We start from the raw sequence: 72,089 nt of genomic DNA on the forward strand, positions 1-72,089 counted from the left end.
TTACTGTTACACTGACAAAAAAACGGCACGCTGGATACAGCTCTGCATTGCTCGCTGTTGTACATTGGAGAGCAGATAAAGACGAAGATCCGCGAGACACGTTCGGTCGTAGATTCCTCTGATCAATGTCACACTTGGCACGTTGAGTCACATCGGGATTCAAGGAACTGCAGTGTGACGGGCAAAGTTGTTTGGACGAGCGTTTCCTGAAGAACACTAACGCACTAGTCCGTCGTACTTTGGCTTTTCAGATAACAATTACCGTGCCTGTGGACGTTTACGGATTCCTTACGATGCAATTCATTTGAGCCGTCGTGCTGTGATAAATCATCACGTATACAAAACACCTGCCATCATTTCTGTTCAAATATCCTGTTAACGAAACGCAATTTACTATTAAATGATGCAAAGATTGAAACAAATACAGAATATAGCATTACATTGAAATATGTTTTGTCATGAATATGCCTTATTTAGCTGCCATGTTAGATATATATTTCAGATATAAATGTATCAGCTGCGATGCACATCAATCTGTCAATACACCCGTTTATTGTCACATCTAGTGAATCTGAATGACATTTTCGGTGCGACCTTGTTAGCCCGACAGTGTTGGGTGAGAGCCATCCACCAGTTAACTCGCCTCCTTTTTTCTTTTTTTCTTCTTGCTCTCAATCCTCAGACAGTCCTCCGGGTCAGACCGCTGTAATTGGCCCATTGATTGGTGACAAATTCCGACGCGAGCCGCCGCCGTACAGACAAACAAGGGAAGTGACAGGCGGTCGAGATGACGCACACCTACGTCAAGCTCTGAGTTTGAGCGCCGTGAACGGACTCACTGCGGGACACGAGCGAGATAGACATCGTGAAGAGAGAGAGAGAGAGAGAGAGGGGGGGCGGGGGGGGGGGGGGGCAACAAGAAAGAGAGGAAGACAAATGAAAAACTGTAGATCTCAGGGAGGATATTTGTTTCTTTGGCTGGAACATTGTTGGAATATTAATGAACAAATCAATAGCAGACAGGAACGTGGAAGATGATGGGTTGGAAACCCAAATATACTGCAGTGATTTCCATAATTACACAAGGAATAACGGTGACACGTGTATAATTGCATTTGTTTTTAATGTTTATTACATAAGACTGCTCGAAACATGGACGCAGTCTCCGTGACGCCACCCGTAAGAGTGAAAGTGAAGCTGAGAGCGGGCGGCCATCGCCATCTTGTGCAGCGACAACTGGGCCTAATCCCAAAAAAAAATGGTCAAAGAGATGGAGGATATATGGACATGACCCTCTTCCTGGTTTCTTACACAGAACCATCTGAGAAGTGGTTTTTGAAATCGGGGCAGGCACTTTAAAAAAAACACTTGGCGGGTGATTTGATGCACCATCCGTCAATCAAACTCTTACCTCAGCCAGTCTGGAGAAAAGCCTTCAGTGCCGTTCTTTGCTCTTCTTTCGATACAGAAATACTCTCCAGGTCTCATGCGCTCTACGCTACGCTAACCTCTTCGCTGTGTCGTCTCGGACACATTTAAGCCGCGTCCTTAATTGCTGGTAGCTCCTCGCAGGTTGCTGACATGTTTATTTCTGCTGTAAAGTTTAACATTGGGGTTCTATGGAGATCGACTCGCACAAACCTGCTAAACCCGACAGTAAACCAGATGCAGATCAGAGCTGTTAGCTTGTTGATTGATGTACCAAGTGGCATCCAATATGTTCTTTAGCATGTTATGTTAAAACGCAAAAGAAAGTAAACTGTGTATGTACATTAGTTGACCATTCAACTGTCCTTTCAAGGCAGTGGTGGTGAGCTTTATTGGTCGGCGTGCAAAAGTGCAAGATGTGGAGAGTGTGAGAGCGCCCATGCAGGCCACCGTAGCGGAGAATTAGACCTGAACCAATGTTTGTCAATCACAGTTAGTCTCCACTTGCTTTCATTAATATAGAGCAAGGCATTACAATAAGTTATTGTGTTATTCAAAATATGTATAGAAATATATATATGTATGTATATATATATATATATATATATATATATATATATAAACATATATATATGTATGTATATATATATATATATATATATATATATACACATATAAACATATATATATATATATATATATATAGGCCCAATATTTTAATTCCTGTATGCACTTAATGTTACGGCCACTAGGGGGTCCAGTGAGCCAACTGAGTGCACACCAGAGCTGAACAGACTGAACACATCAGTGGATTTTCAACATGTCAGAGCTGCTGTTTCTCCCTATGTTTTTTAACATCTTTTGTTGTCTATACCATCTGTTAACTGATCTGTCTTACATGCATGATTCAAACCATGCTGCCCCCCCCCCCCCCTTTAACTGTCTCTCTTATGTGATGTAGTGAGGGGCCCCAGAGACTCACCATATTACAAGGCTGGTTCTGTGAATTTGAAACGCGGCGTCCATCTGGCGGCTCGTGACTCGACCGGACGCCGCTTTTGAGCCGACGAGGTTCGGAGGATGTGTCACGGTTTCTAAAAGCTCGTCACCACGGCAGTGAAACCACGGCAGTGTGCTTCCGAGTGAAGGCGGAGATAATGCAATAGAAGCGTAGATGTGTGCAAATCAGTGTGCAATCTTCTTTTATGTCCCTCCTTTCCCCCTTTGACAAATTAATGAAGTGAATTTCTGACAGCTGGAAATGTATTCGCCTACAACTGATGGAGGGAGCGCCCGAGTACACCGGGGAGTGTAAAGTTCAATGAAAGCAGTTAGAGCGGTTCCCCGTGATCCGAGACGCGCTTAGCAGGGATTTATTGCTCTTAAAGGGCAAGGTGAACCGGGATGAATCATTCCGAGTGTCACGTTCAACCTGGAGTGAAATATTTCCATCTCGGAGGAAGTGGTCCGTGACAGCAGGAGAAATGTGCATCAAAACAACGGAAAACAAAACCGCCGTCTGCAATCTTTTTCTGAAGCACCAGAATCACCGCGAGTCCACACTCAGGGGAGATTCAGGAGAACGTCCAATGATGGGATTTCTCACGGACGAATAATAGGACGTATTTTGTGTTTGTCTGAAACGGCGTATAATGCCGGCACTCCCTTTGTTTCCCAATGTGCCAATGATTGAACATACGTTTAAAACCAAAGCACAGGGTTTCCATTCATTACCATTTCTAGACAACCGGCGTGTTTCTGTTCAAATTGTTTACAGGAGCAAAAGTTCTTGATGGATCTAGTCAACTGAAGGGGTCATTGGCAGCCCTAGGGAGCCCCCCCCCCCCCCCTCCCCCATCTTGTGTTTTAAATTCCAATTTTAATTCTTTTTTATCTTTGTCTCATACCAAAAACCCGAGGGGAATATCTGTCCTTTAAAAGCGGGGCAGGAAGAGTGCAGCGGGTTCATGTTCTAAGAGAGATTTTGAGACCGAACCAAAATGGTAAATTCACCCTAAAGACACAAAAAGCTGGAGTTGGTGCGACCTCAATTTCCGTCAGTTTGTGAAATAGTAACTGTAAGAGACAAATAGGGTGTTGGAATAACCAGACATGTAGTTGTTATTCTGTGTGCGTACACTGGGTGGCGCTGTACGAATATCCTGGGCTCAGGGTTTTGACCGCTGTGTAAAAATGGACAAATAAAATTGTCCATTGTTTGTCAAATCGCTCTGAACTCATTCTTTTTATTTGGGGATGACATTACATTACAAAACAGCACTTTTGGATACGGGGTGTCCGAACACCAGTCTCATGGTTTAACATGCGTTGTTTAATTCGTGTGTCCACCAGGAAAAAAGGATCCTAATCGACTCTCTGTTGGCATTGATTTCGTAATCAATAGGTTGTATCACCAATAGGCTGGTTGGAGATACTTGTCCCTGTGATTGACCTCTTTTGCATCTCACATGGACATTTGATCTAGCGACAATGTGGAAGTCATTGAAAGGTTTGTATCCATAGATGTAATGATGTAGATGTGCACAATACTTTTTTTTCATATGTCAGCTACATATTAAAGCATTTTCTTCCATAGTAATGTTATGAAATTTGGGAGAGTGTTGGGGAAACGGATGAGTTGCCTTTAACTGAGTAAATTAACAAGTGGCACGAGAACTCGATGAGCCTTTACGCTCCATTTAGGCGACGGCGACGAAAAACGGAGTTTTAATGGGGCGGGACCCCGAGGGTGGCAGCTGAGATGAAGGCTCAGCGGTGTGGTGGAGAGCAGTGAGTCAGTGGAAAACAAAAAATGTGAACCGAGGTAATGTCACAAAGTCACGAAGTCACGAAGTCGGGGGTGGCAGGAGGACCGGGGCGAGCTGACTTAATGGTGGAGAAGAAACCCACGTACCGGTCAATGTGTCACTGTTGGTTGGATAACGATGCCGAAGGCTGAAAGAAATGTTGCATTGAGAACAAGGTAGTGTCTCAACTGTCGCACAACTTTTATCGACTTTGTTTTCAGACTTTTTGAATCGCAAATAGCCAAAAGTGTGGAATAAGACTAAAAGTAACAAGTGTAAATGACTGTTTAATTTAACTGACGGACTTTTAGCACAAAGCTTTCCAGGAGCAATTACCAGTAACTCTGTCAATGAACATATGGACATGTGAGTTCTGTGTGTGTGTGTGTGTGTGTGTGTGTGTGTGTGTGGGTGTGACTCCCTCCTGATTACATTCATTCACCTCACCTGCCCAGTCGACCCAGCTGCTTTCCATCTACTCGTGACCCAACAGTATATCTACCCCGGTCCCACAGCCGCTCGCGGTCAGATCAGTGTTGCAACCACAGAGTTAGTTTGTGGTTTTTGGCCGCTCCGTATCGATAGCTCTGAGTTCATTTCCACGTCTTATCGTTTGCCTGAACCTACCCTGTCCTACTATACCCAGAGTGGATCATCCTCTCCAATAAACCTTTTCACTTTATCAAAGTACGACGCTCTAGGTTCCCCTCTAGCGCCATGTTTGGACTTGTCAGAGACGCCGTGGCGAGTCTCCGCTCGTCACATGCGCAGTGTCTTTTCCCTGTTCACAGCACACGTACAGTGTCTGCTGCTTGCATGTACACAGGCTCTTTTCAAAATAAACTTCCAACACTGGGGAAAAAAAACAACAATGTGGGTTAAAATAAGTAAATTTATGACGTAAACAATAACCTAACAAAACTAGAGTAAAATAAGTCTAGGTTTCCTTTGTCTCGCCTGGGACACAAACGCGAAAAGTGAAAGTCCTGTGTTTGTTTGACCCGTCCATCCTACATCATTGTTCGTTTCACAATATATAAATTGCATCAGTTGCTCTGACCGTCTAATAACGACGTGAACGACTTTGGATTCAGTGTAGAGCTCAGAATTAGACTGACCGAGCGGCGGTCTTTTGGTGCGTTTGGAGCGAGAACCTGTCGGTCTTCTTTAAAAGGAAAAGAAAACACATTTGGCAGCGCAAATATTTGTTGGGGGTTTTGGTGTCTTGTTGGTTTGAACTTGGTGACAGCTCCATGTTCATGAGACCCCTCTTCTACACAGACTATAGATATTTAGCCTCTTGTTGTGTCTTTTTGTAGTGGTTTTACGTGTCTTTGTGGAGTCTCTTCTTAGTTTTCACGTCTTTTTTAAGTGACACTTTGGTCACCTGGGACTGTGCCCGGTTGGCCTGTCCAGTAACCCCTCCACGTCCGTAGGGTCTTCAGTTGTGGTCGTTGGGGAGCTCATCTAAACCAGAAATTTCAGTTTAATACAGTCTGCGAGCCACCTTTACACTGTGTAAGTGAAACGGCCGATACGGTCCCGAGAACAATCCTAAAAATCCCCGGTGACTTTCAGTCGATAGTTGAAGTTTGCGGTGTTGGTTTTGTAACTAAAAGAAAGACTTCGGGTGAACTTTCATTGCATTCCACACACACACACACACACACACAAATTCACAGCACATTGTCTCCTATAATTATATCTGAATTATCATCACAATCAAAGGCTCCATTATTACAGTTATGACTTTGGCCTCTTAATTTTTCTGCCGCTCCCTCTGCTTCCCATCGCCGTCACTCTCCCACTCTCTCCTCCAGCTATTTCTGTGTCAGATTGATGCTCGGTGGCGACGGAGACGGACGAAGAGGAAGAGAAAGAGAGACCCCCCCCCCCCGCCTTGTCCTTGACAGACTGTGCCGGTAATGAATGGATGTGATTCCACGACACTCGGCACTCCTGGCATTTTAATTGAATTTTTTTTATTTCTGTTCTTCAAGAGGACTGGAAGGGACAGGGACAAGAATGTGTGTGTGTGTGTGTGTGTGTGTGTGTGTGTGTGTGTGTGTTAGCCTGCTTCTGTTCAATATAATAAATCTGTAATTTGTAGTCGGTATGTGTGTGTGTGTGTTTGTCCTGTACACAAACACCCCGCTGTGCTTTTGTCCGTCTGATTCACATAGTCGGTAGACCCCTCCCCCAAACAGAGGTCGTCCAAATAGTGGCTTAGCAACCGTAACTAATGAGCACAGCAGGTCTGACACGTGTTGAATGTGTTCGTGGAGCTCTAATGAGAGTAATACAAGGAGAGTAACGTAAAAAAGACATTTCAGAGAATGTCACTGTGTGACGCCTGTTGTTTCCAAAATGAATAGAAGTCTTCAAATAGGAAATCTGCCTATAGTGTGTCTTGTCTCTGTACGGTTCGACAATATCAAGGGTCTCGGGGTCCGTGTGTGTGTGTGTGTGTGTGTGTGTGTGTGTGTGTGTGTGTGTGTGTGTGTGTGTGTGTGTATCTTGTCTTGTTTATGAGCTATTTGGAGATGTAGAACTCCTGGATTATTTTGATCTGGGAGTCGATAAACAGAGTTGTTTTGTCACGTTTGCGCTCCATGTGCACTGCGGGGGGGGGGGGGGGGTCGTTTTTTTGTCAGGTCTCTTTGTACGTTCGTGACTTTACCTCTACCCCGGCACTGCTTTATGGCTCCCGTTCTTTCTTCTTTTTTTTTTTTTGTAAATCACAGCACTTCACACATGCAGAATTGCAGATACACCGGCGAGCGTGAGCACGCATGTCGGCATTTCCCCGGTAGAACATCTGACGTGGTAAACGGAGCGAGATGGGGGGGGGGATATCCAATCCCGCGAGAGAAGAAATAGCGGTGAAGAGAAACCCGATGTTTACTGCTCCTTTCCTTTACGACGAATCCCAGGGAGGAGGAGAGCGAGAGATATTCATTCCTAGAGAGAGAGGAGCATATGTATGCAGAGCCTCACTATCGGTGGACGGATGAGAGTTTTCTAACTATAAAGCAAGGAATCTATGAGTGTGTGTGTGTGTGTGTGTGTGTGTGTGTGTGTGTGTGTGTCCTTTGAATATCTTATCCGATCTCCTTCACAAATGGCGGGTTTGCGCCTGGGCACCCAAGGGAATTTGGTGCAATTTGGACACACGTTCGATATTAATGAACTTCGAATGAACAAGCAACAGTGCTCAGTACAGCAGCAGGGAAGGGGGGGGGAGGGGCGGAGCTTCAGGGCTCTGCGGACTGAGTTAAAACCACAACTCTGCTTCACTTCCCTGGAGTCAATGAGCAGCTTTTCGACAGCACTTCCGGGGTCTAAGAAATTGGCCATCTCTATATGGCCCCGCCCCCTCCCGACAACGCTGCAAGCAGCAATATCGGGAGCCAAGCAATTGGACAACGGGCGTCTGTAGGGGAGGTTAATTATTGAGAGAACGGCAACCTCAGCGTACTTGATATTTCCCAACAATCACAGTATTGCACCTGAACAAAATCTCTCAATTAGAGAAATCACTTGACAGTGACTTGCTGGATTAACAGCTGCTAAACCAGGAAGTGTTAACTGATGACACTTTGAAATTCTGTAAAGTGTCAGATTAAAATAGAAGCTGTTTCTTGTCACATTTCCATCAGTAAGATGACTCATAAGAAGTGGTCATCGTGACGTCACCCACTGGTATGTCGACTGCCGTTATGAAGCTTCGAGTTCGGTAATTTTGTCGCCATCTTGAATTACTGTCGTCGCCATAAACTCATGTTTACAATGTTTACTGAGGGAATGAATCAAGAGAGAAGTAGAGTCATTTTAGACTAGACTTCTATACAACCAGAGGAGTCGCCCCCTGGTGGACACTAGAGAGAATGCAGCCTTTAAGACATTCGGCAGAACTGGAGGTTGCCGTCTGGTGGCAGACACTTTTAAAAGACTATTGTTGAGTCCATGTGCACTTAGTCCTCAACACACAAATGTGGTTCAAGCGTTCTTGTAAAGAAAAGTCAGAGGAGGTGTGGAGGGAAGTGAGAGAGAGGTGGAAAAAAAAAAAAGTTGAAGGTACTCAAAGGAGACGTAAAAGAGAAGAGGAAGAGGCGAGGAAACAACCCCACCGAGTCAGGAGAAACCTGAGAGTGGAAGCCGGTGAGAGACTGCTGTTCAAAGGGCTTTTTAAAACTCCGGCCTGTTTTTTTTGGGGGGGGGGCTCAGCGGATCAAAATTGCACCCAGGTGAAATTTCAGTGGGCTGAAGACTGTTGAAAATCAAGGTAACTTATATATTAAAATGAATCGCATCTCCAAATAGCTCCCACTGTGTGCACATTGGAGATAGTGGGGTGTGTTGTGTGTGTTGTGATCGTGTGTCTGCCCGACGATACATGACTCCCACTGCATTCATGTTTATTAAGCCCTTTGCAGACATGGGATGTGTAACATTGCTATATATATATATCTATATATATATAGATATATCTATATATATATATATATATATATATATATATATAAATAAATATATACACTCTCTAATAATAGGGCTCCCCCGACAGCTGCGGCGTAATTTAAACACCGTCCACATCGCACCTTCTGTCGTCTCTTGCAATACACCGGAGACGGATCTCTGCGTGCCTGATGCCTCGCAATCTTCTGCAAGTCTGTCAGCGGATGAAGACGAGCGTTTATTTTCTCTCTTTCACCTTGAGCTGCTGCTGCTGCCGCCGCCTTTACGTTGCAGTGAACCACCGGCATTCAAATCAGACGTGCGATGTGCTGAAAGCGGTGCATAAATGCTACCGACCACGACTCTAAAGTAAGCACTGTGTGTGTTTGTGTTTGTGCTTCTCTGAGAGTTTCTGTGTTTTGCAGATATATGCCTGATGTACACATTAATTTGTGGTCTTGCAGATGTTAAAATCTCCAGAACTGCCTCGGTTGTGTTGTGCACGGCCTCTTGTTTGTCAAACCGACGCACCAAAGATGTGACCGTTGGTGTGAATGAGCTCACGGAAACAAACGTCTGAACAAGAAGCAGAGCTCGCCCCGGCGCTCTACCAGACTGTAGCCATAGCAACTCGGGGGTTAAGGTGAATCTCATTGTCGCCGCGGTAATGATTTGAATATGGCTCAGAGGGTCACGCCTGTGCCGTATCCGTCGGGGGGGGAATTCGGGACGTATCGATGTGTACACACAGTGATAGATCTCAGATTGTTATGCTGGCAGCAGGGGACCGGCAGGCTCAAGTGTTAAGAGGAGGAATTTTAATGGGAAAGTTTGGTCCCGCTGTAGAAATCAATGGTGTTTTTACAAAACGATGAAGCCTGCGAGACACTTTGCTGAAGTTTGAAGTTCGCCAGGATTTGAGTGCTTTTAGGTGGCGACAATGTAGTGATTTTAAAAAAGCTCCTTTTTAAAAAAACGGTAATAAGCTGCTGCAGATCGGCCAGAGACGAGTTTATCTACGTCGGTTCAGGGATTTGTTTGTGGAATGAGCACAAGTAACGACGGGAAGACGTCGAGAAAAAGACTGAATGTAATGGGTGTTGGAGCCATCGCGTCTCCAAAGGCCTCCGTCTCTTATTTAAAGGGCCGATCGTGCCGAGATCAAAACGCCTTTATGGACAAGGGACATCTACAGGCATGAAAACATGAAGCCGGCGGTAGAGTAGGAAAGCCCGCCTCTTGAATTGGTTCGATTGGCTGCCTCGGTCGATTGTGACGTCAGCGAGCGATGCGACGGGTCGCTGAAAAGCTGAGAATATTTTGCTGCGAGTCTTAAAATAAAAACCGGCATAGAAACGCGGTGAGAGGAAGAGGAAGCAGTAGAGAATGAAGGAAGAGACAGAGTTGTATTGATGTGAGGTCCGCAAGCAGCGGAGCATGACGAGTGCTTTCCACCGTGACCAGCGAGAGTCTGTTGTTCCTGCTCAGAGTTCTACTTTCACTCAATTTGCATCTTTTATAATTGTTACGCATTCATTTGTAGTCGTGTTGCGTCTCTACTTTTAGAAGGTGAACGTTTGTATGGGTCCGCTCGTGTCTTTTAGTAGTCATCCAGAGAATGTGTGTGTTTAGTCACTTTGTGTTCATTTAGCGTCTCTTTGTGGTCACTTTGTGCCCGTTTAGTAATCCACCCACGACCGGCTGCTTTCTGTTTGTACTCTAAACTATACATAGAATATGCCGAGCATGTCCGTCTCGAGTGGTGGCGGAGGAGCACGGCTGGTGAAGCTTCGCTGACTTGGCGGCAAACACATTTCATTTCCTGTAACGTCTTCGCAGGAGAGGAGTACCACCGGTTCGCCGCTGCAAAGGTTCGGTTCGCATCGGCAGTAACTTGACTACACTTCCTGCTGTATGTGAGCCGGGCCAGTCGGGCACACACACACACACACACACACACACACACACACACACACACACACACACACACACACACACACACACACCTTCCATTCACATGACTGATGTCCAATGAAGTCCTTCAACGATACCCACCCCCAACCTTCTCATAGGATCTAACAGGTGAAAAGATAAGCGTCATATCTGTCCTTTTACCATTTAGTTTGTTGTTGCCGACTGTACTGACCTGAATGGATTTCAGGGAAAAATAAACTCTGGAGATCTGTATCTGGAAACCATCTACTCCATCATCGTGGAGGCAGAGCGGACTCGCTTTAAGAAGCATCATGACAAATTCACCAACGGGGGTTTTTTGCGTGGTATTGAGATCTAGATCTGCACATATCAGACGGTTTCTTATTCCGTGGTGAAAACAATGAGCAAAAAAACTGTGTTTTTGTATTAAAAATGCTGAACACTGCCTGTGACATTGGCATGGAAACCCCCCCCCAAAAAAATGTCTTTACCCTCCTTCTCCTTCACAGAAGTACATCGGCGTACTACCTGCTGCACGACGTAGACGACACAGGGAAAGAGGTGATTGCTTGTGACGGGATACGTCACCTCCAGACGCGTCACTCGAACAGATGCAGTCACGCCGAGGTAAGAGACGGTTTGTCTTTCCTCCAGACCGGAGGGCTTCACGAGGACAGACGAGACCGCAGACCGCTTCCATTCCTGAACTTCCTGTCGTTTCCCTTTTCTGGATCCCTTCTGGATTGGATCCATTGGTGACATTCTGCAAAAACGCTGGACAAACAATCAATCACAACATTTCTGAATGTTTAATGCACACTTTATTTCAATTATTAAACACTATACTTTCTGTACAACATCAAGGTTAGCAGCTAATCAACTAAAACTCTTTTGATCCCCACCAACGTTAAGGAAATATCTGGCGTAGAAGGGGAATGTAAAATGAGTCGCCCTGCTGCTTCATATGTTGCACTTTGCATGCGTTTGCATGTACGCATATTATAATGAACAGAAAAATAGCTGGAAAACAAAAGGTTTATTGGCAATCTAACACCCAACACCACGAAAATATATCATGTCAGAAAGTCTATACACAAAGTAAACCGGTGCTGCAGCTGTTCACAAGTCTAACGGCTGCTGGAATTAAACCAAACAGGCGATCTATAACACATGCCTGATGGCGTATTGATACTGATACTTGTTCAGTGTTAGGCTGTTCACCGAACTCGCCGGTGATTCTAGAGCTCAGGTTAAAAGCACTTTGCAATCAAATCTCTCTCTTTTGATGAAACGTATGTAAACCAGGTAAAATAAACGACGAGTTCAAATTGTTTAAATGAAGTGGAAACTCTATGATATTATAAACCCCCCGGCCTCTCCTCTGCATTCTTCATCTCACCCTGTTTCAATACGTTTCTCTGTACTCTTGAATAAAGTGGAAATTATTCATGAAAAAGCAAATCAACAAAAGGCTGTTTGGAAGCGGCGTAATGTATGCGGGCGTACGCCCCCGATGTTCGGTCCGAATCTCCCTGCTGGGTTTTTCCGCTTCGCCCTAGAATCGATGCGCCTCTCTCTCTCTCTCTCTCTCTCTCTCTCTACACAGGAACCCAAGATTCAATAACAGACATTTGGCAGAAATAAGTAAAACACATAACTGTTAAATTATTTATTTCCAGTGTGGCCCCACATGACCTGACGAAAACATATACGATGGGTTAAATGCAGATGGTAAATTTCCACATTGGGATCAATTTGTCCCCATCGGAGTGTAATCAAAGTTTTTTTTATTTTTTATATATGATGCCTTATTTCATGCATTTACGATAAAGAAAAACATTTCCCTCAAACATTAGTAATTTGTATAAGAAATGGACCTTCTGACTTTGTTTATTATGACTTGTTTGGCTTCCTCCTCACCAGCAAAGAGCTAGTTCCCCCCCCCCCTCAAAAGAAACCCCACAATAAACCCTCTGCTCATTTACTTTCAAAGAGCCAGACGGTGTAATGAGGCGGTGTTAGCTGGCATCATTGAAGTTCTTTCAAAAAAATAAAAGGGGGCCGGGCTGCTTAACTGGAGAGAGAAAGTTCAACGTGGAAGCAAACCCACGGGTTTCCTCTTAATCATCTTTTTTGTTTCATGTTGTGTTTAGAGGCAGGTGTTAGACTGATGAACTAGCTGCTCTGGGTGTTTTGACTAAACATTCCCGACCAGGAGTTCTGGTACCCAAGGGGGGGGGGGTTCTGGGTGAACATGGAAAGATTGTAGCTCGGCTAATTCGACAAAACATTTTTTAAATAGTGTCCTAAAGGTACAGAAAAATGGTGAAAAAAGCTGCAACGGGGTAAGATCCAGCTTCTGTCATAAGTTGTTGTAGTTTGACCACAAATGTGACCGAACCGACCGAAACACTCCCAGTTTCAGACAATTATCAGAAAAAAGTAATATTTACTTTTATATCATTATTAATGTTAATTGGCATCCTGTTTAAATCAATTCAAACATCTTTGGCTCATCCGACAGGGCTGTGGAGACAAAACAAGGTTGGGAACCAGCTGATCGTGATTTACCAGAGTCGCGCGAGAGCGAACAAAACATTACTCCAAACTTGTCAAAAAACGAAGGCTTCCTCAGTGGCGACTCAAGTGACTCTCAAATGTCTTAACGGGTCACATGACTACCAACTCCCGTGAGTACAGAGTGACCAACAAGTTACAAGACTAGCGACTCACGTGACTACACGGTACCTAAAGAGTCACATGATTTACATTTTTTTCCACTGGACAGGAACAGCTGTCTGCTGGGAGAAAGTCCCGCGTTTGTTTGATCCACCGGCCTTCAGTGGACTCTCGCTCACTCTTATTAGGTGAATGGTCCGAGTGTCTAATGTGGGTTTACAATGGAGCTAGTTGAAAGCCTGGTGAATTTCATTCAGACGCTAATAGGAGCCTCCGTACTTCGGTATCAGACACCGAGGACCACTGACCAGCTGCCATATTTGACATGTTTAGAGCGAGAAAGAGTTGGTGTCAAACCGGTAGCTTTATATATATATATATATATATATATATATATATATATATATAGAGTTCTAACCTGCTGTCCTTCAAACAAGAGCTAGTTACATAGTTATATTCCTGCACATAAACAACACGTCACATTATGCTGCATTTGCTCACAGGCTCCGAATTCATAAGCAGTAAGCAAAAGCACTGTCAGATATTTTTAACAATGAGTTCTGAAGCAGTCTCTTAAAATAGGGCTTACACAATACCCCCCCATCCCATCCCAATGGCTTCAAAGAGCCAGACAGTGTAATGAGGGTACCGGAGTTCTTTCAATAGAGCTGGAGCCGAGGTCCTGTGAGAGAAGGTTCCACATGATGAAACAAATCCTGCAAAAATAAGGAAGACAGCAGACCTTGAGGGAAGACCAGAACCGTGGTGATCACTCTTTATTGGTGATGGGTTTGGATGTAATGACAATAAGCAGCAGGATGGCACGTCTTTGTGTTGCGTTGTCTCAAAGTGGGTAAAGTATCGGTTTGTGGAAAGGCAATAACAGAAATGAACTGTCATGCATGCAAGAGTAACAAACAATAAACTTCTTACATTTCTCCCAAACTACACAATGCTGTTAGGATCTCACGTTCAGTGACACCCCGCACAACATGGTTAGCAATGAACGCTAAAATAGTTTTTAATCTGATTCAAGTTAAACGTCAAAATTCATCATCACACTTCGAGCCAAATTGTACTTTGAACACGTCGTACTTGCAGCTGTGTCCACACGCCGCACAATGTCGTTATATTGTCAAAATTACAGCAGAGTGACGATTTGGGATGGATGGTTGTTCCCCCACTAATTGCTGAGCAATGAACACACTCCCCTATACAGAGAGTGGTTTTGTTTTACACTTAAGTTTTTGGTACAGATCACACATCAATTGGTGTTTCGTTATTTACGTCGCCAATCATTCACGTAGCAACGATGGACGCGTTCAGAAATGGCGGCGCCACTAAATGGCGGAACACACAACGCGGCCACTTTTGGCTAGAAAGCCAATTTTCCAGAACTATTTCTTGAAGGGTGTACACTTTTTTTTTTATCCAATCATACTTGCTGTTAGAGTACATATCATGCAATTATAAAGGATTCATCCTCTGGTGAACATGAATGTCTCAAATTTCAGAACAATCAATCCTCTAGTTTTGGGGTTATTTCAATCAAACCCACGGAGGTGCTCGAGGAAAACTTGTGATTTGTTTCGATGAAAGAATAAGTAAATAAAAAGTCATCAGCTTATCTGATTAAGATGTTGCTAAAATTGACTTCATAACACATCCTGATCTTTGTAATGTAGTTTGCTTGTGTAAATGAGAGAAAGGTATGAAGTGTAAGACAGTATTGCTTTCATTCATTCTCGCGTGAAGATACAACAGGTTCCCCAACTGGAGAGGTGTTACATACGTGGGTTACATTGACTTTCAATGGCTCAACAAGGTAGAACAAGCTAATTCAAACTCTTCCTGAGATATGTATGTGGATGTTAAATTGGGTTTAACATAATAGCAAGCAATTTAACAAACAAGGCCCTGCAAGCATTTGATTTCATTCGAACTGATAAGCAGAGATGTTGGACATACATGGACTGGAAATTGCTGCGAGGCACTCATCCACTGGCCTTTTGCTCGCTTTTATTATCCATTATGAAAGTGCACCAGAGCCTCGTCGCTGCAATCACAAGCATTTGGCTTGTTTTGTTTTCAGAGGACTGATTGCATTTATTATTATATTATTCATTTTTTACATTTTAAACGATGGAGAAAACCGCTCTGGGGACAAAGCTGTTCTTCAGCCTGTTAGTCCGGGTTTTGATAGTGCTGTATCTTCTTCCTGATGGCAGTGGAACAAACAGAGAGTGACCCGGGTGTGTGATGTCATTGCAGATGTTGCTGGCCTTCTTCTCCTCTCCACCTCCTCCACACTTATGTAGAGTGGAGAGAGGGTGTGGTCTTCCTGGATCTCCTGAAGTCCACTTTGACTTCTTTGGTCTTGGTGGTGTTCAGGACCAGGTTGTTGTCCGAGCAGCCAGATGTTGACCTCCCGTCTGTAGTGTGTATTGTCGTTGTTGGAGATGAGTCCCACCACAGTGGTGTCGTCGGCAAATGTCAATATTGTGTTGGATATATAGATGGTTGTTGAATGATGAATACTACCATCCTTTAAAGTTTACTTTATCATTCAGTGCCGTTGACATTTAATTCACAATTCCACCAATTATTCTGCAAAACATGTCGTACGTAATTAAATTTTACAACATGCAATTGGATGTATTAAAACACTTCAGTCAGGCATAATTACATAAGGGCAAACTGGAAAACACATTTTGGGAAATTAACTCAGTGACGTATTTCCCAAAATTAAATCAGAATCAAGTTTTTGGGCAAGTATACATACATGGAATTTACCTTGGTGTTTTGGTGAAAAGGGACATTTTAGCACTGCAAAGTCAAGAAACACAAATATAGAGAAGATATTACTGTGAAAAATGTACATATCTGTTTTAAAATAAAAAAATATAATGTTTATGAGACAATAAAAAATGACTGATTCAAATTGAAGAGATAGACACAGACAACCTCTAAGTGTGTACTTGGAGGTAAAACCTAAGGGTTCTTGGTGAAACCATTACACTATAGAAAGGTTCTCTGTAGAACCATTCATAGGGGGGTTTGGGTGGAACCTTTCATTCACGGTTTTAGGTAAAACCCTTTATGTTGGGTTCTATGTAGACCCATCCTAAAGGATCCAAGGTGAAGCCTTTATTTGACCAGAAACAAAAAAGGGTTCTCCTATGGGGACAAGCCGAAGAACCCTATGCTGTTCCAGTTAGCACCTTTTATTTCCAATGGTGCAGGCTTTACTCCCTGATTATTGACTGTGGGAGATGGAGGCGGATAAAACACATTATGTAAGTAATGTGTTTTATCCCCCGTCCCTTCTGTGTGTTTTTTGCTTGCATGTATGAGCCAGAGCTGTGACTCAAAACATGTGAAGGCTGTTATTAAAGATAATACAAACAAGTTGACACATTTCAGTGCTTTACTGTTCAGCGTCAGACCATTTTTGATTTGATTGTATGATGTATGCGCGTCTAAAACAGTCTGAACCACTGCAGTTGCTCATACTGTGTCTGAAATATATGCTCAAATGAGCTGCATATTCCATAAAAAAAAAATCTCACTAGATGTAACTGCGGAGTCCCAGTGTGATGTGAAATTTAAGGAAACAAAACAATAATCAACAAGAATAGAGGAAGACTTGTGCAGCTGGCTCATTAACAGTCACAGCTCATTAGGGCCGGCTTAATCAGAATTCAGAAACCATACTGGGCTCCCAACAAATTACCAATGTTGCGGAAGCATAATGAGAGCAACAACAAGGTGTCAGTTAACGGCAAGTTCAGAGGACAGACGGGCATGCAATACATGTACAGAATAACCAACATAATAAAGTCATGGTAAAACTTGATGCCAAAAACTGCACTGTAGTTGCATACGTGTTTAAAGGGACAATGCCAAGATGTTTAGCAGGTATAACGTTACTTATTAACAGCATATTTACCATATTAGTTTAGCATGCTAGCACGCTAACGTTTGCGCATTAGCGGAAACCACAATGTACAGCTGAGGCTGGGGAGGATGTCATTAGTTCTGCAGGTAGCAAGCTTCTGAAGAGTGAAGCGTCTTAAAGCTGCATTCTCTCTAGTGTCCACCAGGGGGCGACTCCTCTGGTTGTATAGAAGTCTAGTCTAAAATGACTCTACTTCTCTCTTGATTTATTCCCTCAGTAAACATTGTAAACATGAGTTTATGGTCTCAATCTCTAGTTTACAGTCTTCTTCAATACAGCATGATGTTCATTTAGTACATTATGCTCCATTTAGAGTCAAACAGACCATAAAGCAGGGGACGCTTTAGGGGCGGGGCTACACAGTGATTGACAGCTACCAGAGACGTATACGCCATCTTTACGTCACTCCTCCGCCGTCCAAACGTGGTCACTTCCGTTCATTGATTGCAACTAAGATGGAGACGACCGTAATCCAAGATGATGACGGTCAAAACGCCGAACTCGAGGCTTCAAAACCAATCAATCAACCAGTCAACAAACCAATGGGGGACGTCACAATGGCTATGTCCACTTCCTATATAGAGTCTAGTATTTAGCAATGAATCATGAATGTCAGTGCAACATTTATACAGTGATAAAACATTGCATACGAATATCTTTAAACAAATAGTGCGTATATGGTATGTATCTGGCTGCTATGAAATTACAATGCTCTTACTCTGTCATCTGTACACAGCTGCAGATGACAGTGCCAGCTCAGCTACATGCATTAAATATCACCATAGACCTACATTATTTTTCAGCTTAGCCTGAATAAAGACAAAAAGTGTGTTCACATGCCAGAAAAGAGGGTCCGGTTAATCTGTGGAGACATGCAGCCAAGAGTTGAACGACTCGTGAGCTAAACAAAACAAAAACCTCCCAGCTCTGGGTGGTCTGTGTTAAAATGCAGCCAATAATATTCATAGATGGTCCGGGGAACACAACCACCAGGCTTATCCTAACAAGGACACACGTACACACATGCCACAGCAAACACAAGCAAACATAAATCCCAGCAGACATAAAGAAAGGTCATTCTTGTTTTGAGAGAAAAGAGGGTGTTTTCTGAATTTACAGTAAGCTACACAAATCAAAATGCCATGTGATGTTGCTATAGTCACAGAGACAAAAGGTCCCAAAGCTCCTGAGATCTGGAGGGCAGATTCTCCTCTTGGAGTTGGAACTTGGACTTCTCTCGCTCTCTCTCTGTGTTTATCACACACTCTCAGCCCTATGGGAGGCCGAGGACTGGCTTGGGATGGCAGCAGAGTTCCCCTGTCTGCTTCTTGGAGACAAAAGCCCGGCTATGATATTATGTAAATTTCAGATCCGTCTGTCGGACTGCTGGCGATGATTAATTGCCGTCTATCCAGAGATGCAGAGGTGCAATGGGCCAGGGACCTTTTTTATTCATTTATTTCTCCTGGCAGCGGCAGATGGAGTGGCAGTGATGCACAAATAGTATGCACGTGTACACGTACCATGTACATGAATGTCAAGGTGCTCCAAATGTAAAATATGTATTGATAAAGATATAATACATGCCTGAAATAAGGTCTGTCGTTAACACACCCTTAAGAGGTTTTAATGTTTTGTTCTAAAATATAAAATACTTCAGCAAATATCCCACTAATGTAATGTGAAGCCTTAAAATAAGCGTGTCTCAATGAGACGACCAAATGTCCTCACTAGAACACTAGTCCTCCTTTAGCTTAGTGGTGGAGGTGTGAAGTCACGTGACCGTGGTGGAGTTCCTTTATAGACTAACGTGAAGTCACGTGACCGTGGTGGAGTTCCTTTATAGACTAACGTGAAGTCACGTGACCGTGGTGGAGTTCCTTTATAGACTAACGTGAAGTCACGTGACCGTGGTGGAGTTCCTTTATAGACTAACGTGAAGTCACGTGACCGTGGTGGAGTTCCTTTATAGACTAACGTGAAGTCATGTGACCGTGGTGGAGTTCCTTTTTAGACTAACGTAAGATTTTTACTTCTGCTGATTGCATTCACGCTTCAAAGTATTTGGGAGGATTATCTTCCTTAACCAAACGTGCAAACATCATAAACTTTAGTTTTCTGCATTAATCCAATATCCCATCGGCGTTTTGTCAATGGAACCAAAGTGATGCCAACTTCCCATTGGACTACAACAACATGTCATCTATACACCCAGAGGAGTCGCCCCCTGCTGGCCAGTAGAGATATAATGCAAGTTCAAAGCAGTTCCGCACTGGCTTCATTTATCAGAAGCGGAGGTTGACCCTTGAGCCGGACCTATTTCCGCACTCTGTTTCAGCCCTATGTCAGCCCCGGAGAAAGGTCTGGCTGGAGTTAAAAGAGGTTCTAAATCAAGTCCGACCAAAGTCGGGATAACACCACAGTGAATCAAACTAAAGCACTTGTTTTCATGCCGTCATCACATAAGCAGGGGTGTGGAAGACAGCATCCGACGCTGCTGCTGTGTACATACAGATGTATTAACGGGAACCGCAGACCTCCGGCGGGTCCATCCACGTGTTCCCGATCCACATCTGGTGGGCGACGGCCTTCAGTGCGCTGCTCTTTGTTCAGTGAGGCGAGAGCAGGGTCTGCAGAGGACAGATCGTGTCCTGTTGTCACACAAACACCTGCATTGGGCTACCGAGTGTGGACTTAACCAGAGGACAATTTACACAACAATTCAACAAAACCCACGTCCAGGAGAAAAGGTCAGTGGTCGAGATGTTGCTGACCCAATAGCATAATCTTGTATCGATCCCATTTATGGATTTCTACAAGTGACTCCTTTCACTTCCTTTATATGTTACCTTCAAAATTATATAAATGCGGTTGATGACTATAGTTCCTACATGATCACTGATTCGTCTCTCCCTGTGCATTTCTTCTCTGTCTGAGAGATATCGATTTTCTGCTCATCTAAAGGAACAACTGCGCTCACTTTTCCCACCCCAAGTTTGAACGATTGCTTCTTTTCCTCGGCAAATTATCTCGGCGCATTCAGGCGTTCGCTTCTCCAAATTATTGACCGATGTTCACGGCCAACGAAAGCCCCGCCGTCACGGGCCTGCGTGCACACAACCGACTTAGAGGAGGGATTCAATCCGCGTTGAATGTAAATGGAGGGCAATCACCTGCCTTAATAGCCCTGCTGGAGACATTCTCTCGCTCTGTCTTAACACAGATAATCAGCGAGTGAACAGAAGGTGGGATATTGCTTTTGTCCTTCTCTGATGCAGCAGACTTTGAAGCAGAGCCGGCGTTCAACAATTTGGCGCCCTAGGCAAGATTTCAGCTGGTGCCTCTCGCATCTTCAGTTCCACCACCAATCATTGTGTTCATACACTCACAGAGACGATGCCTCAGACCACAGATCACACTTCATTATTCACTAATATGTTCTTGAAATGAAATTGGAGGTCTTTCCAACTTCTCCTAATGAATTTAAAGTAGGAGTAACTGACTGATATTTCAGAATTCAAAATATTGGTATATAAAAAATATTAAACGTTATTAAATTAGTTTTTGTTTTCGTGTTGTCCGTCCTTCAGCTCTCGTGAACTCCATACCTCAGAAACGCCTGGAGGGAATTTTGTTTCAAATTTGGTACAAACACCTGGACTGAAGGATTAACTTGTTAAAACACCATTATGACCATAGCTCATGTGTATGTATATGCTAATTATTACAATTTCACCCAAATATATTATGATAATGATATTTTGAACAGACATGGATGTGAACTTCAACTTGACTAATTGGTGGAGACATAAAACCATGAAGCAGTAATTCCAGTTTTGTAATATTTTGAAATAATATTATTAAATGTTATTGGTAAAAAAATAGTACAAGTTATAGATTTTTCTTTTCTTTCTTCTTCTCTTCATCACCTCGGGATGGATGGATGGCGGCCCTGGCGTCCACCTGCTGCCTGTGCTTGAGGCAGGCTCTGCTCTGAAGAATTGGTGGAGTTGAAACACTGAAATAGCACAAGACAGTCAGTTAGACGGTAAATCTCACCATCCCGTCCGTAAGTCTGTACATAAGCCCGCAACAAAGAAAGCAATCATTTGTCAGCTACACAGAGGGCTGACACGGTCAACGCTAAGACTTCGGTTGCACCTGGCGGCTCCCGCAGTGAGTTCTGACTGCGATGGAGAAGTTAAGGAAAAAGTTTGAAATTCCATAAAGAAACCGGCCTGTGATTTGGGACAAAGGCAGCACCACTTAATGTCAAGACCGTGTCTACACCAGAAACCACTGACACGTCCCGCTGAAGAGGAGAAAAGATGCTTTCAGGTGCATCTGGCATTTATTCACAGCTGAGAGTAAGGCAGTCATTTATTTTAGAAGGGAAATAACAAGACAAGATTGCCATCTTAATGATGTGTTACTTCCCGGAGCTTGTCAACTTTTAGTGAAATTCAGTCATGCTTTTTTTTTTTCTGCCACGTATTCTTGAGTGACTGCAATGTCAACGCATACAACTATGGAAGCCCGTTGCCGTCATAAAAAAATGTTTTGTTTTATTTTATTTTTTTCCGGCAAAAAAAAAAATCCAGTTCAAAATGAAAAATATATATTTTATCTTTTTTTCCGCCAGCAAAAAAAAAATGGATTTCTTTTTATTTGCAGAAAAAAAGTACCAAAAAAAAATGTTTGTTGGTTGTCAATTGTTGGTGCATCAATCTGAAACCATAACACTGACCAGATGTTTCCACTACTCACGAAATTCTGAGATACTTTAACACAACAGTCATAGAAGCAGCTCTTCACAGGTTACTCTACATTTGACGTATGAATGTATTATGAGTACATTGAAGACTACTTTAAACGTGGCTTTACCACAGATGACATACTTCAGTTGCTGTTTCACATGGATTGTACTGAGCAAACGCAGCCTTGAATAGAATTAATTTCAAGCAAGAAGCAGTTCTGGAGTAGAAAGAATAAAACCGAAGAGGCTGAGGTGGCAACCTTCATTGAACAGCAACTGGAAACATCTGGTCAGTGTTACGGTTACAGATGGATGCACCAAAAGTGTTGGTTATTTTTATTATTCTCTTGTTATATCTAAAGTTACGTCATATGTTATGTTGATCACGTTTTATCTAGTTACCTACTCATGTGAAGCCCAACCACAATTATTGTTATTCCTGAATCTAACCAGTTCTGTTGCCCTAACGTAACTGCGGCCATTTCACAGAAACAACGTGGAGTAAGATAACAGGAAAAGCCTGTAACGAGTTATATTGACACGCAGAATGTTGAGCAACGTGTTGCCCATCTGAGATTAGCAGAAATCAAATCCGTTGCTTCATTAAAGATAGACTGATGGCCATGCCAAAATTAGGTTAATCCAGATATATCAGTATTGTTCCATAAGTAACAAGAAATTGCAGTACAGAAAAGTCAAACTAGGTTTGAAATCATTTAGAATCATGTCTTTGTTATTAAGTGTTATCCAACAACATCATCTATTAGGCATTTTCGCCGAACTCCAGGAAGTTGCACCTTTGTGGTAGTGTCTTAACCACCGGGCTACTAAAGCGGTACAATAAAAGAAGAAAAACAAGCATGTTTGTTTATGTTAATTTTCCAATTTTTATATCATCATCAGCCTGAAACATCCAGTATCAGTGGCGGTCATGAACACTACATATAACCATAGCTATCACTGTCAAATTCATCTCAACACTTTCAGTTCCAAACTGTAGATTTCTTTTTTTGATGTGGCACCAAAACTTTAGAGAACACCTGACTTGACTTTAAAGCCCAGAAGCCTGAAAACCTGATCTTTAACACGGAGTCGACCACAGTGTCGTGACCACTGAAGACAAAGCCCGACTCTTTCTTTATCTTTGCCTGAATCAATACGTATGATGCAATGGAGGACGGTTCAGGTGTAATAAAGCTCTATTGACTTCACGGCTTGCTTTGGTAGTCCGACTGAATGAAGGCAGGTTCAAAGCTGCATTCGCACTAAAACGTGTCATGATCACGATGACATTATATTCATAGTCAGATCCAGAGAACAAAGAACCATCTGCAGGGTTTTATTTCATCCCCATGTAGACCGATCTAATGGAGTTAAATTTGATTTATTACCGCAGTCGTTGTTTCATTTGTCTGAGACGGATGAGATTCATGCTTCTGTAAATCTTTGACCATATCTTCTACTTGTGATAACCTCTATAAAATTGGTTCTTTTGGAATTATGCTAATGTGTCATCATACAGCGTTAGCTCTCCCAAAAAAAAGAAATGACAGAATGGATTATTTGTAGTCCAATTTCTAACATGTGTCACTAATAACACTGTGAAGCGGAGGGTGGAAAGAGGAAATGCCAGAAATGAGTTTCACATCGGTCTGAAAATGTTCAAAATGATTAGGTATTATTTTGTATTATGCCGACATACATTTGATTCTCATTATTTCGTGGAATAAGTAGGGGTTTAAAAGAGCTACACACTACACCAGTAACTGTGGTCACGAGGGCAGCAGCTAAAGGTGCTTTTACACCGAACCGGTTTGGCTCGGTTCAATCGAAATGACCAAGAGGTTTTGGTGCCCTTAAAGGGGCAGTGTGTAGGATTTGGTGACATCTACCGCTGTGGTTGCAGATCGCAACCAGCTGAACACCCCTCCGCTCACAACTCTCTCTGAAAGACTGCGGTAACGCGAGCCGTTCGTCTACACGGTCCTCTTCACGGAGTCCGCCATGTTTTCTACAGTAGCCCAGAATGGACAAACCAAAATCCTGCCCACACTGCCCCCCTTTTAATTAAAAGTAGTTATTTGGTCCTCTCAGGCCTCCATATCCCGAGCAAAGTAGTTAACGCTTAATGTTGTCGTAGAGCCGTCAAGTGACATCACCCAAAACACATACAGATCCGAGGCGGTATCCTTGACTACCTTCACACAAACACAACAGCATTCGACAATGGGGAAACGATTGGGCTCAGCGGCCATCTGTTTCGTGCTTTAGAGGTCCCCTCTGCAACCCTGCTGGACCTCAGCAGAATGTTAATTAGGAAGGAAGCAAATTGCTGCTCGCAAAATGGTCACAGATGGGCGCCGCAAAATCAAGAGGAAGTCCAGCTGATAAAATGGATTGGAATAATTACTCCTTCGGGTTTTTTTCTCCCGCCGAGATTGAGCACCACGTTGGTGGGAATCACATTTTCTTGCAATAGAAGTCTTTTATTTTAAAGTTTGATTTTGTTGATTTTGTCGATGGTAACCTCCCACTTTTTTTTCTGCTGCAGCTTTTGCGGATTTGTCGGAGTCTCTCTCGACAAGATGAGTGGACTAAAATAATAACGGGGAATAAACACAAGATACATACCAAAAAAACAAACACCGTTATTCAAAAACCAAACAGACGTTTCACTATTTAACTTCCTGTTCAGACTAGATAAAAGTGTGAGGGGAGAAGAAACCCCCCCCCCCCCAAAAAAAACCTTCCTTCCCACAGGATGATATGAATGATAAAGTGGGTATAATACGGAGCGAAAGGGAATTCAATTGCACCTGCTGAATCATAAATGCAGATATAAAGCAAAGTAAAGAAAACAACATGCCAGAAGCTGCTTCAATAGATATGAGAGAGTGGCTTCAACTTCAAACTCCATTTGTTTCTCCCCAGACTTCCTCTCATCAGACGTAATAAATCAGAATTGATTTTCCCCGTGTAGAACGATGGGAACTAATAAGGTCGGGAGATGCCGATGGTATATTCACGTGTGGGTAAATGAACTGTTGTCACGTCCACAAAACATCCGTGGGGAGGGGGTCCGTGTTAGGGGGATGCTTGATTTGTAATAAGGGTAGCCCAGAGTATCATGGTATGGATTCAGCTCCACACCAATAACTCGCATATCTCTGTAGTGTAACTTCAAAACTATTTATGTCTCTGTTGAGTCACCCTCAACATTTTCAGAATGATGAAGAACAACTAGAACTACAGGAAGTAGGTTTACACTGTTTTTTGTTTTTTTTTATTCCTGCCAACTATCATGTTTTTCCCAAATGATGTACAGAATCTGGAACCCCCCCTAGGTTCACGCTGAGCCCCGAATGTTTTAAACGCCCGTTTAAATGTTTCCAGACTTTTCGCCTCGCGAGACGAGAGCCAATTGGCAAATAATCTATTTACTCAAAACAGCTTCAATGACAAAATGAAATGTTTGATGAATAAGTCTGTGTAATAAAGGCTCTGCTTTTATTCTTCTATTTTTACGTGTTTTTCTGTTGAGCCGTGTCGGTGTCATTCTCAACCAAACCCTGACTGAACCCACGCTCTCCTCTTTGGTGAGAAAGGTTCAGGGACATGATGGGTGCTGGACAAGGGTTCGTTTCTTTATCACTGGAGCTGCTAATGAGTGGCTATTTGTACAATCAGTGGAAGGACTTTACTGTTTACGGCCTCCTCTATCCTCAGTTAATTACCCAGCAGTCCTAGTAAATCAGTATTTTCGGTATTGAAGAGTATACCAGTCTATGTACCAATCAGATATAAAGCTATTATATTAATAATCAGCTAATTCACAACCCACCTGTGTTTAAACACTCGTGCAGCCTATTATTTTTCCTTGATAATGTTAAATTGCTAACAATAACTCTGTGGATGTATAGTTAACGTTAGCTGTTAGCGGCCGGTGTGCAGCTCAGGCCTGCTTCGCTAAATAACGAAGCTAACAGCTAACGTTAACGGAGGCTGCATTGAGTTACACAGTGATGCGTTCACGCTCTATTCAGTAAAAAAAGTTATTACTAGGCAAAGGTAAATTATGAATTCATGATGTGTTGGAATGTAATCTTGTTAAATTTTTGTTTTTTTTGGTGAGAAACTTGAAGAAATAAAGTTATGAGAGGGAATTACAACCTATTTAACTATTGGCTTAATCAGCTTATAATACATGATTAAAAATAATTTGAATGATTTGAATTGTTTATGTGTAAATAACTACTATAGATAACACCAAAGAAAAAGGATAACATATATCATTTTTGACCATTTGCGCTGGCTTCAGGACGGTTGAAATTATTGTTTGTGACGGTATTAGTATTGCATTAACTATACAATTGGTGGAATTTGTTTGTTTTTAACACACTGGTGTCTCATCGGTCCTCCATATCTCATTATTCATATTCTACCTGTTGAACATCTTATCATCCTGGAATAACTATGGCATGATATGAATAAAGCCATGCCTACACAGGATGGGGGGGGGGGGGGATGCTCTGAATTTATTCAAACACAAAGAGTTGGAATGGTGTTTTAAAAATGTTAAAATACACCGATTACAGCATTATTTTAACATGAGCCTCGAGGGGACTTTTGATGGGCTGCACGGATGTAATATTGGCTCCTCCGCTGAGCGATTACTCGGACTCCTCTTAGCACCAGCAGCCAAGCCCATCAACCTCTCAACCCGGCTGCGTTCTGGCGCTGAAACGGGCTAATTATTCAAATCATTCCACATCCTTTGCACTAACATCGCTTAAAGCAGCAATCATAATGCGATCTTTGATTTAGTGCTCATTCCGCAACCCGTTCCCCATCCAGCAGAGACGTGCGACTCCGACTAATGTTGTCGGCGGTGAAAATTAACTCTGCCTTTTTTTTTCTTTTCACATGGGCGCTTCAGGCAACAGATATGGTAGATTAAGTGGGGAAAATATCCGCTGCGTGATGGAAAATAATAAATCATAAAACTATTGCTTCAATCCGCGGCGACAATGGCGGAAGCGATCCACATGCCAGGCGAAGATGTTGCCCAGAGCTCTTCAATTAGCTGAAATGGGCCGTGTGCACTTAATAATGTATTTAAACAGCCTCTTTTCCACCCTCAGCCGCTGAGCGTGGGTCTTGTTTACTTCACACTGATTGGTAGTGTCATAATGTTAAGGCTGCCACCACTCGTTCCACTTACCCCGGGGGGGAAAACAGATACTGTACGAACGTTTCGGAGGAGAGTAAGTGTAGATTATTGCGTGAGTCAGTGTCTGGGCAGAATGAGTAATAATGATGGTATTAAAAAATGATTGAAAAGAGCGGCAGTGAGAGGAGGAAGAGATCTCGGTCCCTCAGCGATTCAGCGTGGAGTCCATTAAAGTGGTCGTTGACCGTGTGGAAGAGTTTCAGTGCAGATAAGATAAGATAATCTTTTATAAGTGGCACAGCAGGATCATTTGCAGGGCTATTTATTATTATATTATATTAATATTGTATGTATTTATAATTGTTATTCATCAAACCGTTGAAAAGGAAATTTTTGATAAATTATAATAATCCTTTACTAGTCCCACAGCAGGGACATTTGCAGGATAATTTATTATTATATTATATTTATTATTTATTTATTTATTATTATTATTATTCAGCCTCTGAAAAAGAAAAATTTGGATTAGATAAAATAATCCTTTATTAGTCGCACAGCGGGATAATTTGCATGGCTGTTTATTATATTTATATATTTTATTTAAATATTTATTATTATTCATCAAACCACTGGAAAGGACATTTTGGACCTAAATGAGAGAGAAAAATAAAAATCCCACACCTTTTTATTTGGAAAACTGAAGAATAAAATACAACTTCTGAAATCTAATTTGCTGAATTGTTGTATTAATTTATTTCGTCATTGTATTTGTGTGACGTCCTCTTATGAATCAGAGGAAACAGATCATAAGACATATTCTGTACCACAGAGTGATGCATCTTTATTCTCGTCGACTGCTGCCCTGACGTAAAAGTTGTGTAACATCCATCAAAATGAAATACAAAGCACCCTCTTCATCTAAAATATCATCATCACGACAGTTACTATTCTGAACACCCTCTCTGAACTGTCGCTCGGCTGTGTGTTACTGTACTGGGGGGGTCGTTTACTACAAATACAGTAACTTTTGAAATGCACAGAATGAAAAGCAAACGTGTTTATTGCAGAGGAATTAGAAAGCAGATAACGTGGACTTTGTGTTTGATACTGCGTGTCGTATTAGATTCGAGCGCCATAACACACAACGTGAAGGTGAGACCAATTCACACGTCATGAGACCAACGGCAGGTGTGTTTGTGAGGACATGCATGTCCGACATGATTATATGGAGTGTGTGTGTGTGTGTGTGTGTGTGTGTGTGTGTGTGTGTCAGCGCGACACGCTTGCAGATCCCATCATGCTTTCTTACTGTTGCCTTGTTTGTCCTGTGCCCAAAGTGAGAGACTGAGACCTTGCAAAAGTGAATCTGGATTGAGCGATGATTCAATAAGACGAGGCGATCACTATATTTCTTCAGAACTGCGACAATGACGATGATGGCGATGATGGCGATGAAGGCGATGAAGGCGGTTTGGTGATTTAGAATGAGTTTGAATGGAAAGAAGAAGGTCGGGATCACAAAGGAGTCGAGCCGCTGATGGTGAATTAGAACCTCCTGATTAAAAAGTGATGATGACGATGATGATGATGATGGTGGTGGGTCTGAAATGTACAACAATGAAAGAGTCACATGTTTAAAGAACATCCGGTAGTTGATTGGTTCATAGAACAGAGAAGCCAAGTTGATTGGTCGAATATTGAGAATCATGAACGAAAAGAGCTTTTGACGTTTACTGCGTGTACTTTAACTACACAAAGCTTATTATACTTGTGTACTTTTACTGCTGATACTTTAACTTGAAAGCAGGACCTTTACTGTGTGTGTGAGTGAGTGAGTGAGTGTGGCTGTGACAGCGAGGATTGTGGGACGGCACAAAGTCACCTGTCCTGTCCTGGTGTCATTGTAGACGGAGGGCGGAGGGAGAGTAAAGTGTTAACCAATCACTACTTCTGAGGGGCGGAGACATCACCGTGTTGTTCACTGGATCACCTCCACTGCTCTCTATATGTGTGTGTGTGTGTGTGTGTGTGTGTGTGTGTGTGTGTGTGTGTGTGTGTGTGAGTAAAGACGCACAGTAGGAATTTGTTCCATCTTCTTCTTCTCAACATTGTCATTGAAATCACAAAGACAGTGTGTGTGTGTGTGTGTGTGTGTGTGTGTGTGTGTGTGTGTGTGTGTGTGTGTGTGTAGGCAGGTGGCCAACAACCATGTGACAGCTGCCAGCATGCAGACCGGTGTAGCGTATTCGGTAGTGCCTCTCTGGAGTCTGACTGAATGCGTCCGTGAATCATCCCTCCGCCACTTCTACGACTCTGTAATGAAAAGCGGAGTCATGTCGTCTAACAACAGCAATCGGGAAGTCTGGCCAAAAAATGTGAATGTGGAACGCCTGCTCCCGTGGTGCAGTGAGTGTGTGTGTGTGTGTGTGTGGGGGGGGGGGATGTTATGTTTGTGCGGCTGTCGCGAGTTAACTAAATTGTTTTTGTGATGTATGTTTCTGCAATTTTTGGACTATCTTTTAAAAATCTGTGATTGTTCTTAAAATACTCATCAATATTACACATCATATCTCATGCACATTCATTTTGTGTTCTGTATAATATTGTTTATTATAGGTGGAGGCTCACAAACACTCGTTGTTGATTTATGCGTCACTTCCACAGTTATTGTAACACAAACCTACCGAAGTAGATTTGTAGCTCAAAAGCTGTTTCCTGTGACGACGGAAGTTTACTTTGAAAAGACTTAAGTGTGAATGTCAGGAGTGGGAATTGCCACGCGTTGCAGGCTTTTGTCGGAAAATGCTTAGTTCGTTACTCCTGTGTTTGGTCTGGAAGAAAATATGTTTCCTTTGAAACGTATTTAAAAGTGCAGTTTAGTTGTATGAGAAGGAGTTGGAAAATCAAGTGTTACATCTAGGTTACACTTTGTGGATTTAATTTATAGTTTAACTTTTTAATTCATGATTGTTCTTTGCTTTCAAACTTTCGCTCAAACTAAACAACCAGGACGCCTGAAAAGAAGCATCTGGGTTGAGTTTAGAGAGAAACTAAACTCCACTTTAAACACAGTTGCAGTGAACCGAACAAACAGGTTCGGTGTGTGAGAAAAGCCTCGAGGCTCCGCCGTATGAAACCGGTATAACTGTTTAAATGTAGTTGCTGCTTGTTGTTTAGCATTAAGGTGTGTGGAGACGGGGGGCGGGGGGGTTCTTGCAGTGTCTTGTTTCTGGCTACAGGAGATCTTGGAGACTTAGATAGATATCATAGATCTAAACCCCCGAGACAAAAATCCCTGCATGTGTTTCACTGTGAGAAAAGATTTAACAACGAGTTGAAATATTAAAGGCAGACAGCTGTGGCAAAAATGAACCTAAGAAGCATTAAAATGTAAACTTATTGATTTAATTTTACTGTGGCCCAGTCTCCGAATCTTATTGAATGACAGGGAAACAGTAATTGTTTCTGACAACAATGTGTATGAGGGTCAGTAGTTCTTAGAGGTTACAATATGTCCAAAAAACTGTCAAATCAGACACAAAAAAGGCAAGGCAAGTTTATTTGTATAGCACATTCCAACAGCAAGGCAAGTCAAAGTGCTCCACATAAAGGGAGGATTAAAATGTCTTTGAAAGTTAAAAACAATCACGTTTCCTTCCCTGCTCCCTAATTCCCTGACTCTCTTCTGAGGCCGATTCAAGCCTATTTAATGTGTAAAGAAAATGTTCACACGATTGTAATAATCAGCAGTCTAGATTTGTGAACATCAGTTGTTCTCCCTGAAAGCTTGAGACAAATCAGTTTTTAGTTGGGAATATTTATATTGTACAAACAGTATTAGTTGAATGTTTATGCTTAGTTGTCTTTAATGTCCTTGTTTTTATATTTGTTTATTTGTATATTCCATGTATGTACGCTGAGAGCAATGTGTAAACCGGAGTTTGCGTACGCATACATGGCCAATAAAGCTGATACTCATTCTTTGAACAACACTGTAGGCAGCGTGGGTGAGGTGTATTCTGGGATACGGGATTACGTTTCAACAGCAGCAGCAAGAAGAAGCTCATTAGCATTTGGGAACCTCAAACCAATTTAAAAAAAATCATCATCAGGGGAGATTTCCCTTGTGTTGACAGGGAAACATGTATGCTGCCGAAAAGCTTCAAATAATGTCGACAACAGATTATTGTTTCAGCAACAAAGCAGCCAAAGGTCATGCTTTTTAAATCATTTCATTATTGTGCTGCCACAGGAATGATCAATAACTTCAATTCCTTATAATAATGTGGCGATATTGATATGTGCCGTTGTTGATTATTGATCAGCCAACATGTTCTCTAGACAGGCAATCGATGTGATGAAGTCAATACTGTTGCTGGACAACCTTTAACTCTTCTCTTTTAATGAAAGGATCAGTATCGCAGAGGAAGGGTTATCTATTCAGGCTTCATGGGTAGCATTGAATGATTAACATGAACAGAAGAATCTCGTTTTTCCTAACAGACAGTAGTCTGTTTAAAGGTTAATAATTTGTTGTTTAAAAGATTGACATACAGATTTTTGTTGTATGTCAACATAACAAATTGTTGGCATTGTCCGTTATTGCAAATTACCACGTTGGATGTCAACTTTCCTGTAAAAAAAAAAAAAAATCTATTGTTTCATATTAGCTTCGTATCACGCTGGCAGAAATACACAATACGTCCAGGTTAACGTTGTGAAATGATTGGTCAGGTTTAGGCAACAACACTATTTTGTAGAAAAAAGATCATGGTTGGTGTTAAAGAATGAATGCAACCACGTAAAGTAACAAAAGAACATAACATAACTTAGTAACACCAATGTAATCTAACATAACTTAATAATGCAACTTAATGTAACAGCGGGGTGTAACAGCTCATCAGCAATTTCACATGTGTTTCGTATGAAACATGTTTGGGATCCCCACACACCTCAGAGCCTATCCAGGTTTACTGTTAAAACCATCAGGACCACTCACAGCTACTGAGAGCTGAAAATCTACATTTGGGTAATGCTGTTCTTAGGCTTGAGTTCTGGACTAACTTTTACCACGAGCTGTCTTTTGTTGATGAAAGTGATCTTTGATTCTTTGAATTTGAATGTAAGTGAGCAAATCTATCTGAAGCTCTATTTTGTTGTCTGCATGGTCAACTATTTGAGATTGAAATTGATATAAATGTCAAGACTATACATTGAAAATAGACATTATTTTGCATCTGAACAGATTCAAACTGTTGTCCTCTCTGCGTAGACACTATATTGCTTTAAGGTGTAAAACGGTAAGACATGGCGGCAGGAGGTGAACTTTAATGTGTGCATGCTCTGCACAATGCTTCCATTATTACAGGAGGGTGTTCTGTTTTTTCCTGCTTTAAATTGGGGAGTACATTTTGCAATAATTACACAAATCAGTCACATTAACATCAGAAGTGATCTACTGGAGGGCCCAATTACTCGACTTCGCTGAGTGATGGCTCTGATCCGAGAGTCATTACGAGCAGCTCCCTTTCAGATTGTGCCTTCAATCTGCTTTTCAAAGTATAGAACAACCCCAGGGGTCTGGGTTTACGTCAATACATTGACCCACATGAGCCTCGGGAAATCCCAGAGAGGGCAGCCGGTCAGGTGTTTGGCAAGATGTCAATAAACTCTCCATGACCACGGCTTGTTCTGAAAAGCTGGGTGGACAGCATGCCGGAGTGTCAGTGTGAGTGTCAGTTACACGTTCAATGTGCTTTACAGTACACACTGTGTGATCGGTGAACTGGTGAACTGCGGCGCAGACGTAAACAGAGAGAAACAGTGACTGTAAATTTCTGTTGATTTCAATATAATAATAGAAAGTGTCGAAAATAGAAAAGTTGTCATCGCTTCAGACTGAAGCTGAAATGATTCTCGTGGGGGTATTTTCATCGCTCAAGAAGACGGCAAACGAAGGACATAATAAATATTGCATTATATTTGTGAAAAACCTGGAGGACACTTTTTATTTAATTGTGACATTTTGTGCCAAGTGTCTTTAAAAAATGCCACTTCATTTAATCTACGGCATTCAAGCTTTTTTTTTCAAAACTTGGGAAAACTGGGTTTTAAGATAACATTGACGACTTGAAGGAATAGTGAGAGCTTGTGTTTGATTATAACCATTATCCAAAATCATTGTTTGTAAGCTTTTGTGCAATCCCCTTTAAATTTGGTAGCATAATTTAAAACTACTGAATTGAGTTACCTGCACAAACAAAGTACATGTGCTCATGACTTTAAGATAACGTTAAATAATAACTATTCATGGTTAGGGTGCAGTTATTGCACTAAGCAAAAAACATCATAGATTAATGTTGTTGTTTTTTTACCTTGATTAGAGATGGTGAGAGATATATTTTTTTCCTTACCGATTTTGAACCAGTATATAAAATCTACAGTCCTTTTTCCAGTATATGCATTGTATTGAGCGGTCTGCATCATTATCTAAGTTCATTGGATCTACATTTTAGAAGTTGTCCATTGTTCGTCTTTTATCCCATCAAAGGCATGTCAGCATTCTTGCATCACAGCTAGTTTTGGAACAGCAGGTGCTTTGTTTTTGCAATGATTATCTTACTCATCAAAGTCTACCATCACTGGTTTCAGGACTGTAGTTTCTATCTGTGGCTGGTGTTTTTAACTCTATTAAATAGGCTCTACCACCTATGCCCAGCTTTCCTGAGGGACAAAAAAAAAGATGCTCAACAGGATTCAGAGTATGTATGAAGTCAGTTCCCAACACACATCAATAAGTCGGTCATACTCCATTAAGCCTAAAGTGGAATAAAGCTTCTTTTTTTTTTTACTTTGGCTTTTCACATCCCCGCAGGGCTCAGATAGCTCCATTGTATTTCATGCTTTCAAAGTATATCCAGTTTATAAAGAACCATTCGTACCCAAAGAGATACTTCAGCCTATACGAAATGGTTCTGAGCAGCTTTTTGAAGAACAATCAGCAGTTTATAGAACTGATGGTTTCTATTTGATCACTGTTTAGGCAATCCATACTGAATATGATCTACGTACAAATTTCCAATCAGGGTTGGATATCCAGATATGGGTTCTCTTAAAACGCCAGAGAACCTCAGAGAAACGTTGAGCTTAATGTTCAGTATACGTTTCGTAGCACTTCAAAAGCAAGCACCGTGAAGTTCAATTCCATGTGAAGGACTTATTTCGGGGTTTTTTCTCCCCCAAAGACAGTTCAGCTTTCCGCTCTGAAAAGCCTTTAAAAAAATAAATAAAGTCTTTATTTCATTCGGCTCTCAGTCATTGTGTGCTTGTTTAGAAGAGTCGGAGAGATGTCTCCCAGTGGTAATGATTTTTCTGCAACAGAGGAAGGATTTACTGGGTCATCTATCCAATGGAAGCAGTCAACAAAAAGCAGCAGGCTGATCTCTTCATGTTGTGGCGTTAAAGTCCAACCTCTGTCTCTGATTCCTCTGTGTTCTTTTCATTTGTATTTCCCATCATTCTCAGCCCCCCATGTATCCGCACGTATGTTTTATTCTTAAGGACGTACACCCTCCACTGCTAATCCCCCACTCGGTCTCTGTCTTTTTTTTCTCTCTCTCTACATTGACTTTACAACGTCTTGATGAATAATGGAGCAATCTGTTTTCCTTTTGCTCTTCAGGACATTCATTCCAGACTTAATATTGTTCGGAGCAAAGACCTTTGGTGATAAAGAAGACAAGTATATTGTTGCTATTAGAGCAGTTTTTCATGTTCAGTAAATGGAAAGACAAAAACTTGAATGACTAAATTAATAATATATATTTTTTTTTTGCTAATCACTGAACAAGGCAAGGTAATTTATTTAAATCCTGTGTAATTGGAGCAGCCTGTCTCCTGTTCAAATCACTGAGATTCTCCCATAAACACCTCATTGGTTTTTGGCATGACATTTATTTGAACAAAGCTGTTTGCATAAGCCGTCTTACATTGTGTCGTAACCCACATAGGTGTCGCTCTCTACTGAGTAGTACTGCCGTCCAATCACAAGCCTGCGTTCGCCCGCTGAAAATTTGCTTTAGCATAGCCATTTGCCTACCCGAATACGTGCGGACCACACCTTAAATAAGGCAGCACTCACCGCTGTCCGCCGTTCCTAAACCCCCCGTCGATTTTCCAACTGACTGCTCCTCTCTGCAGATGGAGTCGCCGCTTCAAGAACCTGCAGCATTGCCCGTAATGTTTTCCGGGCCCCATCGCTGGGACGGATCTTCACAACGCCTGCTTCGAGTGCACTGGCTCCCAGACCCGGGCGGTGTTCAGTAGCCACCAGCCTGACCGACCTGCCGAGCGTAACCGTGGATTCGATGTCAGCAGCTGTGGGATCTCTTCCAACGATTCGGTGCGACGCTTCGATGTAACGCCAATCGAGCTCACCACCCCAGTCGCCAGCTCTCCGCCGCTGCCTCCAGTCATCCCTGCTGAGGTCCAGGCTTTGTTTGTAGATGTGCGTGACGATAATATGTCATTGGAGCACCTTTGCTGGCATCTCTTTGCTGGGACTTCACGCAAGTGATGACCACTGCGGCGGTCCACGAGTCCACCCAAGCCATGTTTTTTTAAGGCCAATTGTCCCCTTTAGCAGACATCTGGCATTGTGTCGAGGCGGCAGAACAATGAAGACGAGAGCCTGTGTTGTGGTTCTGGTGGATGTACATACGGTTCTATCTCTTGGACATTTCGGAAACATTTTCAGGGTTTGTGCTAGCTTGACAAGACTGGACTGGTGAAAAGGGTGGGGTGTATTGTCTGTTGTGATGCACAGGACCCCCCCCCATCCTCTGGGCATGATACACCAACATGTCCCCGAGCTCCTTGATGTACTGGGGAATGTGGTGTGCAGGGTTTCTAATGTGGCGGCATAGGTTATAAAGTAGTAGTTGGGCTGCTGCAATTAACCCTGTAGCCGGTCAGGATCAGTGTGGTTGGGTCGATGTTGTGTTGGCAGGACGTGCATTAATCGGGCTCCACCCACTGTACCCACAGAGTCCAGTAGAGGGCGGAGCCTGTGTTAGTTAAAACAAATACTGTAACCCTAGCTCTATAAGCACTGGTGACCTGCTGCTCTTACGCCGTTCGCTGAGGAGGGTGTAGGCTGGCAGATAGCGGTGTGAGCTGCCTTATGTAATGTTGGGTCCCTAATTGCTTTGGAAGGCACGTCCTAATTGGTTGGTTACCTGCATCCAAATGTCCAGTGAGCGAATGCATGCTTGTGATTAGAAGAGAGTATTCCCATAGAGTGGGCGCTGCCTGTGCTCACAGAACCTAGGTTACAGTAGTGTAACTTCTGTTACATTATTCCAATGAATAGTAAGGGAGAGGGAAAAAATATTGTCATGTGTTTTGATTATTGAAATATTCTGACATAATCATGATTGTTATCAGTGAACCTGTAGAGACTTGAAACGGACCCATCCTTGATGTCTGTCTGTAGTGAATAACATTCTTCCTGATGTAAACTTTTGATGCCATTTTTCTACAATGTCCTATGGTAGCTCTTCACATTCAATATTCCATTACTGGTGATATTCCATAGCTGCTGTCACTGACACTATCAGTCTACATATCCAGCAGTGAATCAGTGGTTTGGAATGAGACACACCCCTGTGCTACAAGTGAAGCCAGTTAAACAGTGAACCAACACCATTCATCAGAGGAGGAGTGCCAAAGCTCCACCCCTCACCTGACTCACCTGAGACAAACAGTTTGTGATTCTTCCTCACTAAAGAGACACACAGACTGAAAGAGAGATGATCAGATTCACCTTCAGACCAAACTAACAACTTCCTCTGAGTGAGTTCAGCTACAGGAGAGAAAAGAGGAAAACTACAACACTGCTGCTTCAACCTGCTGACGCTCCACACACTGAATGTGAGTTTGACACGACTCAAACATAAAGTAGATTTCAGTGGCTCTTTCTCATTTCCTCCTAAGGCTCTGTTCTAACCACATTACTTCATGACATTCACCTGATACTTTTGTTTCTATTGTGAATTTCGGCTTCATCCAATTCAACGGCTTTAATCCTGGCATGAAGTTTACAAAAGCAAACAGCTGCATCTTCAATTGATCACTGATTTACATGTTGTCATATAGACAGACAGGACTGTGTTTGTGTGTATACTATATATCAATCATAGTCATATACAATGTATATAATTTTTTATTTGTATAATACTTTTTGTACATACATTTGTTGTGCATGTGTGTTAAATAAAAAATGCGTGACATCTGGTAGTTCTTGTCACATTAGGCCATGTTGTGAACTGATTGACAGTAAATATATAAGTTGTCATGAACATTGTTATGCTCATCTGACAGAAATCATAAAAAATAGCAGTACAAATAAACAGGTGATCAACTCTGCCATACCTCATATTTACACCTCTTTTCTCTTCTCTTCCTGGAATCCAGGAGGCCCAAAATGACAAAGACCCAGTGAAGTTAGTAGAGGAGAGAGGGGAGCCATGACTGATGTACTTTCTGTGTTTTCAGCTTCACTCAGAGACAAAATGTCTTCCAGATCAGAGGAGGATCTCTGCTGTCCGGTCTGTCGTGAAGTCTTCAGAGATCCTGTTGTTCTGTCATGTAGCCACAGCTTCTGTAAAGACTGTCTGAAGAGCTGGTGGAGAGAGAAACCAACTCAGGAGTGTCCAGTTTGTAATAGAAGATCTTCCAGATCAGATCCACCTGTTAGTCTGGTTATAAAGAACCTGTGTGAGTCCTTCTTACAGGAGAGAGATCAGAGAGCTTCAGAGACTCTCTGCAGTCTGCACTCTGAGAAACTCAAATTCTTCTGTCTGGACCATCAGCAGCCAGTGTGTCTCATCTGCAGAGATTCAGAAAAAAACACCAACCACAGATTCAGACCCATCGATGAAGCTGCTCGACAACACAAGAAGAACCTTCAGGAAACTCTGAAGCCCTTAACGGAGAAGTTAAAGGTTTTTGAAGAAGTTAAAGTGAAGTCTGATCAAACAGCAGAACACATGAAGGTCCAGGCCCGACGCACAGAGAGGAAGATTAAGGAGCAGTTTAAGAAGCTTCACCAGTTTCTAGAGGAGGAAGAGGAGGCCAGGATGGCTGCACTGAGGGAGGAAGAGGAGCAGAAGAGTCAGATGATGAAGGTGAAGATGGATTCTCTGAGCAGAGAGATAGCAGCTCTTTCAGACACAGTCAGAGCCACAGAGGACGAGCTGAGAGCTGAAGACATCTCATTCCTGAACAACTACAGGGCTGCAGTGGAAAGAGTCCAGCAGCGCCTCCTGCTGGAGGATCCACAGCTGCTCTCAGGAGCTCTGATAGACGAGGCCAAACACCTGGGCAACCTGGCCTTCAACATCTGGAGCAAGATGGAGGACATGGTCTCCTACACTCCTGTGATTCTGGACCCAAACACTGCTCATCCAGAACTCATCCTGTCTGAAGATCTGACCAGTGTGAGATTTGGAGAGGAACAGCAGCTTCCTGATAATCCAGAGAGGTTTGATAAACGCTGGTTTGTTCTGGGCTCTGAGGGATTTAACTCAGGGACTCACAGCTGGGATGTTGAGGTAGGAGACAGTACTGAGTGGTCATTGGGTGTGTTAGAAGAGTCTTTCCAGAGGAAGGGACAAATACAGTCTGGATTGTGGAGGATAGTGTTCTTTAAAGATAAATACTCAGCATTGTCACCACCAGGTCGACTCACTGATCTCTTAGTGCAGAAGAAGCTCCAGAGGATCAGAGTGAATCTGGACTGGAATAGAAGAATGCTGTCATTCTCTGATCTTGATACTAACACACACATACACACCTTCACACACACTTTCACTGAGAGGATGTTTCCATACATTGGTGCTAAAGACAAACTGAAGTTAACATCACTGGAGGTCTATCTGGCAGTTAAGAGATGAGGAGGAGGATTATGTTTATTATGTTACTCATAAAAGGTAGAAGTCACTGAATCTCACTTCTATATGTGTCACATCACCCCCAGGTCCGAGCCTAACCCCACCGACTGCATAATAAGAAAAGGGTCTATCTTTGTATATTTCATGACAAAGATACAGTGACGTAAGGTAGTTATGACGGGCCCAAGTGCATGCTAGTCACTTGCACCAAAACTAGCGACATCACATCATCTCACGAGATCCGATAGAGTTCAGAGTAAAACTTCAACACAATTATTACCCAGCAATCCTCATTGCATATCTGTATATGACAAAAATACCAAAGATAATCAGAAATGACTAATGTAAATTTCAAATTCATTTTTTTTTAAAGTTTATGTAGAATAAGCATATCATTTATTATAGATTGCTGCTGTTTTTTGTATAGTTTTCTGTTGTCAAGCTTTTCAACTGTAAAATGACTTTACTTAGTCTCTGATCTATATTTTTGGATTGTTTAGTCTTTTCCTTTTTATCGGTAACGTGTCATTTTAAATTGTTGTTTCTACTTGTGTGCGTGGAGCCATTAAGATCGGAAACCACATTGTGGAAGCTGATTGGCTCCAAGTAAAGAATCAAATCAGGAATGTTCTACTTGATGTAATGAAGAACAGAAGATTCTGTCTGTAAAAGTGTTTTCCTTCAGTAGAGTTCTGCTGTTAGTTATTCAGTCAGAGGAGAAGTTCTATTTACGGTGGACATTTCAACTTTCAGGTGGATGTTTCAGTTTGGGTTCAGACTTTATGTAATGCTGGTGATTTAACATTTATGATTAATAAATATTCATGCTGAAAGTACATTAATTTCTGTTTTTCAACAAAATAAAATATCTTGTATAAAATATCTTCTCTTGGTTTTTAGCGTAATTAATTAAGCAGACTGTTGGTAGTATTGATGTACTAGTACAGTAATATACCGTATTTTCCGCACTATAAGGCGCACTTAAAAGCCTTTAATTTTCTCAAAAAAAGACAGTGCGCCTTGTAATCCGGAGCGCCTTATATATGGATCAATTGGTTAATTGGTTGATCCATACTGGTTGTACACGGCGCTCTGTCAAAATGTTTCAGTACGACTGGTAAACTACAAAGCCGCACCGCTTGCAGCATTACGGCTACCGTAGTCAGGGGTGTCGCCGAAGTAATAGCGGTAAACACCGCTCGAGAGTTACTATATTGTGAATGCACTAACGTTTGATTTAGTGGTATCAGACTGTTTCTTTTACGTGTTTACTGAATCAGGGAAAAGTTCCCCTCTACGTTTAAGTTACCGTATTGTGAATGAAATCAAAAATCAATAAAGTTTTAACTGAATGATTTATCTGACTGTTTTGTTGACATTCCCTTTAGCACAGCTCCATCTAGTGGATGCATAACGCAACCCCAGTCAAACGTTTGACTGTAGTAGCTTCTATTCTATGCGCCTTATAATCCGGTGCGCCCTATATATAAAAACAGTTCTAAAATAGGCCATTCATTGAAGGTGCGCCTTATAATCCGGTGCGCCTTATAGTGCGGGAAATACGATAGATAAATATATACAGTATATATATTAGGGGTGTAACGGTTCATAAAATTCTCGGTTCGGTTCAATAGAATACAGTTCGGTACGTTTCGGTATGTTTTCAATACAGCAAAAAAAGCTTTGTTTGTTGCCCAAACCTAACTGTTAGCTTTGTTGCCTAAACCTAACTGTTAGCTTTGATTCCCAAACCTAACTGTTAGCTTTGTTGCCTAAACCTAACTGTTAGCTTTGTTGTTTAAACCTAACCGTTAGTTTTGTTGCCCAAACCTAACTGTTAGCTTTGTTGCCTAAACCTAACTGTTAGCTTTGTTGCCCAAACCTAACTGTTAGCTTTGTTGCCTAAACCTAACTGTTAGCTTTGTTGCCTAAACCTAACTGTTAGCTTTGTTGCCTAAACCTAACTGTTAGCTTTGTTGCCTAAACCTAACTGTTAGCTTTGTTGCCCAAACCTAACTGTTAGCTTTGTTGCCTAAACCTAACTGTTAGGATTAGGCAACAAAGCTAACTGTTCATAGTTATTGTAAGCCCAACCATGATGTTTTTTTTCCAAACCTAACAAAGTTTTTTTGTTGCCCTAGTCCTGTTTTTCGTTTTTTAACGTAATGTCATCCCGAGTGACACGGAAAGAAACGGACAATTCATGTCCCTGTACACGAGACCAACACAAACATAGCTGCTGCAACAACCTGCTACACGATCCAGCAACGAATCACTACTTTGGAATGAAATACGCTTGTGTTACAGCTGAAGCCATAGCGTTTAGCAGATAAGGTGTGGTATATTGTTTGTTGATACACCCAAATGTTCCCGAGCTCCTTGATGTACTGGTGAATGTGGGGTGCACGGCGTCTACTGCTTGCCTCTTTGACGCATGCAGGGTTAGGCCATGGCTTTACCCAGTACTACCTCCGCTGGCTGAGGTTCCCTACTTCTCCACTGTGGTGGCCTAGGTAATAAAGTAGTAGGTGGGCTGCTGCGATTAAACCTCTCTAGACGGTCGGGATCAGTGCGTTTGTGTTGATGTTATGTTGCAGCAGGGCATGCATTCATCCCGGTCCACCCACTGTACCCATAGAGTCCAGTAGAGGGCGGAGCCTGTGTGAGTTAAAACAAAGGTTACGATATCGTAACCCTAATGTAGATCTATAAGCACTGGTTGACCTTCTGCTCTTACGGTGCTCACTGAGGAGGGTGGAGGCTGGCAGACAGCGGTGTGAGCTGCCTTACATAATGTTGGGTTGGGTAGGCACTTCCTGATTGGTTGGCTACGCGAATGCAAATTTTCTGTGGGAGAATGCATGCTTGTCATTGGAGGAAAGTATTTCCATAGAGTGGGCGCTGCCTGTGCTCATAGAACCTAGGTTACACTATTGTAACCTCTGTTACATTATTCCAATGAATAGTAAGGGAGAGGGAAAAAATATTGTATGTGTTTTGAATATTGAAATATTCTGACATAATCATGATTGTTATCAGTGAACCTGTAGAGACTTGTTGTGTCACAGTCTAAATGGAACAGACCCATCCTTGATGTCTGTCTGTAGTGAATAACATTATTCCTGATGTAAACTTTTGATGCCATTTTTCTACAATGTCTTAATGGTAGCCCTTCACATTCAATATATTCCGTTTCCGATGATATTCCATAGCTGCTGTCACTGACACTATCAGTCTACATATCCAGCAGTGAATCAGTGGTTTGGAATGAGACACACCCCTGTGCTACAAGTGAGGACAGTTAAACAGTGAAGCAACACCATTCATCAGAGGAGGAGTGCCAAAGCTCCACCCCTCACCTGACTCACCTGAGACAAACCGTTTGTGATTCTTCCTCACTAAAGAGACACACAGACTGAAAGAGAGACGATCAGATTCACCTTCAGACCAAACTAACAACTTCCTCTGAGTGAGTTCAGCTACAGGAGAGAAAAGAGGAAAACTACAACACTGCTGCTTCAACCTGCTGACGCTCCACACACTGAATGTGAGTTTGACTGATAACACGACTCAAACATAAAGTAGATTTCAGTGGCTCTTTCTCATTTCCTCCTAAGGCTCTGTTCTAACCACATTACTTCATGACATTCACCTGATACTTTTGTTTCTATTGTGAATTTCGGCTTCATCCAATTCAACGGCTTTAATCCTGACATGAAGTTTACAAAAGCAAACAGCTGCATCTTCAATTGATCACTGATTTACATGTTGTCATATAGACAGACAGGACTGTGTTTGTGTGTATACTATATATCAATCATAGTCATATACAATGTATATAATTTTTTATTTGTATAATACTTTTTGTACATACATTTGTTGTGCCTGTGTGTTAAATAAAAAAATGCATGACATCTGGTAGTTCTTGTCACATTAGGCCATGTTGTGAACTGATTGATAGTAAATATATAAGTTGTCATGAACATTGTTATGCTCATCTGACAGAAATCATAAAAAATAGCAGTACAAATAAACAGGTGATCAACTCTGCCATACCTCATATTTACACCTCTTTTCTCTTCTCTTCCTGGAATCCAGGAGGCCCAAAATGACAAAGACCCAGTGAAGTTAGTAGAGGAGAGAGGGGAGCCATGACTGATGTACTTTCTGTGTTTTCAGCTTCACTCAGAGACAAAATGTCTTCCAGATTAGAGGAGGATCTCTGCTGTCCGGTCTGTCATGAAGTCTTTAGAGATCCTGTTGTTCTGACATGTAGCCACAGCTTCTGTAAAGACTGTCTGAAGAGCTGGTGGAGAGAGAAACCAACTCAGGAGTGTCCAGTTTGTAAGAGAAGATCTTCAAGGTCAGATCCACCTTGTAACCTGGCATTAAAGAACCTGTGTGAGTCCTTCTTACTGGAGAGAGATCAGAGAGCTTCAGAGCCTCTCTGCAGTCTGCACTCTGAGAAACTCAAACTCTTCTGTCTGGACCATCAGCAGCCAGTGTGTTACATCTGCAGAGATTCAGAAAAACACAGCGACCACAGATTCAGACCCATCGATGAAGCTGCTCAACAACACAAGAAGAACCTTCAGGAAACTCTGGAGCTCTTAAAGGAGAAGTTAAAGGTTTTTGAACGAACTAAAGTGAAGTCTGATCAAACAGCAGAACACATGAAGGTCCAGGCCCGAAGCACAGTGAGGAAGATTAAGGAACAGTTTAAGAAGCTTCACCAGTTTCTAGAGGAGGAAGAGGAGGCCAGAATGGCTGCACTGAGTGAGGAAGAGGAGCAGAAGAGTCAGATGATGAAGGAGAAGATGGAGGCTCTGAGCAGAGAGATAGCAGCTCTTTCAGACACAGTCAGAGCCACAGAGGACGAGCTGAGAGCTGAAGACGTCTCATTCCTGAACAACTACAAGGCTGCAGTGGAAAGAGTCCAGCAGCGCCCCCTGCTGGAGGATCCACAGCTGCTCTCAGGAGCTCTGATAGACCAGGCCAAACACCTGGGCAACCTGACCTTCAACATCTGGAACAAGATGAAGGACATGGTCTCCTACACTCCTGTGATTCTGGACCCAAACACTGCTGGTCCAAACCTCATCCTGTCTGAAGATCTGACCAGTGTGAGAGGAGGAGAGGAACAGCAGCTTCCTGATAATCCAGAGAGGTTTGAAAAACACTTCTCTGTTCTGGGTTCTGAGGGATTTGACTCAGGAACTCACAGCTGGGATGTCAAGGTAGGAGACACTACTGAGTGGTCATTGGGTGTGTTAGAAGAGTCTTTCCAGAGAAAGGGACGAATACAGTTTGGATTGTGGAGGATAGTGTTCTTTAAAGATAAATACTTAGCATGTTCACCATCAGCTCCACTCACTGATCTCCAAGTGCAGAAGAAGTTCCAGAGGATCAGAGTGAATCTGGACTGGAACAGAGGAAAGCTGTCGTTCTCTGATCTTGATACTAACACAGACATACACACCTTCACACACACTTTCACTGAGAGGATGTTTCCATACATTGGTGCTAAAGACAAACTAAAGATAACACCACTGGAGGTCTCTCTGGCAGTTAATAGATGAGGAGGAGGATTATTAGCGCCCAAGCAACCGATGTCGGGCCGCGAAGGCCCTATTGAAATTTGAATACACATGGTACATCGGGCGCATATTTGAGGGACTTGCCATACTCGAAAACTCACACTCACACATGCACACTTGTCAGGCCTGGTGAATATAGCAATCTGATATAGGTTGCATATTTGTTTGTAAAAAAATGGCTCTCTAGCGCCTCCTAGAAGTTGGACCGGCAATGCCCCTCGACCAGTATGTTCCGTTTTACTTGAAATCCGACACACATGTCCAGCTCCTCCAAACTTCTTAGGGGCGTTGCTTATATATCAATACACATAACTTTTCAACCGTTTGTCCTAATATCACCAAATTTGCAGCCTGTTACATAGCCTGACATTTTCATTCAACCACTAGTGGGCGCTACAGTAAACCCGCCATGTTGTGCTTTTTTGTCACTTTTCGCAGTTTTCAGCCTTTGTACTTTAACAAACTCCTCCTACAGAATTAATGGGATCGACCTCAAATTTGGTCAAGATGCTCATAAGACCTTTGTGATGAAAAGTTATCAAATTCGTGAGTTTTCATGCAAGAACCTTGACGTGGCGTGGCGGCCATTTTGCCTCATTCGGCACTAACAATAAAGTTGTTATTACTCCAAGTTACATTATTCAATCTGCAAAAATGACATAAGCATGATGCTACTTCAAGTATGAGCATATATCAATGCCAAAATGTTCAATAACTCATAGCACCACCTATTGGCAAAAGGAAATGTCACATTTTATACTTTTATGTACTCCTCCTAGCCAGTTGACTAGATCAGTCTCAAATGTAGTAAGGAAAGCCTTATGACATTGAGCGTTGGTTCTGCTCATGAACTAAAGATATTACCACTGAAGGTCTGTTTGACAGTTGAATAGAGCAGTTAGAGACAAAGAGGTCTACTATATCCAACCTATGAAATACAGACTTTTTATACAGTTTTTGTAAATATTTTATACATTTTTACAAAAAGACATGACAATAAAACACCAGCATTGACTGATTATCATTTTGTTTACTGCTCAAAAAACATGTTTAATTGTGCAGTATCTATTTAATTAAGCTGCACTTCGCCCTACTGTGGGCCCATACTGTACTTCAAAGAGTTTCATTTATTGTTCATGTTTTGTCTTTCTTTTCATTGGTAAAATTATTTCTCCTTGTCACTGGTCTTTGTTTGGTTTGTTTACCCTTTTCCTTTTTATGAATACTGTCTCATTTAACATTTTTGTTATTCTTTTATTAATATTTTTGACCAGTGTGCGTTGAGCCATGAAGACCAGCAATCACTTTGTGGAAGCTGATGGGATCCAAATAAAGTAAAAATAATCAATAACTGATGTGATCAGCCAATAATGGTTCAGAAAGAAAAAAGGAATATTGAATCCATTCCAGATTTGAAAGTTTCCTGATATTAAAATCAATGTATCACTTTGAAATGTAAACATTGTATGAATTATGTTACACATTTTCTAAAATATATGAACTATTTTCTATTTGATGTCATAGAGAAAGAATGATTCTGTCTGTGTTTTCCATCAGTTGAATTCTGCCATTGGTGCCTTAAGAATTAATTATTATGAACAGCAATGCTGAATTCATTCCTGTTTTTTGATTAAAACTTTAAAATCTCTTTTTTTGGTTGTCATACTTTTTGAAGTTTGTCTTTAAAACTACTGAAGGTATGTATGTTGGACATAACAACTGGTCATAAAGCTATGGCACCACATTGCTGCCACCATGAAAATGCAAAAAATAAAATATCAAAACATTTTCTGTTATAAAGCGTTCACACACAATATTTTTCATGTTCTGACATTTTCAAGACATTGCGAGATGCCAAATTATTACATTTTCATCACTATATCTTCCTATACCACGAAACATTCTGGAACGTAGCTCAGTAAAACTAACTCTTCTTCAAACTTGATGAGTTAAAACAACGAGAAACTGGGCAGGATTGTTTTTGTCAGGGTTACAGCAATATGCTGACGATACGCCGACTTATATGGATTCCCAAGAGATCACATGATTTGTAATGTCATTATTTTCTCATCTGTCCTCTTATTAAGTACAAAGGGGTAATATGAAATCTTTGTAATTATATGGCATGAAGAAGGTCAGTTGTTAGCAACTCGAGACGAAGAAACAGTATAATATTATATTAACTCTTTTTCTGGCTCTCTGGGTTTAGAATCTCCTTTCACTTCCACTGCCCTCACTTCCACTCTTGTTCTTGAACTGGATCTCTTTTTCACTCGTTCACTAATGCTGTCTGTTGCTCTCTCGCTCTCTGGTTTCAAGGATTTATGAGATTCCTATCACTCATCCCATCTGTTTTATGACCACGCTTTCACTCTCTCACTTTTCTCATCTCGTCGCAGTCCAAAGATCAAATGTTTTATCAGACGTGAAACTGTCGGAGACCCTTTAGGTCTGCAGCTGACAGCTGTGAGTGGGGAAAATAATCCAAGCAAACCATTGTTTTTCCACATGAACCCTCTTTCTCTGTGTCTCCCTCATCCTGTCTCACTTTCTCCATTGTTTCACCTTCCTTTTTTCTTTCTCTGTTTGTCTGCCATCCACTCTCCTCTCCTCATTGCCTGTGAACTCTCCTGGTCTCAGACAGGCCTGCGTCTCTCAGGTACAAAGGCATGCAGTCTCTTCCATTAGTCCAATTCCAGGACCTGACATATATCATCACTTTACCTTCCTTCTTTGCAACCTTTATCTCTCCCTATGATAACTGTCTGTCCCCTGGCTCCCTCTGTGCCTATATCCCAGGATTTGAAAAATGTCCCTCAGATATTAGATCTTTTTTCATCTTTTTCCCTCTCGCTCTTCAGATTCATTGTTTTTTTTTCAGGGTCAGATATGACACATGGTGCCCTGAAATGGTATGAGGTGTATTTATTAAACAGATGCAGCAGGCTGCAGTCAGTGTGGGGTTTCAGCAAGTGTTAATGCCTTTCTTTTTTTTTGAGAGATTGATTCGCATGTAAATGTAATATTCTACATTAGCAAAAAAAGTAACAAAATATTTTTCTGGACAACATGGTTTTGTCAGAGCTCTCTCACTGTGAATAAAGGCATCGACCAATCAAGTTGTGCGGAAAGGGGTTGAGAGTTGGGCCTCTATTTATGAGGATATAAAACAAAACTATGCGGCTCTGTAGTGCGAACAGAGATGGTATACTTAATTACTCCTTTCAATCTTGTTTAAAGCAGCATAAACCAGATCCACTCCTTCCATTTTTACATTTCACAATAAAAGCCAGAAAGATGTAATATTCGCAGCCAAGTAATTCACATTTTTGTGTTGATTATTCTGCGGTGCGTAAAGGCCTTTAGCAGGACGTGTTTCTCTCTTTATTGCAAATGCGTTTCAGGGGTGCTCGCACAAAAACACTTTTTGAAACTTTATTCAACGTCAAAAAAAAATTAAAATATAAACGCCTTGGCTCCTTTTGAATGAAAAAGATCTCTTTTTGAAACTGGATTAGAGTCAGTCTGAATGCGGCCGTAGTAAATTAGGAATGAAATAGATGCAGGTTGCCGCAAATTCTATGAAACCTGCAGCACACATTTGCACAACACAATTTTCTTTGCAAATTTTGCCCTGAATCTTTATTTCCTTTATTTACATAGTTGTCCTCCAGTCATTTTCTTCTTATTGTTCTTTCTTGTCCCCCCCCCCCCCCCCCCCCCCCCATCTGTCCTGTAGTGGTTACCTTGATGTGGCCAGTTAGCTGTGATGAACAGCAATGAATGTAAAATTCACCCTCTTGTTCTAGTGACTCTGGAGCTTCCATGCCAGAGGGGTAAAGGCAGTGATCTGGCAGGCACCTCGTTAGATACATATCCCTTTATTCTGCTTGGAGAATCTACAGTATAGAGACACAGATTCCCAGTCGGAGAAGTCTTTGCAGTCATTGAGGCTTGAAATTAATTTCAAATGTCTTTACTAGAGAATCCAGCTGGGCAAAGAGAGAGCGAGAAAGAGAGGGGCTGATAGAAACTAGAGGCAAGGAATTCACTGACGTGCACGCATGGATAATCATGTATATTCATAATTATGATGATACTACTGCACTGTACAATGCGCTGAAACAATATCGTCTCAGAATAACAAACGACAATGCAGACAATGCATTCTGTAGAGATGACAAAGTGACCTCGACAAAGCGGTTCTGATGCATTTTGGTTACATCGGTTGTGTGAGTTGAACAGAATATTGCTTCAACAGGGGCGTCCTGGTGGTCTGAGGGCTAGAACACTGATCATGGAACCACCATGTCCCTGGTGGTTCCACTTGAGCCGAGTGGAGGTCCCTTTGTTGCATACCTCCCTCCTCTCGTTTCCGGATAGTTTTCTACTGTCACTATTGGGTAGAAAGACCAACATTTTAACATTAATTTTTCAGAAAAATTCTATGGTTAATGACAACGGTTAAACGAAACCAAGAGTCTGCAGCAGTGCTTTGTGAGGCTGTCCTTAAGTTACTTGTTAGGTAGTCAGCGTCAATCGTAGGACAAATGCCAGTCAGTAAGTCACAGGTTAATGTGTTTATCACACACCAAAACTACCGCACAACAGTTTGTAATAACCACAGAGACGATTTTACTTCGGAAAATTATCAAAAGTATTTTTGGGTCCCATGGCATCAACCCGTGGTTGCATATTGTGGCGCTAAATTATTTCCCATATGATGCATGAAATCTTATGGATATAAAAGGCAAAAATTCCTGAGAAACACTTAACATACATTTTGGATGACAAAGGTAAATAATCAAACAAAGCCTTGCCTCATAAAAATAATGTTACAATGCAACAAAACTGTATTGTGACTTACGTTTTGAGGGAAACATAGTTGGTCATGAATAACATTTGCTTTATACTTATTACAAATAAGTTCAAAATTAATCTATGGACAAAAGTGCTTTCTCCCAGGAGATTGCTAGTAATTTTGTCGATTAAACATAGTTAAGCACTTTTGTTGCTTTAAGATAACCAAGTATGTTTGTTGCAATTTAGTTTTGTATTGTTTCAGTATTGTAGTCATTGTACTAAACCTTGGCAGGTAGTTTTGTAGCTTAAACCTTTCAAAGTAGGTTTGTCATTTTTTGGTATTGCTTGGTTGCGATTCACAACGGTAACCACGTGTTTCAAGCTATTTAAAGCTGCGACTGTGAGAAAACAAGTTCCCCTCAAAACATATTTGAGAGTGCAGTTTAATTGATGGGAATGGCAGCGTTACCTTCAGGGACCTCGTTGGTACAAGTGTCTGTCTCACATTAACGAAGCAACATTTAAATACATCACAGCCTACAAAAAACTTTACTTCAACACTCTGAATGTCTACGATACAGAACAGGGCATCCAATTATTAACTGTACAGCAAATACTCTTGATTCTGGCGATGTATGCTGTTTGCCTTCTGGCACAAACACTGCTGAAACTTGTTTTTAATGGAAACACCGCTCTCTGGGGCTGTGGATGATGTATCCCTTCACTTAAAAGTACCAGATTCACTAGTTCTGACTCGCTGCCAGTACTGCCCTCTGAGCACTAATCAATTGTGTGATTAAGCAACAAGACAGTGCATTATAAAGCCAGTCCAAAAAGTAAAATTGTACTTCAAGAGCACAGGGAAACATAGTGTTTAATGAGAAAAGACATAGAGTGATAAGTCAAATGTAATTTGTTAAATGAAGAGCACACTTCCTCCCACAAAAGGCACAGGAAGTTGGCATTACATTGAACTATTTCACAGCAGAACTGCTCAATTTAAATGCAATTTCAATGCGTCAGCGCTGGCGACAGCAGTGGCCAGAGGCATTTCGATTTTGTCTGTCTGTCCGCACTCTCGTACGTCTTTGTGGTTCATTCTTGTGAACTTATTCTCGCGAGGGAACGCCCGGAGGGACGTTCTTCAAATGTGGCACAAACATCCAGCTGGACCAGAGGATGAACTGTTTAGAATGTGGGGTTCATCTTCATTTGTGGCCATAACTCTAGAATTCATGCTAATTAGGACTTTTTAGTGATGACATTTTGGGCAGTAAAGTGAAACATGACAACCGTGAGGCGGTAATTCTAGTTCCTTGTTGTTGTTTTTTGATGATTTCATCATTAACACTTTTGTACAGTTAAATGAGAACACACGTTTAGGTCGTTAGGTCAGGTTGGCCAATAAATTACTCTCCTTTAGTATGTAAAACGCTTCTATTCTGATAAATCGTGACGTTGTGTTCATGCGTTTAAAGTCCGATTCCAGTCCCGGTTGATTTGGCGACGCCATCAAGTTCAGTTTCATACTGCAGCAAACAGTGGTTACACCGAGAGATAGTGACTGAATGTAAATACATGGGCTTCATAAACACAGGGTATGAGTTCATACAAATATCTGTAGAAGACTTTGATGTTCGGAGCACAGCGTGTCCCCATTTTCATGCCGCAGTTACAATCTGGATCTCACATGTAAACGCATTGGATTTTAATTACAATTGAATGTGATCTCACCGTATATCATAATAATAATAATAATAATGCTTTGTGTTCTTACAGCGTTAGGTAGAACTCTGCTCTCTGTCACATAGTCGATTTGAGCGATTGACTGAAACATGGGATTAATATCATTGACCTGATTACATTGAAATGAAAGCATGCTATGGATGTATGCACGCACGGCTCTGTGTGTCTGCTTTTGAGAAAAGCACCTTTTGCTGTGTAGTGTATTTCTGCCTGTTTGTGTGAGTGTGTGTGTGTGTGTGTGTGTGTGTGTGTGTGTGTGTGTGTGAAGTCTATGGAAGTCAGTTGTCCTGCTGATGTTCTGACATCACGGCTTAGCTTCGCCTCGGCCCTCAGCGTGATGGTTGCGAATCATGTTACGTTCCCCCCCGTCTTCACATCGTGCTGCTGTGGCTCACTGCTGCTCTCCTGCTTCTGAAACTCCTCACCACCACGAGTCCTTTGGAGCCCAGACTTCAGTGTCGAAATTCTAACCATTTGAATAAATAACAGTATGGATCTGTCACGGCTATTTGGGCTCATTATTGTATCAGCTTTAGTCAGTGAAGACGTGTAGATGAAACGTTTAACGACATCGTGCCGGTTCACCAGAACCTCCTTCAGCCCATACGAGGCCCAGTGCAGAGTAAAATCACAAGGTTTTCGAAGGGGACTCCGGTGCTAGCAAACACTACCACTTTCTGTCCACAGGGGCCGCCAAAACCAACACTTACTGTACTTTACAGCAAAATGTACTTATATGTGTATCATGTTACTAAATTTGTTGATTGTCGCAGGAGCAGTGACCCAGCTTGTCTCGCCAGAAGAGCATTTCTGTTGTGTGTGTGATTCAAAACAGCAGTACCTCATAAATACGGTGGATTTGCAGATTTTGACTCATCATGTGTTTGGTAAAAATCGGGGGAACTTCAGCAGAGAGAAAGGGGAGGTGTTTGAATCTTTAAATTTTAATCTTAAGACATCTCACACAGATATGACGTTGAGTAGAATGGTAAAGTTGAACAACGTCACGTTAAAGAGCTGAAAATGAACAATTGGTGATTTTTAAATGCAACACTGTTTAAAGTTTAAATTTCGCATTAAAAAAACGAATTAACCCATGACCCGCACGATGCGCCTGAAGTGCGTTTTTTTCCTAAGTGCATCTCGGTGTCACCGTGAAGACGAGATTAGACTGCAGGTTCAGGGTATTATGGGTATTAGTGTAAAAGCTCAGGTGCCACATGAACGTTGATCCGGGGTCAGCTTTCTTAATCCTTTCTGAACTCGTCGGGATTAAAGCCGTGGAAGCTGAATAAATGTGACGTCTGCTCTGAAGGGCATCTCCGTGACTGAGACTACACACACACACACACACACACACACATATATATTAGAAACATCTGTTTAATCTAATAGGATAGATTCAACTCCTGTTGTCTGGGAGGAAGCGCCGTTAAGTGATATTACTTATCATAACAATGTATGGAATGACAATGTGAATTCTATTAGAAGTGATCAGATAAATCTGTCGCTCCACTCATCTTCACGGAGCTTCATAGTGAGTTTCAGTCCGTTGTTTACCGGTCCGCAACTTTACTGTTCTGGTTCAACACTCTCAACTCGTCCAAAAATCTGCTGCTAGGTCAGTGTTCCAAAACTTCAAAATGTGACGCAGCATAAAGATCCACCTCGTTGACTCTGGAGAACATTTCCCCCCTTCTAAGGGCACTAACAAAAACCTACCCAGATGGTTCTAGAACGCTGTTACATTCCAAGGGTTTCGTCTAGAACCCACCCAAGGGGTCAACAGCAATCAGGATTACCAAAACAGGATCCCTTCAACAGCCACGCTTTCCACAATCCTGGAAGAACTCCTTCGTTACAAAAAAGGGTTCTGAATGGATCACTCGGTCTTACAAAGAACCCTTGAAAGACTGTCGCTTTCTTACACGTCAATGCTGCGATCTCTATCTGTATCTACCAGTTATTTCAGGGTAGCCTGCGGTCAGCGGAAGTCTCTTTTGAAGGGCCACCGCAGATTAGACGAAAGACGACGTTGCCCCGGCTCCTCAAGATGAACACTGATTTGTATCTCCGGCTAGATTCTGGTAGATAAACCGCAAATCCAACGTCCCAGAGGAGGGTACGCGCAGCTCTGCATTCCATGTACGTTCTACACCGATAGTGTTGTCTACATGAGGATTTCTCCCAAATTGTCTCTCTCTTGGATACTTTTTGTTTTCATATATAAGCTATGTTTATATTTTTAATGAGCTGGAGTGCCTCATTAAATACGAGGTTTTGAAACTATAGAGGAGACGAGTACTAGTTTGTCTGCAGGTAAGAGTTAACAACATAAGTCAGTCATGAACATGAACATTGCATATTTAGGTGAAGTCTACTCAGCAGTCAGGACGTATGAAAGAAAGTTCCCCAAATATTTTAAGACAAATACAATGACTTCTATACAGAGTTCAAGTTCTGCAGTTTGTGCTGTTGAGATTTCCAACATGGCCGCTGTCAAACGAGCCGTTATAAAGTGAAGTTTGTTATATGTGGCTAAAAACTATGTTAGTATGTAGTGCTGTATGGATTTGGGACCCCCTTTGTGTTTGATCCTGTTCCCTCCCCTCCACGGACACATTTACTGTCTTTGTGTCAGAATCTTCAGTAAACTGCTCTGTTGCGTCTCATTACCTCTTTGTTTTGTCAGGGATTTTTATTGTTATTTAATAATCATTTTTTTAAATAATCCAGTAAAGCCTTTACAAAGAGAACCACTGGGATGTGACATGTAGTCTGTTCCGTAATCCTGAAAGAATTGTTTACCTCTGAGAACACAAGGGGAGCGACGGTCTCGCTAGAGCCGACCAGCTTAGCATTGGTTTGGTATTATGTTGGGCAACGGTTGCTAAAGAGAGAAACCAAGGGAACGTGAACAATCTGCCTGCCAATGAAAGCAACAATTTTGATTTAGAGAGAGAGAAGAAAGAACTACCAAAGCCATTGTGAGGCCCTGCAATTAGGGCCAATGACTGAACACTGCACAGAAGATGAAGAAAGAAGGAAAAAGAAAAGGACCCAGAAGCCCGAGCAGCTCTAAATCTAATCATCATCTCTGAGGAGCTGATTTAGTTCAGGGATACTTCTCTACATTGAGATTTGGTGAAAAAGATTGTGGGTTCAAAATCTTACCTGGATCTTTTAAATGTTGTGAAAAATATTTCAAATAGTTGTTAACCTTTATTATTATTTATTAATCTACGCATTTGAATCAATCATTGTGGCAGCAATTATTACACCCGAGGAAGCGTTTGGCTCACAGTCCGGTTGCCAGGAAGAAAATGTTGGCAAAATGTACATTTCTGTAAACCACTGATACGTTGAATGTGGACATGTTGGCCTTCAGTCAGAGCAATGGACGTATGATATTGAGCGTGATATTGTTATAATGTACGTGGTATGATAAGCGACGGGTGGGTCAAACAAACATAGGACTTTAACCCGGGAGACTACGGTCAGTGTCCCGTATGAACCCAGAAGTTAATGTTGACTTTAAACTCTTTACATTCAACCGTTGCGCTTGTTTTTTCGTGACGGTGTTACGCTTGTAACGTAACATTGATACGCTTTTTACGTAGCTGTATCTGAGAAAGTCCGCTAAAGGCAGTTGTTGCCTTTAAAAACGACTTTAAGAAGCATAAGTCCACATAGGGCAGGTGGTGTTGGATGGGTCCAACAAACACAGGACTTTCACCCAGGAGACCGTCGTTCGTGTTGCGTGTGAAACCAGATGTATGCATAACCTTGTTTTCGGCAACGTTGTTTCGCTTGTTAAGTAACGTTATAACGCTGTTGTTACGTGATATTGAAACGCCGGTGGTGTTTATTTATTAACAGTAATTACGTTTTTCTTTACTAACCTTAACGGAGTAGCTTTGTTGCTAAAACCTAAGCAATCATTTCACAACATTAACCACGTGTTTCTCAGCACACTCTTCAGGTCTAGATGTCAACTTACTGTGTACCATCAAAACCACACCACTGTCATAGTTCTAGACTACAGCTGTAGAGTCCTGGCCTGTTTCCAGTAGATGTGCCATCAGAGCTGAAGCGAAAATTACATCCTTGAGCACAGCTGACAAAACAACGAGGGGGGGGGGGGTGAGCAAGTGTCTTCTGTGCTATGCGCAGATACAATAGCATGTATCCAACACAATCAAAATAAATTAAAGTCTCATAATCTCAGAATTACTGTAATCGTCGTGTGATGTCATCTCGTCCGATGAACCGTAATGAAACCTGTGATCAGTTCTTTCCCTTTCATGTACAATCACTAGTCTGTAGTTTCCAGAGTGAACTCTCCCTCCGTAGGAAGGCAGCTCGTTCTTTTTTGACGATGCAAAACGTATGGATATTAAAAGGCAGACTGTTTTCGTGCATTGCTTTGAAATACGAGCTATCAACTGTACAACTTACAGTCACCTTTTATGCACTTGCATGTAAAATAAAAGATTTTAGCGACATCATAACATCCCTGAGACAGAAGCTGCACTAGGACGATGTTTCACTGTGCACATGTTTCTGCATCATTACTTAGGTAAAGTCTCGTATATCATTCAAGTAATGCAAACTCTTTTAATTTACTTCAGGCACTCAATGAACCTCGATAATAACCAGAAGACACACAAATATCTGCTGGTGCATCGGCTCTGTATTTAAAACACAACATTATTTAAGGCAGCGTGTGCAGAACAAAACGTACAATTTCATGGCTCTGGACTCAGAGACCTATGTGGGCCGAGGATATAAGGAATATTAATGCGATATTTCCCCACAGGGCAAATTCCTCGACCGGCACCGAGCGGGCTCAGAGCGCGGGGGGGGGGGGGGGGTCATTCGCAGCGCCCACAGCTGGCAGGGCTTTCGGTGTCGTGTCCAAGGTCGCTGCAGAATGCAGATGCTTGCTGACACCGGGGTCGTGAACTACGTTTAAATGCTTCTCCTCCCGACAACGCTGTTTCTAAAAGCAGCTCGATGCATGGAAACAATGTTCTACTGTAAGAAAAATCTGCATTTATTAAATCATCACGGGTATTTGTCTGTTCAGGTTAAAGTGAGCTCACTAAACTCATTAACCCGTCTAACCAGTCAGTTAATAACAAGTGAGCACACCTGTTCACAGGTGAGTGAAGTGTGTGTACGGACGACGCCACATACCTCGACGTCTATTGCAGTTAATAAAACCAATATGTGTATAATGAATGATGTACGATTACAGGGATGTTAAACCAGTACTGGTGCTTTTCATAATAATGGTAGGATGAAAAATAATCAGAATATTAAATTAAAACTATTTTTAATTGTAAACTGTTTACTTCCTTTCTTTCTTTTATGGAAAATGTTAAATTTAAATATAAAATTGTTAATTTCTTAACAAAAAAACCTGGAGAGAAGCTGGAAGTAGTTGCAAACAGCTTCTTATTTCCTCTTTCATCAGTTATGTATCAACAAGATGAGTCTTTGTGATGAATGTGAGTCTACTATTCTCTCCTTTAGCTCCGTTTTTGGTCTCCACCACCTCCTGAGGGAGACATCTAGTCTCTTCAGCTGCTAAATATTGCACTATGCTCAGCAGCTAGTCTCCAACACTGTCAGTGTGCTGTTTGCTGCTGAACAGGTAGTGCACAGTGTCTGTTTATAGCTTGTATAACAAACAATGATAAACCTAGAATCATATAACGAGTTGCATGCAGCTGGGGGGCTGCCGTTGGGTCACGTGACTCCGGTCGGTCTGCAGGGCCGAACGTTGAAGCCTCTTCTCCGCGGCGCCCGGGCCTCCCCGAGGCCTAACACCCGGTAACATCCGGCCCTCGCACTCGACTCACGGCCGCTCTCTGTGCGTGGCGTTGCCATGGCATCGGGCTGCAGGAAGGATAGGAATTCACCCACAACCGGTGGAAGTCTGCCTGGAGGCTCCTCAGGATTCTCTCATGCGTCACGCTCCCTCCCCTCGCTCCTCGTCCCCGTTTCTCCTCCCCCCCCCCCCCCCCCCCCCCCGCCCCCTTTCACACCTAGACATCATACATTCCCTTTCAGCGTTTGCAGCTTACCCACTTCCATCCCTCCATCTCCCACTCTCACCCATCCCTATAGCCGCAGTTCACTCTTTCGCCACTGTTTCCGTATCTCACCATCACCGTCTCTTCGCCTCTGGCTTCCATCCGTCTCTTTCCAAATTTAGCTCCACCCCCTCCTTCCCTTAAAAAAAACCTCACCTTCCATCAATCCATCCATGCCTCCACCGTCTGCCCCTGCTTCTTACTCTTCCTCTCCGCCTCCCCCTTCCCCTTCCCCCCTGCTCCTTCCACCGTCGTGCCGCCCTCCCGCCGTCATCTTTCTCCCCCCTCCTCTCGCTCTCTATCTCAGCCGCCGCCTCCGGCCCTGCTCTCATCGCAGCTAACACCCCGCTGAGGGTAGGAAGCGACTGTCACGCAGCCAAGAGCCAAGTAGCGAGGAACAGAAACGTCTCACGAGGAAAAAAGAAAGAGGGGCATCATGGGCATCTTTTCTACCTCCTTCCTTCTCTTCAAACTCTCTATTTCCTGCTCCCTTCGACCCTTTTCTCCCCGTTTCATCCCTTTCATCTTCCACCTCCTTGTTCCTTGGTTTTAACCCCCGTCTTTCTGCTGTTAGCGCAACACATTGCCTTCCCACGCGCGCAAAAAACTCTTTTTCTAATAAAAGTCATGAAATTTTCATTCCTACACACTGCCTGGAGAGAAGTAACTGTGTTATCATTCAAGAGAGGCTTTCACAGTTCAAGGCAGTCCTCTCTTGATTCTTAAAGCCAGATGAAGGCCGATCCATCATCATACAGTCGGTACAGTGTTCAGAGGACAGCGTACCGCTGAGAAGGATGACCCGACAGGAACGGCCTTTCAAAAACTATTGGTTAAAAATCAGTGTTCAGAAAAGGGCATACACTGGAACTTGTTGCACATATACATACATATATATACACAGATATACAAAATAACATGTCTGAAATAAAACATGTGTTCCATTCCCAGCTTCACGAAAGAAAAAAACGTTGTGTGCATATATATATATATATATATATATATATATATATATATATATATATATATATATATATATATATATATATATATATATGGCGCTGAGGAGTCCAGAATCATACTTTACTATCGGTTTAGGTGGCCGAAAATGGGTCAAATATGGTGATTTTGATTTGGTTTCCCGATCGAAGGGTTCGTCACACGCGGTGCTTTCAAGGACAGTCTTGACAGTTGAAAATCAGATAACTAAAAAAAAATAAAACATGCTTTTCTAACCCACCGTTCTTAACACATCTACTGCTTCCACACGGCTCTCAATATGGCTACTGCTAAGCCGGCAGCTTGCAGCTAACAGTGCTAACAGTGCCAACAGTGCCAATAGTCCTAACAGTGCAAACAGTGCCAACAGCGCTAACAGTGCTGACAATGCAAACAGTGCCAACAGCGCAAACAACAGAAACGGTGCTGAAAGAGCGAGACATGTTCAAAACTCTTCATCAATACTGTAAGCACCCGTTTCATTTTTATAATCACATGTTGCATTGTTTCCTTTCACTCTCTGTGAACCCAGTCAGTGCTGCAGTGGACTTCATTATCTGAAGGATTCTAACTTTCGATAAGAGCGTTCTAAACACGTTGGTATTTTTCATTCTGTCGGGCTCTGCAGAGGAATAGATGCTCAGGGGTTTTCCCCCGCTGGTTTTCGAGAGATTGGCCAGTTTGCCGAAAGGTTAAAATTTCAATTCCCTCCGCAGCTGTGCGGATGATGAATTGTTTCGTCCTGGACTCAGAGACTAAACCCCTACCTGCTCACTCATTGTACAGCAGCCACCCTGCTGAAGAGTGTCAGCGAAATGTCATCAGTTTAAATGTTCTCATGTAGTAAATGCTGTAGCGCCTTGTAGGCGTCTGGATGTTTGACAGAACACCAATAAGGAAGGAAAGGTCATCACCTCTCTCGGCCCACGAGGGAATATGGAATAATATTTGTTCGCGTTGAACTGTAAATCGTTGAGGGACTCCAGTAAATCATCAGCAACTCCATCTGGTTCTTATGACATTTGACACATTGGAAAAGATTTTAAATAAAACCTGATAATCCATAATCCTTTGAAATGATAATTTCAAGTTTCATGAATCACTGGGGGATGAGTTAGATCATAGAGTGTATATGAGGAGTGAACGTAGTCACTGTGACGTCACCCGCTGGGTTTGTGGACTACATTATTGAAGCCTCGAGTTTGGCTTCTTGGCCGTCGCCATCTTGGTTTTTGGGAACAATACGAGACACGAGAGAGGGTGGAGCTATGTACAAACACTGAATAAGACAATTTTTAAGCCACTCAAATACAATACTGTTGTCTGTATGAGGTTATACATTTGACAGGTTTTCTTTTTTATTATTAGTATATCATTGAGGGTAGACTAAATAACAGAAACACATAAATAGAAAGCTTACTGAGGCCAATTTGTGATTTTGGGCTACACAAAAATAAATTGAATTGTCGTATTCACCGGAGTCTGCTGTTGGAGTTGGAGAAAATTGACCTCATACTTAATTTACCATGTGAGCTTTTGTACATTTAATCCCAATTAATCTCACTGTTTTCTTTTAAATATATATATTTTTATCTGACTTTTATTAGCGACCGACCGTTGTTTGATGCTGGCCATTATTTGAACACTTCATTACAAATGCAGACATTGTACCAGTTACGTGATGTAATGATGTGCTGTTTCGGTCATTTAATTAAACCGTAAATCGCCGCGGTCACGCTCACAGTGGGATCTCCGTTTTTAAAGGTGGTCACAATCCTCCAGCTAACCTCACATCACGAGATAACAGCCGATGCAGACCGACCCCTCGGGGCCGCGTTACACGGACCGGGAGCTCTAATTTACTGCTTATCTGGTCTCCCGCGCGCCTCCGCGTGCCCGCGAGCCGTCCCCTATCTGTTAGCCAGCTACCGGGAGGGAGGGCCAGGAAGCGGAGATAAGAAGCATAGCACCCTGGGGAGCGTCCGCCTCAGCGTGGATGGCCTGTTCAGAGGCCACTCGTGTATTTGTGCGCGAGGACGACCCTCATCTGACCAAATGGCCTTTAGCTGTTGATGCGTCCTGGTGGCGGTGTGATTATTGCATTTCTGTGCACCCTAGTGTGTGTGTGTGTGTGTGTGTGTGTGTGTGTGTGTGTGTGTGTGTGTGTGTGTGTGTGTGTGTGTGTGTGTGTGTTTTGATTGAACATGGCAGTGGAAGCAGACTGTATCAGAGTGTCCGGCCACCGCATCAGATAGATATTTGGCATCGGGTCAAGAAAGCGGCTGATCTCGCCGGGTTCACGGGGAGACACAGCGTGGACAGTTGTGGGTAGCCTTGATTTATTACCCATAGTGCAGCGCTTGGCCGCGATGCTGCAATCCCGCAAACGGGTTATCAGCTTATTGTTTCTCCTCTCGAATCGGATTTCATGGCATTTTAGTTTCACAACGTTCGATGGATCCACACGGAGAAAGATAATCGATGAGAGAAAGTATCGACCGCAGCTGAACACACCCTCCGATTCTCCACCATGTTTCATACCAAAGAACATGGAAGAACGTTCAAAAACAAGCTCAGGTGAATGATTTTAGGATGAGTATTTTCTGCATTATAAGTTACAAGCAAATCGAGAGAGAAAAAGTTGAAAAAGAAACTAAATGTTTATTTTTTGTTTTATTTCCACTAATCTGAAAGAAGACGTGTTATGGAAGCAAAATACATTTAAAAAAAAGACATTGTTTTATGCAAAAACGCTGTACACACGTGCACACACACCACTGCACCTCTGAAGTTATATATGGTATGTTATATATGGTATGTATGTTATGGTTTGTGGACTGCCATTTTGAAGCCTTGAGTTTGAGATTTTGGCCGACGCCATCTTGGTTTTTTCCTGCAACCAGAAGTAGCAGGACAACAGAATGCTGATTTTAACATCTTTAAGTGAACAAAATGTTACAATTAACTTTCATGAACTTAAAGCACACTGAAAAATGATTTAAAGTTCAAAGATGACAACAGTGACAACTCCCAAATCGGACAACGCTGTGGTAGCAACCCGTCAATCAGCGTGTAGCCCCGCCCCTAAAGCATCCCCTGCTTTATGCTCTGTTTGACTCTAAATGGACCATAATGTACTAAATGAACATCATGCTGTATTGAAGAAGACTGTAAACTAGAGATTGAGACCATAAACTCATGTTTACAATGTTTACTGAGGGAATAAATCAAGAGAGAAGTAGAGTCATTTTAGACTAGACTTCTATACAACCAGAGGAGTCGCCCCCTGATGGACACTAGAGAGAATGCAGCTTTAAGACATGAAGCTTTGGCTGAGGAGGTTGCCGCCTGGCTGTCGTCAACACGCCACGCCACAGGAAGAAATATGTCTTCCCTGAACAGCAGGAGGAACACACACATCCAGGAATATAAGTGGAGCAGTGTGCTCACTGTCAAAGCAGATAAATCAAGCCTTTGGATTTCTGGCTCTGGGATCTGATTAAAGTGACAAACGTCAGGCTTTAAAGGAACAGTTCAACATTTTGTGAAATACCATTTCTCGTTTTCTTGCTGTCTGTCAGACAGCAGATAAGCGTATTTCTCAAAATGTCAAACTTGTCCTTTAAAGCTGTCTTTTATAAATGTATGGGTGATGTTAAAGTTAAAACTGTAGTATGACTGTATGTCAGTCTGCTGCTTGGCATGAGTACCTTTGTTCGACATATCTGAACAACACTGTGGCTTTTTGTAGTCAGTGTGATGATTACGCTCCTGTAAACCCATTACAAAGAGTAGTGAGTCACATCATCTACACATGCTTTCTTTACAGATTTTCCATTTGAACCATCCACGCTCTGCAAGACTTCAATTTCTGGACTTCAATACTTGCCTGAGGGTTTGTTTATTACAGATAATTATCAGTCGCAGCGTGTCATTAGCAGCGTTGGAGGACATTTCCTGCGTACGTTTTTTTTTTTCTTTCTTCAAAACCAGGATGTTGCAATAATTAAATTTTTTCAAATAACCTGCAAGTACAAAACACCATTAATTTAAGTCTGTAACTAACTGAAAGGCTTTTTTTTCTCTCCACTTATTTCAAATATTTAATAGACCGAGTTCCAATGATATTTCTAATTAAATATAGAGCAGAATGTGTGTTTGTCTTTGTTATGTTCTGCAAAGGTTGTTTTTTTGATGAGTAATATCTCCAGTGAGGATGAGTCAGGCACACATTTCTGATTGAGAATGGGAATTAATTGCCTTTGGATTGCAGAGGGACAACAGATGATTCACACCATACAATTACCTTCTGACCTTCTGATGGCCTGTAACACAATTCAGTAATTCTTTAAAGGGAGGTTTCCACACCTGAACATTACTCACATTTTAGCAAGTTCGGAAGCTTGTAAATATTTGTATTTTGGACTACAGAATGACATTAATGACTCGGGGCTGAAATGAATCGTCCCAGGACCTCCAACCAGTTGGGTGTACCCTAAAAACCTCTTAAGGGAGGCCTTAATAAGATGCCCGATCCACCTCAGCTGGCCCATCTCCTGCGAAGAAACCCTGTGAACTCAGGAAGCTCATTTTCAGCCGCTTTTTATCCGCCTGCCTCATTTGTTCGATCGCGACCGATCCTGGCTTCTCTCCGCTGGCTCCCTGTTCGTCTTTTAACTGGCTGTTCCAAAGTCAAGGCTGAAAACCAAAGGTGACCGAGCTTTTGCCACCGGGGCCCCTCGGCTCGTAGAATCAGTAATCTCCTTTAAAACACTTCTTAAAACACATTTTTACTGCCTGGCTTTTATGTGACGTCGTCGCTTTTCTGTTTATTTGTTGATTTTACTAAATTATTTTATTTTATTTTATTATATATTTTTATCGTATCGATTGTGCTTTTTCTTTTTGTATCTATTGTACGGTTTAATCGGGTGTGACTCTTGCCTTAGTTTGCTTAGTTGCGCCTCACTGTAGAGCTTTCTGTTGTTTTTATTGCCTTGCTTTTGCTGCTTTGTCCGTCAAAGCACTTTGTAAACTCTTGTTTTTAAAGGTGCTGTATAAATAAAGTTATTATTATTATTACAGAAGCTCGTGACCATGGGTGAGGGTCGTAACGTGGATGGACGCTCCACCTTTATCGTCATTTGTGTAAAACACCCCGATATACTTGAACTCCTTCGCTTGAGACGGTGACTTCCTCCCGACCCAGAGGGCGCGATCCACCAAGAATCAGGCTGGTCTCATCCGGCAGCAGTAGCTCTACCTACAGGAAAAACGATGCGTCGGAATTCGTCGATATTCCACAAAATGTTTCCGTACGTTATCCACGTGATCGCAAACGAGGACGTTGAAGAAAGGCTGTGAAATCACACACCGAAATCACAGCGGGACGAGAAGTCAATGTAGATGTTTTTTGGTTTACTTTAGTGACGGCACTTCCGTAGTTATTTCAACCTAAACGACGAAACGTAACCACGTGGTTTTGTCGACGTTCCCGTAGCGATGGAAGTTTATTTTGAAAAGACTTGTAAAGACATGAAACTGACACGCGATGCTGGCTTTTGTACGAAAAACGCAGGAAAAAAATGAGGAGCAACCTTTGGAAAGATATAATACGAACCGAAGATTACATGTATTCATACAAGCTCAAAGAAGACAGACCAGAGGCTGTCTGAACCCCATGCCCTTTGAAGGGAATCCACTCTCCCAATGATATCTGCTTTGATGTCACGTATGTCTGACACCTAAGAGGCAAACACACATTCTCTCACGTCTGCTTTTTATTTTTATTACCACAAACAGGTTTCCATCTCACTCCATTCGAGCCTTTTAGCACCTCGGCGCCTTAGTTCAGCAACCGCTTCCTGCGCCTGCTGAACGTGATATGTGGGGGCACACGAAAAGGTGCTTGGAACCCAAAAACACACAGTAGCAGGGAGACCTGGTTCAACAACCACACACACACACACACACACACACATCTCAAAGATGGGTGCTTTCATAAATAAATGAAACCGACTCCTCCTCCTCCTCTTTCTCAATTCATGTCCTTATTCTCTCACTTTGCACCTCCTCCTCCTCCTCTATCTCGGGTGAGAACTGATGCACGCTGGCGGTGGTGGGACTGTGAAGTCGACGCAGCCTGCAAAATAACAACGCGTACGTCGCCCCGGGGTTGCCATGGCGACGGGCCGCGAAGCACCACGAGGTGCGATGGGAGCCGGCAGGTGTGATGTCGCCCGAGCCTTCCCCCGTTCAGTAGTGGGGGGGTTGGGGGGGGATTATGAACGCCAGTTTATTGTGATTTTTGGAGGAAAGTAAACAGAAATAATTTTCTTCGCTCGACAGCTTATTTCTCCCGGTTCACATGTTACGGAAGAGCGTCGACTTGCATTGGAGGCCATTAAGTTTGTTTTTGTTTTGTATTAAAGACATAAATCACATCCTCCAATGTATGTTTTATTAAATAAATATTATAATTATAATGAAGTAGACCTTTTAATGAGTCGTTGGCAGATTCAGCAAAGAGACTTTTTCTCTTTAATTTATTAACATGATTTAATTTCAATAATATATGTACATACATATATATATACATATATATATATATATATATATATATATATATATATATAGCAACATGCTTCTCTATACTGATACTTCATTAATAATTTAATAATGTCACATAGAATCAGATATCACATGAGACATTTTACAGTAGAACATGTACTTTAACTACATGAAGCTGATAATACTTGTGTACGTGTACTGCTGGTACTTTAACGACGTAAAGTTGATAATACTTGTGTACTTTTACTTCCGATTCTTTAACTAAATGAAGCTGATATGTGTGTACTTTTACTGCCAGTACTTTATTAAAAGTAAAAAGGTATCGTGAGCTTCATTTAGTTAAAGTAGAATTTTGAATGACTTACTTGTGATGGAGTATTTCTACATTGTCATATTGGTACTTTTACTCATGATTCTGAATACTTCATCCACCAGTGGAAATATGTAAAGGCCTCTGATCTCTCACATATATTCACCCTCAAATGATGCCATGAGTAACACAATTAAAGCTCAGAGATGTGAGTTTGTCTCGTTCATTCTGAAGGTGTTAATGGAAGCATTTACCGTACTGAAGGAGAACGGCAGGAGGATGGGACACTCGCGGGTCTGCTTCCCGTCACCGCACTGAGTTATGGCTTTGTCGTGAATTGATTAACGTTTCAAAAACAGCCCGTTAAGGAGCGTAATTCGGCGGGGTCCGACCGGGCCTCGCCGTGTGATGTGATCATTAATTTGTATTACAGAGATTCTCAAACGCCGATAATTCCCCCAGTTTTGTTTTTTGACAGTGAACTCGGAGGCGATCATAAATCATACTTTTCTCGTACGAGGCGGTACAAGATGTCTCGTCCAAAAGCAATTCATCATATTAATAAATGTGTCACTGCTGTGCTCTTTTTACATTCTCGCTTTTTCTTCTTGCTGAACTTAAAGAAGAGTTAATCTGGAGATTTAAAGTGCGACTTCAGGAACAAAGTATCGGCAGATTGTTGCCGGAATCAGTTCCACCGGTACGGTGCGTCCTTTTGAAGGTAGGAGGAGAAGCTCGGAGACGGGTCGAGCACTAGGACCCACGGAAGGGGCGGGGTTTATTAAAAAGGGGCTACGACTCACCTGTGCTCTTCTTCCTGCATTGAGAATCACCTGAGCAGCTGGACCTGAGTTCTTTGTTTGGTGTTCTTTCGATAGGCTCCTTTTAAAATTGTTAACGGCAAGACTACAAATTTCTAAAAACCAATAAGTTTAACATTGAGTTGATCATGAAAAATCAAATAATCAGCACGTTTTTATTTTGGTGAGGTACTAAAACTTGCTGTGATTTGCCAAGAATTCACCGTACGCTTAATCCTAATCCTGCTGTTCTTGAATTTAACATATTGCAATCAATGTTTTGGGTTTGTAAACGGCTCTTGGCATCCAAGTCGAATTTATAGCTGGACTTTTCTGAAAGCTCCAATATTTCCAACTTAGTTCTTAATTCAAAAACAAACATTCAAGGTAATGAAACGCATGTTGATAAAAACATATTGTCAGTAGACTTTCTAGGTAAATGTTTTTTGGATAGTGATCGACTGACTGTGGTCAGGACTCTTTGGAACATACTTTCTGTGTACTCGAATTCCTCTTTTTAACATTTATCTACACTAATTTCCCAGCGGTTCCTGTCTCGACCCACAGCATTTATAATTATGTTGTTTGTTATGGATCCATTTTCTTGCAGTAATTACTTTAATTGTGTAATGCCTCTCTTTCCTTTTGGCCTGCATTTAAGCCTTTCATTACGGGGACAATGCCCCAGACTGAAGCGAGCTACTGTTTTAATACAACCATCAAGAAGCCTAGCAAAATTAAACTTATAGACACATTGAAATTTAAATAGTTTGTTATATATATTAATATTATATCTATATTTATATTTTAAATATTGGAAAAAAAGTAAATTGTTTCCAAAATTTGCAACACATGTTGTCTCTATATTCATTGTCTCAGTAATCCTTTCATTATTTGACTAACAGGACACCTAATTGCAAGATCGATTGCGATGACGATGATGTCGGAGAAAATCTATCGATCGCATGAGCAAAAGTCAATATTGAATTGTTTTTTATCGACATTATAGATTGTAAAGAAAAGAAATTGAAAAGCTCTGGATTAGGTGTGAATAGGGTCATAGGAATAGATGGGCTCTAATTACCCGGTCAGTCCGCGGGTCAGAACTGGTATCTGTGCCGTCTAAACTATACAGTAACATGTACGATATACGTGACAATCCGGTGTGCGAGTACAGTTCTCAAATATATTAAGTACTTGGAGGCCTTCCTCGGTTCTACAGACACTTTTGGCAAAATTTATACATGTGTGACTTCATAATCTCTAATATTAGGTATGATATTTAAAAAGCATGAGTAGTGTGTGCAGGGTAATAATTGCCTCATTTCACAGGCCCTGACACCTTATAATATGTCTTGGTAACTGCACACCATTTAGCAGATTTGTAAAGGTTTTTTTTTCCTCCAGTGTTGGAGGATCATAATGACCTCAGTTCTTAACAATATACCTGCCAGCCAAACCGCCGTCTATTGGCGCACTGCAGAGACGTTCAGGGAAATCACTCTGAATGGAACAACTGTGACCTGCGCACTCCTTTCTCCTGCTGCTTTTCTTCTCCCGTGTTCCAAGCGTTGCCACATTTTGCAACAGAAGCAATAATAATCAGCAGCAGCAGCCGCGGTATTCTAACCAGATGATTATCAGCTCCGTCTTTATTATAATGTGTTTTAATTGCAGGGCGCTCGGTTTAAAGCCAAACCCAGGTGGGATTATTCAGAATAAGTCAAATGAATTGTGTGAATAGCTGTGACGTGCCACCGCCCCTGTGCGCACTCCTTTCTAAAGGCTTATTTAATTTCCCCCTCACTGTGGCTTTCAGTGCGTAACTTCCCTAGTGTGCCACGGTGGGTGTTTTTCATATTCATCAGGGATTTGAAGCAAGAAAAGAAGAATTAAATCTCCAAATGAAAGGACAAAATCACATCATTCAGGCCATTTCTTTCTATGAGGAAATGTATTATTATTTTTTCTCAGAGCTTTAGAGACGGCCATGTCGACTGTTATCACCGTAGTTTCTAAAATTGAAAATCCCAAACCCTTTTATTACTATAAAGACTAGTGTTGAAAAGATAAACCCGGAGCACCGCACTATGAATCTAGTTTCTATAATTACACTCACTCTGTTTTGAATCAATGCTAGAGGAAACTAATGACAAAGCGGAGCGGTCGATCAACTGTTTGAACGTAATTTATCTTCTTCTAAATCAAAAGTGAGAAAACAGTTAAAAGTACGGGTGCGAGATTAGTAACAGGCATGAGGAGATATAGCAGGAAAACCTTTTATCTAAATAACACAGGAAAGTGCCATTTGCTGCAATATTGAGCCTAAGTCCAATTGTATTGAAATGACAAATTGTTGATTCCATTGCCTGACTCAATACAGCATGATGTTCATTTAGTAAATTATGGTCCCATTACGAGTCAAATAGAAGCAGGGTGCGCTTTAGGGCGGGCTTACTGTGATTGACAGGTCGCTACCACAGCGTTGTGCGGTCTGGGAGTCATCTGTGTTTGCGTCTTGGAACTTTAACCCTGTCGGTGTGTTTTCAGCTCATGAAAGGTATTTGTAACATTTCGGTTTCTCAGAAAAATGTCTTCGACGGCCCAACGTCTTTCTGTGAGATCAAGTTGAGCATTTTTATTCAGTCCGGCTGTGCCGTAAATGCCGTCGGTGTTTTGTTTTTAACGAGTGACGGTGGCAGCTGTAGAACATGTAGGTGTCCTTGTAAGAGTCTTCATTCAGTTTTCAATACATTCTCATCTGTGTTTATTATCTACGACCAACCGCTGAAGTGTTCGGCTGAAAGTCGCCGGTCATCACGGTCACTCTTCTGTACAATTCTGTAGAACTTGAGTCCACTGTTGGAATATTGTTTCCGACAACCGACCATGCAACAATCAGACATTCCAAAGCTGTTAACAGTTGTTGTTGTTCAAGGTTTCACGCTTGCCAACTCATCCGGATGGCAAAATGCCACTTCAGTTTGATCACGTCTGCTGCAAAAAGGTATATAGTGCGTTCATTGCAATAGTAGTCCTGCCTTGTTTCTCTTTGTATGGTTGATTAAATGCAACCAGAATTATAATTTTTTTTCACAAAGTAACAAAGCACTAGTTCTTCCCCTGAATCTCTTGCATTGTTTTTAGACTGACTTGGATGTGGAGGAACAGGAAGTGGTGTGTTTTTTCAGGTGTGTGATGAAGTCCCATTAGCCAGTAAGGAGCAGCAGCTCAGCGCCGAGCTTTAGAGACCGGCACCATCTGGCTCAGCGTCGCTGCCGCGCCATAGATGACACTGTTCCCCCTGCATGCATCCCCAAACCCTGACAGCAAATGCAGGACGGCAGACTGTAACAGTGAGGGATTTCTTGTTTTTCTTACTGGCAAAGTGAGACTGCTCAACAGGGCTGGGAGAGCAAATTACCACACCTTGTTTTTTAAATTCACTACACAAACGCAAGAAAAGAGGAAACCGCCGCTTGATGTCATACCTGTACTTCCCATTGTGACTGCAGAGTGCCCCCGAGCAAGTGCAGCGAACACGATGTCTGATTAAACCGTTGTCATCGCTACAAAAGGGCCCCCACCTGAAACGTGCATTGCGTACAATAGAATCAAACTAAGTTTAATTTCGTGAAGGTTTCCTGCCATTTCGGGTCCGACAGCAAACCGCAGAGAAACGCTGTTCAAACGTCAAATGTTTTTACTCCGTTCTGCCCTTGAGCAAGGCAGTGCACCTGCAGCCTGCTTCAGAAGGTGCTGCTGTGTTTTTTCGTTGCTCTCAACCTTGATCATCGTTGTGCGCGCTGATCCGGCTCTTCTTAAAACTTTCCCAGAGGAGCATTTTTAAAGCTTGAATACAGTTTAGCAGCGCAGTGCACTGCTGATGCATTCTGTGTCATTGTGAGGAAATGGAAGAACTGTTTCAGATTTTTTTTCAATTATGCAATGGAATCGACCGTACTCTCTCCATCCTTATTAATGTACTAAACAGTATGATGGTTTTATTTTTCTCGTGCCTTATCTGTACACTGAGAAAAAAGGGCAGATTTTCGCCTAAAAAAACGTAGATTTTAGTCGCACACTGTTCTTCAAAAACGGCAGACGTCTTAGTCATGTATGGAGCTCTGGGAGTTAGCGGCCACCTGGTGACAGCGCGATGACTATGTCCACTTCTTATATACAGTCTAGGATTTTACCTGACCCTTCTGTGCTTAGGTCAGCGCTTGTATGAAAGACAACAATCAGGATTGCTTAAACCAGGGGCCACTAATAGGCGGTCCGGGTCTGGACCCAGACGGCATTGTATCCGAACCCGGACCTATAACCGATAAGATAATTGAGAAAAAATGTCGACGGAGCACTTCTATTTTAACAGGCGTAGCTTTTATAGCCTTTACGGCACTCGCTCAGAGGTCCAGTAAAAAAAAAAACACCGACCAAAACATGCGTTGTAAATCGTATCATGTGATGCTACCCAGCCAATCAAAGCTTCGTATTCCGAAAAGCGTTGCGACTCCAGTGAGATATACGGACACGGGAGAGACACCCAACAATCAGAAAAGTGTGCGAGTCATAAGTTATTTCACACGGCGTTCTCCAAAAAGAGAAAAGTGGACGAGCAAAACCAGAGCTTTAACCAAGGATGGACAGACTCTTGTTTGTTCATTCTTCCCGTGGGTATTTCTCATATAGTCACAAACTGTGTTGATTACTAAATGCTGCAATGTAAAGCGTCACGTCGGGACCAAAGCACAAATCTTTTGAGCAAACTTACCCACTCAAATCCGAAATGAAGGCACAGAAAATGTACCTCAGAGGCCAATATGATCAGAATGCTCAACAATGCAGTAAACAGAGTGCGGTTTCAATAACCACAGACAAAGTCCCTGCACACAATTTCGTCTTTTTAGAAGATGAGAATAAGTTAACCCTTATTTCACTTGAAATCAGAGGATAATATGTATTGTTAGAGTTTGCATTATTCATAATTCATCCAGTTCAACTTGAAATCTGACAATAAATATTATATTATTGACTACATTCACAGGCTAGTGCAACTGCTAAGCTACTTCAATATTTATGGCACTCAATCATCGTGCATGTTAGACGTTATTGTGATGTTACGGACCTTTGCGTGACAAAATTCTCTCTAACATTTTGCACTTGTCTTCAGGATCGTGTCGGTAAACTAAACTCATCGACTGAGTATTAGACTCTCAATAACTACCTCATCACATGAGCTGCAGAGGATTCCCAAGTGCCTCTATTCCTCACAGAATCTCACAGAGAACATTGGCTCCATCCAATCAATATTTTAATATGCATCACTCCCTAACCTTCCTCTCCAGTTCAGGCTTTTACTGTGAAATCCACCTTTTTATGGTTGTAAAATTAAGTATTTGTGAGAAGAAATCGATGGCTGACATTTGTTTGGCTGCAGAGAATCAATATCTGATACTTGGAATGACCCAAATAACCGTAGGTTAACGTTACGGGCTGCAAAGATAATGCTGAAGTGATTTTCAAAATCTTCTTTAAATCTCACGCGCAAAGCTTTCCAGGAAATGAAGTGAGTTGTTTTATACATTTATCTGAGAAATGTGTTACAAAGCAATCACAGACATTCTTTTAAGCAACACTTTCCAGTGAAACCCCCACCTCTCACAAGTGAACATATCCAGTGGAAAGTAAGTAAATGAAATGCTGTGACGTGTCTTAAGATAAGATAGAAACAGTGGATGGATGGAAAGATAGATTTACAGCCATGTATAGATAACGGAATGGGCTTACCGAGCACTGAACCGGCCTTCAGTGAGAAAATGTTACCAAAAAAAACCACGAAGTAACTGCAAAGAGACTCACAATAACTACAGGGACAAAAACAACTACAAAGAGACTCAAAATAACTTCAAAGAGATGCATAACGACTACAAAGAGACACAAAATGACTAGAAAGAAACATAATGCAAATAGAAAGAGATGCAAACCAAATATGAAAGAAGGGCAAAACTACCACAA

The 72,089-nt window shown here is 42.0% G+C and overlaps 2 protein-coding genes across 3 annotated transcripts; both read left to right on the forward strand.

Annotated features, from left to right (window-relative positions):
• Nucleotides 1-36,842: 36,842 nt before the first annotated feature.
• On the forward strand, nucleotides 36,843-39,955 carry LOC137880686 (nuclear factor 7, ovary-like). Its single transcript, XM_068722193.1, has 2 exons — nucleotides 36,843-37,121; nucleotides 37,746-39,955. Exon 2 carries the CDS (start codon nucleotides 37,763-37,765, stop codon nucleotides 39,143-39,145), a length of 1,383 nt encoding a protein of 460 aa, XP_068578294.1. The 5' UTR covers nucleotides 36,843-37,121; nucleotides 37,746-37,762; the 3' UTR covers nucleotides 39,146-39,955.
• Nucleotides 39,956-42,554: 2,599 nt separating this feature from the next.
• On the forward strand, nucleotides 42,555-46,301 carry LOC137880678 (nuclear factor 7, brain-like). 2 transcript variants are annotated; one of them, XM_068722178.1, is made up of 2 exons: nucleotides 42,555-42,689; nucleotides 43,241-46,301. In XM_068722178.1, exon 2 carries the CDS (start codon nucleotides 43,294-43,296, stop codon nucleotides 44,719-44,721), a length of 1,428 nt encoding a protein of 475 aa, XP_068578279.1. In that variant the 5' UTR covers nucleotides 42,555-42,689; nucleotides 43,241-43,293; the 3' UTR covers nucleotides 44,722-46,301. The 2 variants fall into 2 exon arrangements, with proteins under 2 accessions (XP_068578279.1, XP_068578280.1); XM_068722179.1 differs by having other exon boundaries at nucleotides 43,322-46,301.
• The last annotated feature ends 25,788 nt before the right edge of the window (nucleotides 46,302-72,089 follow it).

This window comes from Cebidichthys violaceus, unplaced genomic scaffold (assembly GCF_023349555.1).
Source record: "Cebidichthys violaceus isolate CVI_PGR_0920_01 unplaced genomic scaffold, fCebVio1.0.p SCAF_29, whole genome shotgun sequence".
NCBI classification, from domain to species: domain Eukaryota; kingdom Metazoa; phylum Chordata; class Actinopteri; order Perciformes; family Stichaeidae; genus Cebidichthys; species Cebidichthys violaceus.

Excerpts from the sequence above, each read along its gene's own strand:
- LOC137880686 (XM_068722193.1), top strand. The coding sequence starts at position 37,763 with ATGTCTTCCAGATCAGAGGAGGATCTCTGCTGTCCGGTCTGTCGTGAA.
- LOC137880678 (XM_068722178.1), top strand. The coding sequence starts at position 43,294 with ATGACTGATGTACTTTCTGTGTTTTCAGCTTCACTCAGAGACAAAATG.